Source organism: Oncorhynchus kisutch, linkage group LG15 (assembly GCF_002021735.2).
Source record: "Oncorhynchus kisutch isolate 150728-3 linkage group LG15, Okis_V2, whole genome shotgun sequence".
NCBI classification, from domain to species: Eukaryota; Metazoa; Chordata; class Actinopteri; order Salmoniformes; family Salmonidae; genus Oncorhynchus; species Oncorhynchus kisutch.
In genome coordinates this window covers 38,171,689-38,227,969 of record NC_034188.2, presented here as the reverse complement: position 1 = coordinate 38,227,969, position 56,281 = coordinate 38,171,689, and the positions used below count along the sequence as shown (strand labels likewise).

The 56,281-nt window shown below is 43.7% G+C and overlaps 2 protein-coding genes across 2 annotated transcripts in view; both read left to right on the top strand.

The window, feature by feature from the left end:
• The first annotated feature begins 4,275 nt into the window (after window positions 1–4,275).
• LOC109905026 (leucine-rich repeat, immunoglobulin-like domain and transmembrane domain-containing protein 3) lies at window positions 4,276–27,203 on the top strand. The gene is made up of 4 exons (XM_020502150.2): window positions 4,276–4,476; window positions 5,882–6,348; window positions 25,366–25,671; window positions 25,884–27,203. The coding sequence occupies exons 1-4, from the start codon at window positions 4,361–4,363 to the stop codon at window positions 26,930–26,932; spliced, it is 1,938 nt and encodes a 645-aa protein (XP_020357739.2). The 5' UTR covers window positions 4,276–4,360; the 3' UTR covers window positions 26,933–27,203.
• A 9,145-nt stretch (window positions 27,204–36,348) lies between these two features.
• Window positions 36,349–56,281, top strand: part of egf (epidermal growth factor) — a 27,606-nt gene continuing 7,673 nt past the window's right edge. Inside the window, exons 1-12 of the mRNA XM_020501887.2 lie at window positions 36,349–36,540; window positions 37,116–37,297; window positions 38,217–38,444; window positions 38,663–38,865; window positions 38,972–39,085; window positions 39,277–39,399; window positions 53,850–53,972; window positions 54,898–55,023; window positions 55,197–55,333; window positions 55,583–55,731; window positions 55,976–56,080; window positions 56,185–56,281. The exon at window positions 56,185–56,281 is cut by the window's right edge and continues 127 nt beyond it. Of these exons, the coding sequence (XP_020357476.1) occupies window positions 36,388–36,540; window positions 37,116–37,297; window positions 38,217–38,444; window positions 38,663–38,865; window positions 38,972–39,085; window positions 39,277–39,399; window positions 53,850–53,972; window positions 54,898–55,023; window positions 55,197–55,333; window positions 55,583–55,731; window positions 55,976–56,080; window positions 56,185–56,281 (1,740 nt within the window). The 5' untranslated portion in view covers window positions 36,349–36,387. The remainder of the gene's footprint in view (window positions 36,541–37,115; window positions 37,298–38,216; window positions 38,445–38,662; window positions 38,866–38,971; window positions 39,086–39,276; window positions 39,400–53,849; window positions 53,973–54,897; window positions 55,024–55,196; window positions 55,334–55,582; window positions 55,732–55,975; window positions 56,081–56,184) is intronic.

Genomic DNA, 56,281 nt, shown 5'->3' with positions numbered 1-56,281 from the left:
ATTGCCTTACGGAGGGACTAACTACACTGTTTGTATTCGGCCATGTTCCCAGTCACCTTACCATGGTTAAATGCGGTGGTTCGCACTTGGTTCAATTTGGCTAGGTTTTAATAGTCACAGTGGGTACAACATCTCCTATACACTTCCTGATGAACTCAGTCACTGCATCCGTGTATTGGTCAGATGTTATTCTCAGAGGCTACCCGGAACATAACCCAGACCGCATGATCAAAACAATCTTGAAGCATGGATTCCGATTGGTCAAACCAGCGTTGAATAGACCTTAGCACGGGTACTTCTTGTTTTGAGTTTCTGCCAATAGAAAGGGAGGAGAAAAATGGAGTCGTGATCAGATTTGCTGAAGGGAGGCCGGGGGAGAGCCTTGTGGGCATTTCGAAAAGTTGAGTAACAGTGGTCCAATGTTTTCCCTGTGCGAGTACTACAGTCAATGTGTTGGTAGAACTTTGGTTGCCTTTTCCTCAAATTTGCTTTTTTGAAATCCCCAGCTACAATAAATTCATCTTCAGGATATGGGGTTTCCATTCCAGTGTAGTTCTTTGAGTGCCGTTTTGGTATTGGCTTGAGGGGGGATATACTGTACACGGCTGTGACTATAACCGAAGAGAATTCCCTTGGGAGGTAATACGGTCGGCATTTGATTATGAACTATTCCAGGTTGGGTGAACAGGACTTGAGTTTCTGTGTGTTATCACAATCACACCATGAGTAGTTAATCATGAAACATACACCCCTACCTTTCTTCCCGGAGAGTTCTTTATTTCTGTCTTTGCAATGTTCTGAGAACCCAGCTGGCTGTATGGATGGGACAGTATATCCAGAGAGAGCCATGTTTCCCGTAAAACAGAGTATGTTACAATCCCTGATGTCTCTCTGAAAGGAGATCATCGCTCTGAGCTCGTCTACTTTATTATCCAGATACTTAACATTTAGTAAGTAATTTACTCTGAAGTGTTGGATGGTGTGCACGCCTCCTGAGTCGGACTAGAAGTCCACTCCGAATACCTCTTCTCCGCCAGCAGTGTTTTGGAGCAGCCTCTAGAATAAATTGAATTACCCTGGGGGGTACGAGCAAAGTTATTTCCGACTGTATGCAACAACACCCCAAAAAAATCTGGGCTAATAATATAAGAAATAACTTTAATAATAAACAAAATACTGCAAAGCTGCTTAGGAGCTAGAAGCAGAGCTGCCATATGTGTTTTTATTGATTTGATGTTTTATTATTTACATTTTTGTAGCATTTTGGGTTTTTGAAAATCTTTTTACAGATAAAATGTAATATTATTGAACAATCATGTACAGTTAATTCGTAAAGTATTCAGGCCCCTTCCCCGTTCCCACATTTTGTTCATTTTGATCTAATTCTAAAATGTATTCTATACATGTTTTTCTTAATCAATATACACACAATATCACATAATGATAAAGACATGTGTTAAATATAAAAAATGGAAATACCTTATTAACATAAGTATTCAGGCCCTTTGCTATGAGACTCAAAATTAAACTCAGGTGCATCCTGTTTCCATTTATCCTCCTTGAGATGTTTCTACAACTTGATTGGAGTCCACCTGTGGTAAATTCAATTGATTGGACATGATTTGGAAAGGCACACACCTGTCAATATAAGGTCCCACAGTTGACAGTGCATTTCAGAGCAAAAACCATTGTGTCGAGGCACAGATCTGGAGAATGGTACCAAAAAATGTCTAGATCTAGATCTGGCCAATATGGCCTTGATCTGGCCTCCCAGCCAAACTGAGCAATAGGGGGAGAAGGGCCTTGGTCAGGGAAGTGGCAAGGAACCTGATGGTCACTCTGACAGAGCTACAGAGTTCCTCTGTGTAGATGGGAGCACCTTCCAGAAGGACAACCATCTCTGTAGCACTCTACCAATTAGGCCTTTATGGTAGAGTGGGCAGACGGATGCCACTCCTCAGTAAAAGGCATATGACAGCCCGCTTGAAGTTGCCAAAAGGCACCTAAAGGACTGAGACCATGAGAAACAAGATTCTCTGATCTGATGAAACCAAGATTGAACTCTGTGGCCTGAATGCCAAGCGTCACAACCTTAAGGAAACCTGGCACCATCCCTACGGTGAAGCATGGTGGTGGCAGCATCATGCTGTGGGTATGTTTTTCAGCGCCAGGGACTGGGAGACTAGTCAGGATCGAGGGAAAGATAAACAGAGCAAAGTACAGAGAGATCCTTGATTTAAAACCTGCTCCTGAGTGCTCAGGACCTCAGACTAGTGTAAAGGACAACGACCCTAAGCACACAGCCAAGAAAACATAGGAGTGGCTTCGGGACAAGTTTCTGAATGTCCTTGAGTGGCCCAGCCAGAGCCCGTACTTCAACCAGATCTAACATCTCTGGAGAGACCTGAAAATAGCTGTGCAGCGGCACTCTCCATCCAATCTGACAGTTTGAGAGGATCTGTAGAGAAGAATGGGAGAAACTCCCCAAATATATGTGTGTCAAGCTTGTAGCTTCATACCCAAGAAGACTTGGGGCGGTAATTGCTGCCAAAGGTTCTTCAACCAAGTACTGAGTAAAGGGTCTGAAAACGTATGTAAATATGATATTTCAAAAAATGTATGTTTTTGCTTTGTCATTATGGGGTATTGTGCGTAGATTGATGAGAGAAATTCATTATTTAATCCGTTTTATAATAAGGCTGTAACATAACAAAATGTGGAAAAAGTCAAGGGGCCTGAATACTTTCCGTATGTATGTATGTATGTATGTATTGCTGTATTACCCACACAGGCAAAAGTACTACCCAACCAACTGCTTTTCTACCACCAGATAACCTTCTTTCTCTTAGTCACGATCAAGGTAAGACCAGCAACAATCTGTTTCTGATCTACTCATAGCTAAATATATAAAAATCACAAATAATTTATCACTATTCTGTTTTGATGAGTAAAATGGCTAACGTATCCATCTTTCCTAGAAATATGTGTATTTTCATGTTCGGCGGTCGATGTCACCGGCGTTCTAGCCATCGCTGATCCACTTTTCATTTTCCATTTGTTTTGTCCTTGTCTTACACACCTGGTTTCAATCGCCCAATTCCTTTTTCATTATTTAACCCTCTGTTCCCCCATGTTTGTTTGTTTGTGAGTGATTGTTTATTGTATTGCAGTCCGTTATTGTGGCCTTGGATTTATTTGACGTGAATTCTGATTATTGCTGAGTAAAGTTGTGTACATTACTCATATCTGCTGTCCTGCTCCTGACTCATCTACACCAGCTACACACAGACGCAATACAGATAAATTCTTCCTACATTACTGATATATTCACCTGGCACGTCACTGAAGGAAATCCTTATGTAAAATGCTGTATTTGGCAGTACATTATATGCTTGATATATTTCAACAAATATATACAATTCTTCAACTAATTTCCCCGACTCCCTACCAAATATCAGCCATAGCCATGAATTTTTTTCAACATCAGCCCATATATTTCTAATATTTAAGCCCCATTTATGTACTTTAATTAGATTTTATAACACACAATTACATCAAACACAACTGCATTACTCTAGACTGAGTTGAACCTCAAGCACTACTTATGTCATTGTTTCCTGTGTGTGTGTGTGTGTGTGTGTGTGTGTGTGTGTGTGTGTGTGTATGTGTGTGTGTGTTCTTGGAGGCCATGTTGTTGAGCTGTCAGTCCATGCCCAGTACAGGCTGGCCTCCCAAGCCACCCCCATCATCTCCTCCAGGGAGATAAATCACACCCCAGACTACAGCTTGCACCTTTGTGTCACTTGGAGCTCCCTCACGCAACCTTTAGGAAAAGGCCCAACGCTGTGTCAGCACGGGCGCAGACTAGTGCCATAACAGTGTAGGTTAGAAGAGCTGTAAGGGAGGAGTCAGCAGTGTGAAGGCATAGGGGCAGGCCAGGGCTGGAAAGACTGGGGCGACAAAGGCTGTTTGTGTGTGTGTGTGTGTGTGTGTGTGTGTGTGTGTGTGTGTGTGTGAGTGTGTTGGGTGGGGGACCTCCCCTGGCAGAAGTGTGGTAGCCGATTAGCGCTCGTGACCCCAAGGCTGATTTCCATCCTCTCTGCCCTGGCTTGCGTGACCTAGTCGGCCCCGTAATATCCTACGCTAATCTGGTCTCACTGTCCTCCCCCTCCCCCTTCTCCCATCCTAATAATGGATCACCTGTAACCACTTCTTATGTGTTCAGGACTCTGGGACTATTCATATTTTTTCCTTTCTAAGATGAGTTATTTTTGACCTTTCGAAATGAATTCGGATGTGTTTTCCTCTCCTCTTTCTCCTGACCTTGTGATGTGAGCACTTTGGGTTGATTTGGTGAACCATGCATCATCTTCTCTACGCCCATGTCTTCTTGTGCTGCTTCAGTGTGGCCCATTCCTTTTGTCCTTCCCAGTGTACTTGTGTTTACCACGGACGGAGTGATGGAACGGGGACCAGGTATTTACAATTGTTTCTTAGAGGACGGTGTTTTAGATATTTTATTATAGTGTAATGTGGACCCTTTTCCACAGATATACAGCATCACTATCTTTTTAAAATGGTCCATAATTCATCATTAGTTTTATCTGGATTATTTTACCTGTTTTGCCATCTAGCAACTATGAGATATTTACATTTTGATTAATTATTATGTCAAGACAGTGGGTCCTTCTCAGGATTTATTTGAATTTTGATCAAATTCATTCATTCATTCTAGCAGACGTGTAGGAGGTTTGCTGTTTGTTTTCCCCTGGAAACTGGATTGTAGGTTTGATTGAATATACATATATACAGTAGTAGAACATGTGATCCAAAGGTCTCTAATAATTCAAATAATGCCCATCTTAGACTTATTATGAGATCCTTTTTCTCATAAAAAAAAGGAGCACTTTTTTTTCTCTCAATACCTATCACACGTTTAGGATGACCGGAATTCAAGAGTTCTGGACATTTTTGGAGTCTTGAAAAACAGTCTGTTTGTAAGTAGATCAAGGAAAAGGATGCTAGAACAACTTTTCTAAAGTTCCACAAGTATGTATGAAATAAACTGTGCAGGTGGAAGCACAAAGTATAAGCCTACAACGCCATCCAGCTCAGAGGTCTATAATCCCGGATCATTGTCTGGGCTTTTGTACCAGCCCAGCACTAACACACATGACTCAACATATTAAGGGCTAGATTATCAGATGAATCAGGTAGTTTAGTAGGCTACTGGGCTGAAACAAAATCCTGCACACCCTGTGGTTCTCAAGGACACAGACTGAACCCCCCCCCCCAAATAATTGTAATCACTTATCTGACTAGACTGGGTAGCCCGAAGCTATGTAATGGATCCCTCGATTTGACCAATCCAGAAAAATGATAACTCCATGGAACGGAGAGAGGAAACATTTGTGATGCAAACTACATGACTAAAAGTATGTGGACAGCTGCTCATCGAACAACTCATTCCAAAATCATGGGCATTAATATGGAGTTGGTCCCCGCTTTTGATGCTATAACAGCCTCCATCCGCTCTGTTTAAAGTCACTGAGTTATTCAGTAAGGCCATTCTACTGCCAATGTTTGTCTATGAAGATTGCATGGCTATGTGCTCGATTTCATACACCTGTCAGCAATGTGTGTGGCTGGAATAGCCGAATCCACCAATTTAAAAGGGGTGTCCACATTCTTTTATATGTATAATTTTTGTATTCTATTTATTTCCCCCTTTATTTAACCAGGTAGGCCAGTTGAGAACAAGATCTCTTTTTCAACTGCGACCTGGCCAAGATAAAGCAAAGCAGTGCAACAAAAACAACAACACAGAGTTACACATAAACAAACATATTTAAACCAAGTCCATGTTTTCTGTTCCTCTCAGATCGGTGATATGCAATGACCCAGACATGTCCGACATCCCGGTCAACGTCCCCGTGGATACAGTCAAACTGCGGGTGGAGAAGACGGCTGTGCGGCGCATCCCCACCGAGGCCTTCTACTACCTGAACGACCTGCGCTACCTGTGGATCACCTACAACTCTATCTCCTCTGTGGACCCTGCCGCCTTCTACAACCTCAAGGTCCTCCACGAACTGCGTCTGGACGGGAACCTGATTTCCACCTTCCCCTGGAAGTCCCTGAAGGAGATGCCCAGTCTGAGGACGCTGGATCTTCAAAACAACCGCTTGACCACTGTGGCCGTGGAGGCTACCCCATACCTGGTCAACATCACCTATCTCGATATCTCCAGCAACAAGCTGACCACTCTGTCTTCGGACTTCGTGGATATCTGGCCGCCTTTCAATGGAAGGCCCGTCTCCTCCAACTTGTCCCAGAAAGTGGTGCTAGGTAAGAGAACTGAGAATAGGGTGTGAGTGGGTGATATGGAGACGAGGGTTTAAGGTTAGGACTTAACACACCCTCACTAGCTACTGGTTGTGCATGATTTTGCCCATCTCTAGCAAACTTGCTTCTACTGATCAGCTGCTCTTCAGGAAGACTTTGATGAGCTGACTCAGTTGTATTAGAGCAGGGCTGGAGAAAAACCCTGCACTCCCAGTGGCTCTTCAGGAGGTGGGTTAGCCACCCCTACAGCAAAGCAGGTATTCCGAGATAACAGAAGATGGGATTTACCTGCATAGGAGTGTTTAGAGTTTTTGGTCGTTACGTAGCCCATAAATGCATTGTGTATACTTAGTGACTGCTAACTTTAACCCAAAGGCATATTTCAATCTTCACATTGAGGTTCCAATACCTATTTGGGTAGAGAGATAGATGCACAACAAGGTTGTGGGGCTACTGGAGAAAAAGTTAAGCCAACTTGTAGCTATCACAAAACAGTAACAGTATAGTGTGTAATTACTTAGCTAGCTAGCTAACTAGATACCCATCTGTTAATTTTTTAGTTGATCAACAAATATGGATATTGGTAATGAAATAGCCTAGCTAAAGATGAAGTTAGCCGTTCAACATTATGTGATCTAGCTAACGCTAGCTAGCGAACAGTAAAAGTTAACCTAGCTAGCTAATGGTTTCCCATTACATCTGTGGTTAGGTGTTACAAGATAATTATAGTTATTATTGTTAAGTTATGAAGTGAGGAGACACAGACACCATAGTTAGCTAGTAGGAAACATGAATGACTTTATCTGTCTTCAACACAGTATTTATCAACTCAGTCACCTTGCACCCCCTTACGAAGGGAGATCCCTTTCAAAACAATATAGAAGTTTTGAATCCACAGTAAAAGTGGATTAACTGCAGTCGACTGGAGCATTTTGGATGCAGTAATTGTGGAATAAGTTATACTGCACTCCAGATTCAGTTACACAGCAAAATTACTGCAGTAAAAAAAAACATGTTATTTTGGATACAGTATTTGCACCATACCGCAGTTATACTGCACTCTAATTGCAATCTTGTTTCGTAAGGACAAATGTAACTACTCCCACAATTATTATAAACATTCACACAATCCTAAGGTTAACCATTACAAAATTGAATATATCTGATCCTGTACCAGTGGTTAGGGGAGACTTGGACCTCCTCAGGTCTGAACTTGTCCATGCACACAGGTCTCAGACCAGTCTCTATGTCCAACACAGACCACTAATAACAGGAACACATCCCACAATTATTATTGGGCAGTGTTAACTATACCATTTATAGATTTGTATTTAGTTAAGTATGGGGGGAGGGCTCAAGTGGAGTGTTACATTTTAAAGCATATATATATGAAAGTATGTGGACACCCCTTAAAATTAGTGTATTGGCTATTTCAGCCAAAAGTGTATAAAATCAAGCACACAGCCATGCAATCTCCATAGACAAACATTGTCATTAGAATGGCTCATAATGAAGCGCTTAGTGACTTTCAACATGGCACGATCATTTTTGGTTAGCAGATGTTAATGCGAGTGTAGCGAAATGCTTGTGCTTCTAGTTCCGACAATGCAGTAATAACCAACAAGTAATCTAACTAACAATTCCCCCAAAAAACTACTGTCTTATACACAGTGTAAGGGGATAAAGAATATGTACATAAAGATATATGAATGAGTGATGGTACAGAGCAGCATAGGCAAGATACAGTAGATGGTATCGAGTACAGTATATACATATGAGTTGAGTATGTAAACAAAGTGGCATAGTTAAAGTGGCTAGTGATACATGTATTACATAAGGATGCAGTAGATGATATAGAGTACAGTATATACGTATACATATGAGATGAATAATGTAGGGTATCTAAACATTATATTAGGTAGCATTGTTTAAAGTGGCTAGTGATATATTTTACATTTCCCATCAATTCCCATTATTAAAGTGGCTGGAGTTGAGGTGAAGATGTTGTTGCCTACCCTCACCAACTGGGGGCGGCCCGCCAGGAAGTCCAGTACCCAGTTGCACAGGGCGGGGTCGAGACCCAGGGTCTCGAGCTTGATGACGAGCTTGGAGGGTACTATGGTGTTGAATGCCGAGCTGTAGTCGATGAACAGCATTCTCACATAGGTATTCCTCTTGTCCAGATGGGTTAGGGCAGTGTGCAGTGTGGTTGAGATTGCATCGTCTGTGGACCTATTTGGGCGGTAAGCAAATTGGAGTGGGTCAAGGGTGTCAGGTAGGGTGGAGGTGATATGGTCCTTGACTAGTCTCTCAAAGCACTTCATGATGACGGAAGTGAGTGCTACGGGGCGGTAGTTGTTTAGCTCAGTTACCTTAGCTTTCTTGGGAACAGGAACAATGGTGGCCCTCTTGAAGCATGTGGGAACAGCAGACTGGTATAGGGATTGATTGAATATGTCCGTGAACACACCGGCCAGCTGGTCTGCGCATGCTCTGAGGGCACAGCTGGGGATGCCGTCTGGGCCTGCAGCCTTGCGAGGGTTAACACGTTTAAATGTTTTACTCACCTCGGCTGCAGTGAAGGAGAGTCCGCATGTTTTCGTGTCAGTGGCCTCAAAGCGGGCAAAAAAGTTATTTAGTCTGCCTGGGAGCAAGACATCCTGGTCCGTGACTGGGCTGGTTTTCTTCTTGTAGTCCGTGATTGACTGTAGACCCTGCCACATGCCTCTTGTGTCTGAGCCGTTGAATTGAGATTCTACTTTGTCTCTATACTGACGCTTAGCTTGTTTGATAGCCTTGCGGAGGGAATAGCTGCACTGTTTGTATTCGGTCATGTTACCAGTCACCTTGCCCTGATTAAAAGCAGTGGTTCGCGCTTTCAGTTTCACACGAATGCTGCCATCAATCCACGGTTTCTGGTTAGGGAATGTTTTAATCGTTGCTATGGGAACGACATCTTCAACGCACGTTCTAATGAACTCGCACACCGAATCAGCGTATTCGTCAATGTTGTTATCTGACGCAATACGAAACCCAGTCCACGTGATGGAAGCAGTCTTGGAGTGTGGAATCAGCTTGGTCGGAGTTGACGCTGATCTTATATTCAGTAGTTCTTCTCGACTGTATGTAATGAAACCTAAGATGACCTGGGGTACTAATGTAAGAAATAACACGTAAAAAAAAAATGCATAGTTTCCTAGGAACGCGAAGCGAGGCGGCCATCTCTGTCGGCGCCGGAAGTTGAAGTTCTGTTAAATAGTTCAGTTAAAAACAAAATATTATTTGCAGTGATGGCATCCGATGCCACCTTTCCAACAAGTCAGTTCATCAAATGTCTGCCCTACTAGAGCTGCCCAGGTCAACTGTAAGTGCTGTTATTGTGAAGTGGAAACGTCTAGGAGCAACATCAGCTCTGCCGCGAAGTGGTAGGCTACACAAGCTCACAGAACGGGACCTCCAAGTGCTGAAGAGCATAGCGCATAAATATTGGCTGTACAAAGCGAGGTCCATACAGAAATGGTTCGTCTAGATTTCTGTGGGAGAACTTGACTGGCCTGCACAGAGCCCTGACCTCGAATCCCATCGAACACCTTTGGGAGGAATTGGAACTCCGACTGCGAGCCAGGCCTTAATCGCCCAAAATAAGTGCCTGACCTCACTAATGCTCTTGTGGCTGAATGGAAGCAAGTCCCTGCAGCAATGTTCCAACATCTAGTGGAAAGTATTCCCAGTAGGAGCAAAGGGGGGACCAACTCCATTTTACTGTCCATGATTTTGAAATGAGATGTTTGACGAGCAGGTGTCCACATACTTTTGGTCATGTATTATATATAGCCTATATGAAGGAAGAGAAGCTTAGGCCTAACCCCAGAGAGATAGAGAGAGATAGAGATATAGTGGTAGCATGCTTCGACACCAACATGCATTTATTTATGTCAGATGGCTACTGCATCTGCTATACAGATATAGATGTACAAAAGGAGGCTAATTTGTAAATTTGCGATCAGAACATTTTGTATAAAGATAAGCATTATATTGTTAGATTATATGAGTACCTGTGGTAGGCCTGAAACAGTGATCGTGAAATTTAAGTCAATATTTTTTATTTAATTTTTATATGAGCAGTGATTGTTAATTGAAGTCGATCATTGTTTCTAATTTTTATAGTCAATTCAATTTTATAGTCTTGTTATTTATGGATGCAATCTCATAGAAAATGTTTGTCTGTTTTCCCTGCCAGTTCTTATCTTGTTCTCTCTGCAAAAGGAAGTTATTTCTGTAAAAGTTATTATATTCCTTTACATTCTACAGCATGTCAAGCACCTCAACCATTGAAAGTGCTATTTCTTTAAACATGGACACCAGAGAAAATGTATCAACAACTATTATACATTTTTGTAGAGCAGGTGCATTATGTTGTCCCTCTTCTGGACAGGATCAGGGACTGGCTCTATGTAATATATGCCACAACAAGGTCTTCATCTACAGAACCAGTAAAAGTTTGGACACACCTACCTATTCAAGGTTTTTCTTTATTTTTACTATTTTCCGCGTAATAGGGTAATAGTGAAGACATCAAAACTATGAAATAACACATATGTAATCATGTAGTAACCAAAAACATGTTAAACAAATCAAAATATATTTTAGATTCCTCAAAGTAGCCACCCTTTGCCTTGATGTCAGCTTTGCACACTCTTGGCTTTCTCTCAAACAGCTTCATGAGGTAGTCACCTGTAATGAAATTTAGTTAACAGATGAGCCTTGTTAAAAGTTAATTTGTGGAATTTCTTTGCTTCTTAATGTGTTTGAGCCAATCAGTTGTGTTGTGACAAGGTAGGTGTGGTACACAGAAGATAGCCCTATTTGGTAAAATACCAAGTCCATATTATGGCAAGAACAGCTTAAATAAGCAAAGAGAAATGACAGTCTGTCATTACTTTAAGATATGAAAGTCAGTCAATGCGGAACACTTCAGTGTGTTGTGCAGTAGCAAAAACCATCTAGAGCTATATTGAAACAGACTCTCATGAAGACCACCACAGGAAAAGAAGACCCAGAGTTACCTATGCTGCAGAGGTTAAGTTCATTAGTTACCAGCCTCAGAAATTGCAACCCAAATAAATTCTTCACAGAGTTCAAGTAACAGACACATCTCAACATCAACTGTTCAGAGGAGACTGCGTGAATCAGCCCTTCCTGGTCAAATTGCAGCAAAGAAACCATTACAAAAGGACACCAATTAGAGACTTGCTTGGGCCAAGAAACACGAGCAATGGACATTAGACCTTGTGAAAATCTGTCCTTTGGTCTGATGAGTCCATATTTGAGATTTTTGGTTTCAACCTCTGTGTCTTTGTGAGATGCAAAGTAGGTGAACTGATCATTTCTGCATGTGTGGTACCCAGCATGAAGCAAGGAGGAGGAGGTGCGATGGTGTGTGGGTGCTTTACTGGTGACACTGTCAGTGATTTATTTAGAATTCAAGGCACACTTAACCAGCATTGCTACCACAGCATTCTGCAGTGATACACCATCCCATCAATTGTTTTTCAACAGGATAATAACCCAACACACTTCCAGACTGTGTAAGGGCTATTTGACCAAGAAGAAGTGTGATGGAGTGCTGCATCAGATGACCTCAACCCAAAAAGATGGTTTTGGATGAGTTGGACCGCAGAGTGAAGGAAAAGCAGCCAACAAGTGCTCAGCATATGTGGGAACTCCTTCAAAACTGTTGGAAAAGCATTCCAGGTGATGCTGGTTGAGAGAATGCCAAGCATGTGCAAAGTTGTAATTAAGGCAAAGGGTGGCTACAGTACCTTGAAGGATCTAAAATCTAAAATATATTTTGAATTGTTTAACATTTATTTTGGTTACTACATGATTCCATGTGTGTTATTGCATAGTTTTGATGTCTTCCTTATTATTCTAAAATGTCGGAAATTGTAAAAATAGAGGAAAACCCTTGAATGAGTAGGTGTGTCCATACTTTTGACTGGTACTGTAAGACTGGTACTGCCCTAATGGATGAGGACCATGTTGAATGAGAACCAGTTAAATAGAGGTTAAATAAAAACATGTTAAAATGTTGTTGAGGACTCAAGCATTCGCGAAAGTATCTGTGATTTTCTCCAGCAGCAGCATGGAACCTACTCCATTTGCACTTTAACAGCCCAAAGGACGTCTCCATTTGGACTTGGGTGAAGCTGTGGATCTGCTTCAATCTCTTGTGTTTGTCCAGTTGACCATTGTCCCTGAATGGCACATTTAGATCCAGGCTTAGGGGATACGCAGTAGCCCAAGAGGTAGTACTGCTCTGGCAGAGGGTGGGCCTTTACGTCGCTGGTTCTATACAAGCATGCATCATGCACAGAACCAGCGTTGCCTGCATAGCCATGCCGCACACAGCTTGCACCTGGAAGCTGGGCTGGCCTTTACGATTTATGTAGGCATCCCGTATTTCGGGAAGGCCCCCTGATGGGAATGTGAGTGCCATCAACATGTATGCACCCAATCACACCAGGGAACCCTCTGATCCTCTGGAACCAAGCCTCCAGAACTAGAAACTGGGTGGGTGTTTGTCACTTTATGCAGGTGGTCATCAGCTGGTTCAGGCCATCTACTATTTGGAGCAGTTACTGGAGCAAAATCCCTTTGCAAAGAGGTCAAAAACATCACAAAAACTCTCACAGAAAGGTCCAACAAGCAATCCTATAGGCTTTCTCATCTGTACGGAACCAGAGGGTTGAGTTCCTCACACAATATCTGAAAAACCAAACAAAATTGGATTCTATCATGTTAGTGTTTTGTCCTTCACCACTGTAACACAGAGGCAATTATTAACGATACAATTATCTATTGTTCATCATAGTCTTACTGTTCACAATGTAGGCTACATTTGAATTATGTACCTTTTGTGGCAAGTGTTGATAGATAAGGGGCCTTATAAATAATATACAGTACTTACTGTATAACGTTGCAACGTCTGCTTCCAGCTCACACTCTCAAATACGTAGATCCCCTGAACGAAGCTCACTTTCCAGCCCACTTTCCAGCTCACAATCTCAAACACATTGATCGCCTGAACGCAGCTCACGCTCCAGATCCTAATCTCCTATTGCCTCATCTCCTGGATGACGTTACTAGCCTTTTCCCTGCCTGTATTGTTGCTTTTTTGGACATTCTGCCTGCCCCTGGACCCAACTACCTGCCTCCCCCTGCGGTCCCTTACAAATAAACACCTGCTGCGCCCTGCGCTTGAAACCAGCTCTCTGTCTCCCATCGTGCTCATTACAAACGTGCATAAATAACAATTTTACTGATTATAAAGTAATTGGGTACAGTATTGCATTTTTATAGCCTATTAGTTATCACACCCTGGCCGTCTGGTTGGTTGACTGTACACCTCACCCACCCAGCTGTCTGGACGGTCAACTAACTTGCTGGCTGGTGTGCATTTGCTGCAATCATTGGGGATTTCCGTGACGCTTAACTTTGTTAAGACTACTTTAATCAAAACAAAGAGGCCGTCTAGACATGCAAATTACCTGAAAGGTTTCCAAATCAAATTTTATTGGTCACATACACATGGTTAGCAGCTGTTAATACGAAATGCTTGTGCTTCTAGTTCCGACAATGCACTAATATCTAATATCTAGTAATCAAACAAATTCATAACAACTACCTTACACACAGAAATGTAAAAGGATGAATACGAATATGCACATATAAGTACATGGATGAGCGATGGCCGCAGCAGCCTCTCTATGTTAGTGATACACCATCTAAAGTGTAATTAATCATTTCACCATGCTCAAAGGGAAATTCAATGTCTGCTTTTATTTTTACCCATGTACCAAAACGTTCCCTTCTTTGAGAAGCATTGGAAAAACTCACTGGTGTTTGTAGTTGAATCGGTATTTGAAGTTCACTGCTCGACTTAGGGACCTAACAATGTATGTGTGGGGCACAGAGATACTGTAAGGTAGTCATTCAAAAATCATGTTTAACACTATTATTGCACATGGAGTGATTCCATGCAATTTATTATGTGATTTGTTTAGCAGGGGTTGAATACTTATTGACCTAAGATATTGCAAATCAAATCAAATCAAATGTACTGTATGATATGTTAACGTCGTAATGTACGATATGTCAATGTTATTAAAGTGGCATTATTTAGAGTGCATTGTATAAAGTGACTAGTGATCCATTTATTAAAGTGGCCAGTGATTGGGTCTCAATGTAGGCAGCAGCCTCTGAGTTAATGATTGCTGTATAGCAGTCTGATGGCCTTGAGATAGAAGCTGTTTTTCAGTCTCTCGGCTTTGATGTACCTGTACTGACCTCGCTGTCTTGATGATAGCGTGGTGAACAAGCGGTGGCTCGGGTGGTTGTTGTCCTTGATGATCTTTTTGGCCTTCCTGTGACATCAGTGCTGTAGGTGTCCTGGAGGACAGATAGTTTGATGTGTTGTGCAGACCCCACTACCCTCTGGACAGCCTTGCAGTTGAGGGCGGTGCAGTTACCGTACCAGGTGTTGATACAGCCCGACAGGATGCTCTCGATTGTGCATCTGTAAAAGTTAGTGAGTGTTTTCAGGTGACAAGCCACATTTCTTCAGCCTCCTGAGGTTGAAGAGGTCGCTATTGTGCCTTCTTCACCACGCTGTCTGTGTGGGTGGACCATTTCAGTTTGTCCGTGATGTATATGTTGAGGAACTTAAAACATCCCACCTTCTCCGTTACTGCCCCATCGATGTGGATGGGGGGTGCTCCCTCTGCTGTTTCCTGAAGTCCACGATCATCTGACACCACACTCAGGGGGCCCTCACCTCCTCCCTGTAGACCGTCTCGTTGTTGTTGGTAATCAAGCCTACCACTGTAGTGTTATCTCCAAACTTGATGATTGAGTTGGAACCGTGCATGGCCACACAGTCATGGGTGAACAAGGAGTACAGGAGAGGGCTGAGAACACACCCTTGTGGGGTGCCAGTGTTGATGATCAGCAGGGTGGAGATGTTGTTTCCTACCTTCACTACCTGGGGTTGGCCCGTCAGAAAGTCCAGGACCCAGTTGCACAGGGCGGGGTCTAGACCCAGGGTCACCCCCAGGTGGTGAAGGTAGGAAACAACATCTCCACCCTGCTGATCCTCAACACTGGGTCACAATAAGGGCGCGTGGTAGCAAGATGTCGATGTCTGCGACGGGGCTTGTTTTCTTTTTGTAATCTGTGATTGACTGCAGACCCTGCCACATACATCTCGTGTTTGAGCCGTAGAATTGCGACTCTATTTTGTCTCTATACTGACTCTTTGCTTGTTTGATTGCCTTGCGGAGGGGATAGCTGCACTGTTTGTATTCGGTCATGGTTCCAGTCTCCTTGCCTTGATTAAAAGCGATGGTTAGCGCTTTCAGTCTTGCATGAATGCTGCCTTCAATCCACGGTCTCTGGTTAGGAAAGATTTTAATTGTCACGGTGGAATCGACATCTCTGATGCACTTGCTAATAAACTCGCTCTCCCAGTCAGCGCCTACATCAATGTTGTTGTCTGAGGCTATCCGGAACATATCCCAGCCCACATGATCGAAGCAATCTTGAAGCGTGGAATCCGATTGGTCAGACCAGCTTTGGATAGACCTGAGCACAGTCAGATATGCCGAAGGGGGGCTTTGTATGTATCGCGGAAGATAGAGTAGCAACGATCCAGAATGTGACTCTGACAACATATCCCAAGTGAGACATGTTTCCGTGAAACAGAGAATGTTACAATCTCTGATGTCTCTCTGGAAGGCAACTCATGCCCTAATTTCGTCCACCTCATCATCTAGAGATTGGACATTGGCGAGTAATATGTTCTGGAATCGGTGGATGGTGTGCTCACCTTCTGTGTCTGACCAGTAGGCCACTCCGTCTGCCTCTTCTGCGGCGACCGTGTTGTTTTGGGCCAGCCTCTGGGATAAGATCCCATGTCCAGGGTGAAGGTTCGAATGAAGGATCCGCTTTAGGAAAGAAGTATTCCTGGTTGTAATGTTGGTAATTTGACATCACTTTTATATCCAATAGTTCTTCCTGGCTGTATATAATAACACTTGAGATTTTCTGGCTCACAATGTAAGAAATAATACATTAAAAAAACAACTGCATAGTTTCCTAAGGACCTGAAGCGAGGCGACCATCTCTGTCGGCTCATCCGAAAATGAGACCGAAAGGCGAAGTCGCTGTAGCGAGAGATGACTTTCTCCATAACCATATACAGTTCATGAATAGAATGGGCGTCCCCATTTAAGTCCACGATGGCATAATGGGGGGACTGGCGGCTATTGAGATTGTCCCCATAGGAGCACAGCAAGAAGCAAAAGCAAGACGCAAAAGCAGGAAGTGTACCCATCAACGTGCTGTGATTTGTTGATTCAGCTCAACTGACATTACAACAATTCAATTTCATTGCATGAGCCAGATCAGTTAACATAATTTGAATAAACATTCTATGTTACCATGGAAAATATTGTATCATGAGTTTACCAGTTATTAAATGTCCAGTGTTAGAGGTTCCAAGCCCATTCTATTCATTCTATTTCTCTATGCACATGAACCTTGACTCACTTTTCAGTGTTGATACACCCACTAAAATCCACCATCCATTATGGCGGAAGCCATAGCTAAAGCCAACATTTTGCATGGTCGGTCCATTATGTATCAGCAAGAATAGCTCGAACTAACGGACTGCAATGTTTGTGCAATTTTCTTTTTTTACAAATTATGTTTTTAACAAACACAGTTCACAGCAAATGTTTGCTAATGCATTGCTTGTTGAATGCGCCTCTTGATCCACCTCATAAGAAGTGGGGAGTTAAAGTTATCATGCATTGATAGTCCCTTTCTGACCCCTGGCTTTGACGAATCTAATTAGCTATTTTTCCATGCTTTGATTTGCGCAAACATGCCATGTATTTTGGGCTTGACACTAATCTCACAGATTGTGAAGGTGTCTGAAGGTGTAAGCAGGCCCTCAGATGTACTCAACTTTTAATTGACATGTCAAATGCTGAATGGAAAGCTGATGTACCAACTGATTTATCCACTGATGTATCCATCTTTAAGAGCATTCTGATACAATAAAACATTTTAAAAAACTTAATTAATGAATTATTGATAATTAAGCAATAATGCTCGAGTGGGTGTGGTGTATATGGCCTATAAACTGTACCATGGCTAAGGACTGTTTTTAAGCACGACGCAACGTGGTGTGCCTGGATACAGCCCTTAGCCATGGTATATTGGCAATATACCAAAAATACCTGAAATGCCTTATTGCCATAGTAAACTGGTTACCAACGTTATTAGAGCAGTAGAAATACATGTTTTTTCATACCCGTGCTATATGGTCTTATATACCACAGCTGTCAGCCAATCAGCATTCAGGGCTCGAACCACCCAGTTTATAATATTCAATAATCAATGGGTATACAGTATATAATTAATTTAAAAGCCAAAAATGCAACAACTGCAGATTGCACCTTTAAAAGAAAATCAGGTAGTGCACTGTAGTATGTTGGGAAAAAATCCAACACCAGATTTAGAGTTTGCTGTTGGGTTGGCCGCTGTTAAGTACATCTAATCTGGTTAATTTTACTACAGTGGGCTAAATCAGGGTTTCTTGGTAGTCTTAAACACATCTACTTTGAAGCAAAAGTATACACCTCACACACATGGTTATGGGCTTAAAATAAGTAACACCAGTATCATGTTAGATATAGAGTTGAAATGTATTCAATTTTGAGTTTGCATCACAATATTACACTTTAAGTATATATAATGCATTCGGAAAGTATTCAGACACCTTTTTTTTCACATTTTGTTACGTTACAGCCGTATTCTAAAATTGATTAAATTGTTTTTCCCCCTCATCAATCTACACACAATACCCCATAATGACAAAGCAAAAACAGGTTTTTAGAAGTTTTGTTTGCAATTGTATTCAAATAAAAAAACTGAAATATGACATTTACATAAGTATTCAGAGCCTTTACTCAGTACTTGTTGAAGCACCTTTGGCAGCGTTTACAGCCTTGAGTCTTCTTAAGTATGACACTACAAGCTTGAAATACCTGTATTTGGGGAGTTTCTCAAATTCTTCTCTGCAGATTTTCTCAAGCTCTGTAAGGTTGGATGGGGAGCATCACAGCACAGCTATTTTCAGGTATCTTTTCAGGGCTCTCCAGAGATGTTCGACCAGGTTCACGTCTGGGCTCTGGCTGGGCCACTCGAGGACATTCAGAGACTTGTCCCAAAGCTACTCCTGCGTTGTTTTGGCTGTGTGCTTAGGTTCCTTGTCCTGTTGGAAGGTGAAACTTTTTGAGGTCCTGAGCGGCTATGGCGCAGGTTTTCAGGATCTCTCTGTACTCCATTCATCCTTCCCTCAACCCTGACTAGTCTCCTAGTCCCTGAAGCTGAAATAATCTCCAAAGCATGATTCTGCCACCTTCATGCTACACCATAGGGATGGTGCCAGATTTCCTTAAGATGTGACGCGGGACATTCAGGCCAAAGAGCTCAATCTTGGCTTCATCAGACCTGAGAATGTTGTTCCTCATGGTCTGAGTCCTTTAGGTGCCTTTTGGCAAACTCCAAGCAGATTGTCATGTGCATTTTACTGAGGATTGGCTTCTGTCTGGTCACTCTCCCATAAAGGCCTGATTGGTGGAATGCTGCAGAGATGATTGTCCTTCTGGAAGGTTCTTCCATCTCCACAGAGGAACTCCGGTGCTCTGTCAGAGTGAACATTGGGTTCTTAGTCACCTCCCTGACCAAGGCTCTTTCCGCCGAGTCTTTGTGGTTCCAAACTTCTTCCATTTATGTATGATGAAAGCCACTCAACACCTGTTTTCGCTTTGTCATTATGGGGTATTGTATGTGATGAGTATGTGATTATTCCCCGGTCCGCTAACTGCTACCTTGTTTAGCCCCGGTCCGCTAACTGCTACCTTGTTTAGCCCCGGCCTACTAACTGTTAGCTTGTTAGCACAGGCCTGCTAACCGTCTGAATCGCCGCGTCCCAACCACTCACTGGACCCATATTTACTTTCAATCGCTTTTCGATTTTTAATTCGTTTATACCTTCCGGTAACCTGCCTCACCCAATGTGATACGGAATCGCTATTATTTTAAATTTTTAGAATACACTCAAGAACCTCCAGAAGCTAACCAGCTAACTAGCTACAAGCTATTTAGTCATTGTTAGCCACTGCTTGCGGCTTTTACCTTTTACCTTCTGCACAGCCAGCCAGTTTTTTAAACCTGGATAATACTCGCCAGTCTAGCTTCCCTGCCCCATCCACCGCTGCCCCCTGGACACTGATCACTTGGCTACATAGCTGATGCATGCTGGACTGTCCATTAATCACGGTACTCCATTCTGCTTGTTTATGTTTTATCTGTCGGCCCCAGCCGCACTCAGGCTCTGTGTGTACTTAATCCGACCCTCCCTGCCTAGTCAACACCATTTTACCTGCTGTTGTTGTGCTAGCTGATTAGCTGTTGTTGTCTCACCTACTGTTTTAGCTACTGTTTAAGCTAGCTCTCCCAATTCAACACCTGTCATTACTGTATGCCTCACTGTATGTCTCTCTCAAATGTCAATATGACTTGTATACTGTTGTTCAGGTTAGTTATCATTGTTTTAGTTTACAATGGAGCCCCTAGTTCCACTCTTCAAACCCCTGATACCTCCTTTGTCCCACCTCCCACACATGCGGTGACCTCACCCATTACAACCAGCATGTCCAGTGATACAACCTCTCTCATCATCACCCAGTGCCTGGGCTAACCTCCGCTGTACCCGCACCCCACCATACCCCTGTCTGTGCATTATGCCCTGAATATATTCTACCATGCCCAGAAATCTGCTCCTTTTATTCTGTGTCCCCAACGCTCTAGGCGACCAGTTTTGATAGCCTTTAGCCGCACCCTCATTCTACTCCTCCTCTGTTCCGCGGGTGATGTGGAGGTAAACCCAGGCCCTGCATGTCACCAGGCACCCTCATTTGTTGACTTCTGTGATCGAAAAAGCCTTGGTTTCATGCATGTCAACATCAGAAGCCTCCTCCCTAAGTTTTGTTTTACTCACTGCTTTAGCACACTCTGCTAACCCTGATGTCCTTGCCGTGTCTGAATCCTGGCTCAGGATGGCCACCAAAAATTCAGAGATTTCCATACCGAACTATAACATTTTCCGTCAAGATAGAACTGCCAAAGGGGGAGGAGTTGCAGTCTACTGCAGAGATAGCCTGCAAAGTAATGTCATACTTTCCAGGTCCATACCCAAACAGTTCGAACTACTAATTTTGAAAATTACTCTCTCCAGAAGTAAGTCTCTCACTGTTGCCGCCTGCTACCGACCCCCCTCAGCTCCCAGCTGTGCCCTGGACACCATTTGTGAATTGATCGCCCCCCCCATCTAGCTTCAGAGTTTGTTCTGTTAGGTGACCTAAACTGGGATATGCTTAACACCCCGGCAGTCCTAGAATCTAAGCTAGATGCCCTCAATCTCACACAAATCATCAAGGAACCCACCAGGTACAACCCTAAATCTGTAAACAAGGGCACCCTCATAGACATCATCCTGACCAACTGGCCCTCCAAATACACCTCCGCTGTCTTCAACCAGGATCTCAGCGATCACTGCCTCATTGCCTGTATCCGCTACGGAGCCACAGTCAAACGACCACCCCTCATCACTGTCAAACGCTCCCTAAAACACTTCTGTGAGCAGGCCTTTCTAATCGACCTGGCCCGGGTATCCTGGAAGGACATTGACCTCATCCCGTCAGTTGAGGATGCCTGGTCATTCTTTAAAAGTAACTTCCTCACCATTTTAGATAAGCATGCTCCATTAAAAAAATGCAGAAGTAAGAACAGATATAGCCCTTGGTTCACTCCAGGCCTGACTGCCCTCGACCAGCACAAAAACATCCTGTGGCGGACTGCAATAGCATCGAATAGTCCCCGCGATATGCAACTGTTCAGGGAAGTCAGGAACCAATACACGCAGTCAGGAAAGCTAAGGCCAGCTTCTTCAGGCAGAAGTTTGCATCCTGTAGCTCCAACTCCAAAAAGTTCTGGGACACTGTGAAGTCCATGGAGAACAAGAGCACCTCCTCCCAGCTGTCCACTGCACTGAGGCTAGGTAACACGGTCTCCACCGATAAATCCATGATTATCGAAAACTTCAACAAGCATTTCTCAACGGCTGGCCATGCCTTCCGCCTGGCTACTCCAACCTCGGCCAATAGCTCCGCCCCCCCCCGCAGCTACTCGCCCAAGCCTCTCCAGGTTCTCCTTTACCCAAATCCAGATAGCAGATGTTCTGAAAGAGCTGCCAAACCTGGACCCGTACAAATCAGCTGGGCTTGACAATCTGGACCCTCTATTTCTGAAACTATCTGCCGCCATTGTCGCAACCCCTATTACCAGCCTGTTCAACCTCTCTTTCATATCGTCTGAGATCCCCAAGGATTGGAAAGCTGCCGCAGTCATCCCCATCTTCAAAGGGGGAGACACCCTGGACCCAAACTGTTACAAACCTATATCCATCCTGCCCTGCCTATCTAAGGTCTTCGAAAGCCAAGTCAACAAACAGGTCACTGACCATCTCGAATCCCACCGTACCTTCTCCGCTGTGCAATCTGGTTTCCGAGCCGGTCACGGGTGCACCTCAGCCACGCTCAAGGTACTAAATGATATCATAACCGCCATCGATAAAAGACAGTACTGTGCAGCCGTCTTCATCGACCTTGCCAAGGCTTTCGACTCTGTCAATCACCATATTCTTATCGGCAGACTCAGTAGCCTCGGTTTTTCGGATGACTGCCTTGCCTGGTTCACCAATTACTTTGCAGACAGAGTTCAGTGTGTCAAATCGGAGGGCATGCTGTCCGGTCCTCTGGCAGTCTCTATGGGGGTGCCACAGGGTTCAATCCTCGGGCCGACTCTTTTCTCTGTATATATCAATGATGTTGCTCTTGCTGCGGGCGATTCCCTGATCCACCTCTACGCAGACGACACCATTCTATATACTTCCGGCCCGTCCTTGGACACTGTGCTATCTAACCTCCAAACGAGCTTCAATGCCATACAACACTCCTTCCGTGGCCTCCAACTGCTCTTAAACGCTAGTAAAACCAAATGCATACTTTTCAACCGTTCGCTGCCTGCACCCGCACGCCTGACCAGCATCACCACCCTGGATGGTTCCGACCTTGAATATGTGGACATCTATAAGTACCTAGGTGTCTGGCTAGACTGTAAACTCTCCTTCCAGACTCATATCAAACATCTCCAATCGAAAATCAAATCAAGAGTCGGCTTTCAATTCCGCAACAAAGCCTACTTCACTCACGCCGCCAAACTTACCCTAGTAAAACTGACTATCCTACCAATCCTCGACTTCGGCGATGTCATCTACAAAATTGCTTACTCTACTCAGCAAACTGGATGCAGTTTATCACAATGCCATCCATTTTGTCACTAAAGCACCTTATACCACCCACCACTGCGACTTGTATGCTCTAGTCTGCTGGCCCTCGCTACATATTCAGACCCACTGGCTCCAGGTCATCTACAAGTCCATGCTAGGTAAAGCTCCGCCTTATCTCAGTTCACTGGTCACGATGGCAACACCCATCCGTAGCACGCGCTCCAGCAGGTGTATCTCCCTGATCATCCCTAAAGCCAACACCTCATTTGGCCGCCTTTCGTTCCAGTTCTCTGCTGCCGGTGACTGGAACGAATTGCAAAAATCGCTGAAGTTGGAGACTTTTATCTCCCTCACCAACTTCAAACATCTGCTATCTGAGCAGCTAACCGATCGCTGCAGCTGTACATAGTCTATCGGTAAATAGCCCACCCATTTTTACCTACCTCATCCCCATACTGTTTTTATTTATTTACTTTTCTGCTCTTTTGCACACCAATATCTCTACCTGTACATGACCATCTGATCATTTATCACTCCAGTGATATCTGCAAAATTTTAATTATTTGCCTACCTCCTCATGCCTTTTGCACACAATGTATATAGACTCCCCTTTTTTTTCCTACTGTGTTATTGACTTGTTAATTGTTTACTCCATGTGTAACTCTGTGTTGTCTGTTCACACTGCTATGCTTTATCTTGGCCAGGTCGCAGTTGCAAATGAGAACTTATTCTCAACTAGCCTACCTGGTTAAATAAAGGTGAAATAATTTTTTAAAATAAAAATTAAATCAATTTTAGAATAAGGCTGTAACGTAATAAAATGTGGAAAAAGTCAAGGGGTCTGAATACTTTCCAAATGCACTGTACATCTCAAAAGACTGTAATATAACAAAACCGTTTGACATAGAAACACTGAATTTTCAGCGTTTGAAAATAAATAATGTTAATTAATTATGAAATTATGAAAAATATTAATAACATTCCACCCACGAGGCCACTAGAGGGAGATATGGTTATTTGACTGCAGGAAAGGCTACAGGGTTTCAAGTTAATATGGCGCTCAAAATGTAAGTATCTTGATACGGGTAACCAAAGAGATAGAACATCGAGTGATTTATTTACCCCATTTAAATAATATTTCTATAAACTTAATCATTTTAAGTTCTTGCAACAATGTGCCAAGGGGCTCTGTTTTTAGAGGATTGTGGGTAATTAAAAATGTTTAGACTTGATGATAATTTGACAATGTTTTATGCATGTTTGAAGAAAGAAAATTATATTTCTACTTTAGTATTAAGCAGCCTGCTGTGCCATGAGGTGTAATGGATCAGGATGAACAGATATCAAAACTGTCAGACAAATTGACGTTCAACGATGAGACCACCGATTTCTACAATCACCACTCTTCATGAAAGAGGCAAACACAGCACGCTGCAACACTTTGGTTCTACCTCCAATGTTTTTCATATTTTTTATTTATTTAGCTAGGTATTAATTAAGAACACATTCATATTTACAATGACTGCCTACCCCGGCCAAACCCTAACCCGGATGATGCTGGGCCAATTGTGCTCCGCCCTATGGGACTCCCAATCATGCCCGGTTGTGATACAGCCAGAACCAAACAGGGCCTGTAGTGACACCTCTAGCACTCAGATGCAGTGCCTTAGACCGCTGCACCCCTCGGGAGCCCATTACTGCTGGTGGATTGAGCACTGTGCTCAACAATGCCTGACAAAGTGGGTTAAAATGGCAAATGATCAAATACATTAAGCAATGTTAAAGTTGTGTTTGTGAAACACTAACGTTTTGGGTTTACTACTCAATAATATTGCGTGTAATTGTGTTGCCTTGAAGGGACAGTGCAATCAAAAATGTGATTTCCCTGTAGTTTATAATGGTATTTCCACACTGTGTGGTCGAAATAACACTGAAACTGTGTAAATGATGACAGTGTACAATAATTTTATTATGTTCTGGTGGAATGGAGTTATTAGCCCACAACATGACATCACAATCTGATCAGATTTCTGACCAATGATCAGTCTTCTTTTATTTGCAAATGCATCGTCCTACTTTAAAGGGTAAGCGGTTTGGTAATTCTGATCATTGCAGAAAGATGGCTCAGTTGTGACACTATATGCATACCTAGAATCAGAATACTGAATTACAATTCTAGCTGTCCAAAAAAGTAACTATGTATAGTTTTTGTTCTATAACTTGGGTGGAAATATTTATGAACATGGAAATCATAGTATATTATGCAGTGAATAATTTTGTTGAACTTAGATATGTACAAGATGTACAGAGATGAGTACATATCATGTTAGAGGTATACTTCAACTAAAGTACAAAATGTGCATAATTTGTGTATGAGCTAGGATAAACTGCAATTTACGTTAATAGCCACATTAGCATTAGCATTGATCACAGCATTGTTTGCATGTTCTTAATCTCGGATCCACTGCCATGTTCCCAACACAAATGTAAGTTGAATTGAACATAACAGTCGCAAACATTTCCACTTTTGTCCTCTGCAGGTCTTCAGGACAACCCGTGGGTCTGTGACTGCAGGATCTCCAAGCTGATCGAGCTTTCCAAAATGTCTCCCACGTCAGTGGTACTAATGGACCAGTTCCTGTTTTGCAGCGGGCCTGAAAACCTGGCTGGTGTTATGTTCCAAAGGGTGGAACTGGACCAATGTCTCAAGCCATCCGTCATGATGTCAGCCACCAAGATCACAGCCTCGGTGGGCAGCAATGTGCTCCTGCGGTGTGATGCCACGGGTTACCCCACGCCTACCCTCATCTGGACTACTTCAGATGGCTCACGTGTCAACAACACAGGTATCAAAAGTGACACATTTTATTATAAGAAAATGCATACAGTGTGTTATTCAACATGTTTATAAAAATTGTTTTGAATTAACAAATTTCTTTGTTAAGATGTACTTATGTTCTACAGTTGTGAGTCAATAAAATAATATTTGTGCTTCAATAAGATAAAGTCTACATCTTGGCAATGTTGAAGTGTTTGCATTTTCATGATCTACCTATAGTTGTCCAGGAGTCTCCAGGAGAGGGTGTCCGATGGTCCATCATCAGCCTGAATGGGGTCTCGTACAAAGACAACGGGGAGTACAGCTGCAAGGCTAAGAACTTTGCCGGCAACGCAGAGGCTGCCATCACCCTGTCTGTGACAGGTTATGTCACTACAAACATGCCTCCAGAGAGGCCAGACATAGAGGATGCAGGGAATAGCCCATCTACAACGTTCTCTGCTCCTGAAACTGGCTTCTCAAACTCCCCTAGTGCCCCGTCTACCACCACCGCCCCACCTACCACCATGCATCCAGCCATCTTGCCACCCGTCCTCACCAAGAAGAAACCCACGCCCAGCAACGTGCAGCAGATAGCACCATCCAAACCATCCGAGACCCCGCAAGGCAGCGACAGGAAGCTAGCGGCGGATCAGAGTGAAACGAAAGATGCTTCCAAGTCTGTCCAAGATCTCGAGATCGTGGAGGAAACGCCGGATAGCGCGGTTCTACTCTGGACGACCGAAGGTTTGCCGAGCAATGCACCTCTCACCGTTGTTTACTCCACTTATGATGAGGAGGACAACTCCAAAAGGACAATGGATACCGATGCCGGGAGTGGAAAAGTTCTACTCGAAGGCTTGACTTCTGGAATGAGGTACCAGGTTTGTCTGGTTTCCAAGGGAAGTGCCGCGGGAAAAGACCCCTGTATCAACTTCTTTACTCTGGACCTTGTTGAGGACAATGCTGCGAACAAGCTGCTGATGATCATCAGCAGCTTTGCCTGCGCCGTGGCTTTACCTGTCATTGGTTTGCTGGTCTACAAGATCCTCTCACTCTATTGCAGGAGCAATGTGCCTTTTTCGGACGAGGAGCTATCTAAAGACACATATGTGAAGTTTGAGACAATATCAATGAAGCAGAGGACCTTCAACGCTAATCCCGTTGAATTGTGGACCTACAGGCAGACCAAGGAGTCCCAAGAGAGGATGCTCCTCTGCTCCAGGTCGAGCATTGACTCACAAATGACATACAAGAGTGACAGTTCCAGATCAGAATTTCTGTGCTAGCGTTAGATTAAGACTCTACATGACTCGAAAGTTAATACTAAATCTGGATAATTTTTTGAGGAAAACTACAAGGTTTTGCGTGTTCAAAACTTTTATGACAATAATTGCCAGATGAATCCCTGTTTGTTACAGCCTTAATTTCTTTGTAATAAAAAACTACTTTGAGATACAGTTATCTCCAAAAGTATTGGGACAGTGACAAGTGTTTTGACAAATTCAAGTTAGATTTGAAATGATACAATGACTATGAGGTTTAGTGCAGACGGTCAGCTTTAATTTGAGGGTGAACTGTTCAGAAATTACAGCACTTTTTGTACATAGTTCCTCCAAAAGTATTTTGACAAATTCACTTATATGTGTATTTAAGTAGTCAAACGTGTATTATATGGTCCCATATTCCTAGCACACTATAATTATATGTTGGATGCATTTGCTGTTTGTTATGGTTGTATTTCAGATTATTTTGTGCCCAATAGAAATGAATGGTAAATAATGTATTGTGTCATTTTGGAATCACTTCAATTGTAAATAAGAATAGAGTATGTTTGTAAACACTTCTACATTAATGTGGATGCTACCATGGTTACGGATAGTCCTGCAAGAGTTGTGAATAATGATGAGTGAGAAAGTTACAGACCGGCAAGACATTTTTGGCGGGTTTGAAATTTATGCCTCCATAACTTTCTCACTCATCATTATTCACTATTCATTAAGGATTATCCGTAATCATGGATGCAAGTGTTTAGAAACATCTCCTATTCATATTTACAATAAAAGTGACTCCAAAATGATGGAATACCTTACTAAGCATTCATTATTATTGGGAACAAAATAATCTGAAACACAACCAAAATAAAAAACAGCAAATGCATCCAACAAATGAGTAGATTCACAGGCTTGATGTAGTCATTGCACGCTATGAATATTGGACCAAATATAAACTTTTTACTATTTGAATAGTGGCATCGATAATGGCACAGGAGGGAGGCTGATGTTTTACAGGCTCCTAACCAACTGTGGTATTTTGTTTCTTTTTTAAAAATTGTCTGTAATTTATTTTGTACATAATGTTAATGTTACCGTCTCTTGTGACCGAAAAGTGCTTCTGGATATCAGAACAGCGATTACTCACCTCAAACTGGATGAAGACTTTTCTTTAATGAGTTTGACGCGAAGGATATACTGCTTCTCGGAGACCAGGCCCAAATCCTCATCATTCACATGAATAAAATAAGGAAATAAATGGGGCAGAGATCGGGGTGCCTTGTGAGAATTCATCGACGAGCAGGTAACCCGCCTCTACCATCCTTTCTATTGGCCAACGTGCAATCAGACATTAAAAACTGGAATATCTTATGTTTCACCAAGTCGTGGATGAATTGCGACACAGATAATATACAGTTGGCTGAGTTTTCTGTGCATTGGCAGGACAGAACAGCTACATCTGGCAAGACGAGGTGTGGGGGATTTGTCTACTTGTCAATAATGTCTAATATTAAGGAAGTCTCGAGGTATTGCTCGCCTGAGGTAGAGTACCTCAGTGGTTGGTCAGACTGTTTTGCTATCACAGACTGGAATATGTTCTGGGATTCATCCAATGGCATTGAGGAGTATACCACCTCAGTCACCAGGTGCATCAATAAGTGCATCAACAACAGCGTCCCCACGGTGACCATAGGTACATACCTCAACCAGAAGTCATGGATTACAGGCAACATATGCATTGAGCTAAGGCTAGAGCTTCAAGGAGCAGGACACTAATCCGGAACCTTATAATAAATCCTGCTATGCCTTCAGACGAACCATCAAACAGGCAAAGCGTCAATACAGGAATAAGATTGAATCCTACTCCACCGGCTCTGATACTCGTCGGATTTTGCTGGGCTTGCAAACTATTACAGACTGCAAAGGGAAACCCAGCCACGATCTTCCCAGTGACGTGAGCCTACCAACACTGAAGCATGCATGAGAGCACCAGCTGTTTTGGATGACTGTGTGATCACGCTCTCCGTAGCCAATGTGAGCAAGACCTTTAAACAGGTCAACATTCACAAGGCCGCTGTGCCAGGCGGATTACCAGGACGTGTACTCAGAACATGCGCAGACCAACTAGCAAGTGTCTTCACTGACATTTTCAATCTCTCCCTGACCAAGTCTGTAATACATACCTACATGTTTCAAGCAGATCACCATAGTCCCTGTGACAAAGAAAGCTAAAGTAACCTGAATAATGACTACCGCCCCATACCACTCACGTTGGTAGCCATGAAGTGCTTTGAAAGGCTGGTTATGGCTCATGTCAACACCATCAACCAGGAAACCTTAGACCCACTCCAATTCGCATACCGCCCTAACAGATCCACAGATTACTCAATCTCAATCGCCCCTACCCACCTGGACAAAAGGAACACCTATGTGGGAATGCTGTTCTTTGATTACAGCTCAGTGTTTAACACCATAGTGCCTACAAAACTCATCACTAAGTTAAGGACCCTGGGACTAAACACCTCCTTCTGCAACTGCATTCTTGAGTTCCTGACCGGCCAACCCCAGGTGGTAAGGGTAGGTAACAACACATCTGCCACGTTGATCCTCAACACGGGGGCCCCTCTGGGATGCGTGCTTAGTGCCCTCCTGTACTGCCTGTTCACCCACAACTGCATGACCATACATGAGTCCAACACCAACATTAAGTTTGCGGATGACACGACAGTGGTAGGCCTGATCACCAACAAACGAGGAGACAGCCTATAGGGAGGAGGTCAGAGACCGGGCAGTGTGGTGCCAGGAAAACAACCTCTCCCTCAACGTTAGAAAGACAAATGAGCTGAATGTGGACTACAGGAAAAGTAGGGCTGAACACGCCCCCATTCACATCAACGGGGCTGTAGTGGAGTGGGTTGAGAGTTCCTTGGTGTCCACTTCACCAACAAACTATCATGGTCCAACAATACCAAGACAGTCGTGAAAAGGCACAACACCTTTTCCCCCTGAAAATATTTGGCATGGGTATATAGCTGCACCATCGAGAGCATCCTGACCGGTTGCATCACCGCCTGGTATGGCAACTGCTCAGTATCTGAGCTACAGAGGGTAGTGCGTACGCCCCAGTACATCACTGGGGCCAAGCTTCCTGCCATCCAGGACCTATATACTAGGCGTGTCGGAGGAAGGCCCAAGAAATTGTCAAAGACTCCAGTCACCCAAGTCATAGACTGTTCTCTCTGCTATCGCACAGCAAGCAGTACCGGATCACCAAGTCTATGTCCAAAAGGCTCCTTAACAGCTTCTACCCCCAAGCCATAAGACTACTGAACAGCTAATCAAATAGCGACCCAGACTATTTACATTGAACCCCCCTTTGTTTTTACACTGCTACTCGCTGTTTATTATCTATGCATAGTCACTTTACCCTTACCTAAGGTACATGTACAAATTACCTGTACCCCTGCACATTTACTCTGTACCGGTACTCCCTGTATCTAGCCTCATTATTGTTATTTTGTTGTGCTACTTTTTATTACATTTTTTACTTCAGTTTATTTTGTAAACATTTTCTTAACTCAATTTCTTGAACTGCATTGTTGGTTTAGGGCTTGTAAGAAAGCATTTCACGGGGTCTACACCTGTTGTATTCGGTGCATGTGACAAATACAAATGGATTTGATTTAAGTTAATTTCTCCCAATACTTTTAGTCCCCACATCTTAGGGGACAATGTACAGAAAGTGCTTTAATTTCTAAACGGTTCACCCGATATGATTGACAATACCCTCAAATGAAAGTTGACAGTCTACACTTTAACCTCATTTAACCTTGTTGTAATCATTTCAAATCCAAAGTGCTGGAGTACAGAGCCAAAACAACAATATGTGTCACTGTCACAATTATTTTGGAGCTCACTGTAGGTTTTTGACAATACCAATACCGCGATATTCAGAAGTATCGTGACAAGTGAACAAACCATGTTTTAATTTCTTGAGGAAAACAGCCCTATTGGAAACAAACAGCATTTTATTGTCATAGTATCATCATCATATTCTACTGCGCACAGATGTCAATTCAACGTCTATTCTAGGTTGGTTCATTGGAATTACGTGAAAACAACGTTGATTCAACCCGTGTGTGCTCAGTGGGCTCATGATACTGGTATCGTAACAACTCAATTTTGATATTCCTGTCTTTACAGCTCAGCGCTTAAATGAAATGCAATTTTCCATAATACTGTAATCAATAGTATGTCTGTGTTCATTATGGCCTACTTCTTTATCACTATACACTACACCGTACCAGGTTTAAACAGATATGACATTCATTGATCTCAATATGGTATCAATAGACATACCCGCTATCCTATTCCATGTAAGTCCAACAACCCATGTATTTATACTGCTGGCAATGGTGACAAGAATTATTCACTTAAAGTCAAACCTTCAAGCTAATCGATGCCTTACTTTCCTAAAACATTTTCTCGATCCCTAGTATATTAAAATATTTGACCTGCCCAACAAACAAATGCCACAGTTTCTGAGTGACCTATTGCATGTATTTGTACAAAAACATTGTATTGTATTCTTATTTTTAATAAAAACAAATCTTTATGCATTTCATATTTCATATAAGCTTTTGGGTATACATGGCAGTGTTGGTCAGTGTGATGCACTACTTACAGTGCTGTCATAGGCTCTCTGTACAACAACTCCACTATTGTCTATTAGGTGTGGTATTTCCCAATGTGATAATCTCTGGCCTACGTCCATGAAAATTGGGATTCTGTGCCCTTTCCTCACTTGAGCAACAGGTGCATATATTTCTCAATGTTACAACCCTTCCTCTGTCCTCTCTGTCGATCCCACAGTGAGCTCCACTTCCACTGTCTCACAGATGTTAGGTATTGAGAACGTCGATGTCTGTACATACACCAACCATGTGTGTGACTGTGTATATGAGCATGTAAATGTCAAAATATATCCACTGTCACCCATGTGTGTTCCTTTCCTATCCCACTGGCTGGCGAGCACAGTGAGAAAGCGGGACCGTAATCAATGGGTCACGGCCTTCTGGGTGCCTGAACAGGCATGGCCGTAAATCCCGATAACATGGGTGGAGCCGGAAAGACATTCCTATGGATAACCTGTCCTATGCCACCAGCTGCATGTGTCTGGGTTCTGCCCGTCATGCCAGCTGTTCTGTTAACATGACAATGGCCAAGGTGTTTGACAAACAGATGGGATGGTGTAGTGATGGGATTGGTTAGTGGGCCAGGAACCTGCTAGTCGGAGCACACCCCCTTGCCTCTTTGGTAACACTTTACTGTGTTCTTACTATTGTGTAGTTATTCTTCAGTGTAACATACACTCATTATAGTGGTTAACACCGTAATAAAAAGACTAGTTATTGTGTTACCATGTCCCTCAAAATACAACAAAAAAGTTAAGAGTGACAGTATTCCAAGGTGCATTGCATGACATTTCCAAATACAGTAGCGTGTTTAGATGACAATGAGAGTCCACTATGTGCAGAATTTGATCTAGAGTGACATTTCAAATGTTGTCAACAGAGGTGAAATCACAAGACAAAGGCCATTGTTTAGGCACGTTTCCAGCTCCACTATAGCTATGGACACTGAGCCCTTTCCAGCCTCGTTAGCCCTCCTACAGCTACGTCAACGGCCACTTGTGACACTGCTGCTAACAATATGCTAGTCATCCTGGGCATGAATAGGGGTTTGGTTGGTGGAGTCTGACGATTGCACTCCTGAGTAAACAGAAAACAAGCAGGCCACTGACAAGTCTCCTCCACTCCTCCGAGATCTCCCGCTTACTCATCCAGCCTGATTCACTCAGGGAGACGGTCATACAGGAGAGACAGATACACACATATAAGGTACACGTTCTAATCCGAATACACACGATATCTGTACAATCTGTACAACAGTGTACAATTGAGCACAGAGAGTCTTCCTGACATGACTGTCCCTGGTGAAGAAAATGGGGGAAAGAGGATAACAGTGGTGTGTGTGTGTGTGTGTGTGTGTGTGTGTGTGTGTGTGTGTGTGTGTGTGTGTGTGTGTGTGTGTGTGTGTGTGTGTGTGTGTGTGTGTGTGTGTGTGTGTGTGTGTGTGTGTGTGTGTGCGTTGGTGCGTGTCAATAGGTGTGTTTGACAGTGCATGTCTGTTTGTCTGTTACCCTATGTGTGTGTACTGATGTGTGTGGAAGGTTAAGGGTGTCAGAGGTCACCTTAATTCTCTTCTGAAAAGAATTCACAAAAGAGTCAGATATATATCTATGCTAATGGGTCCACACGCACGCACACACACACGCACGCACACACGCACACATACACACAAAGGGGTAGGGGGTGGGGTGAGGACTAGGAGCTGCTGTTGTTTTCTGGGACTTTGCTGCCGTCCTTGTCTCATTACTTGCATATTCTGCATTCTGCTTCAGACACCGACTCCTGTTCGAGGAAAATCCTTCTCCAGCCTGGCCCGGGATGTGTAAAATTTACCACGGGGGTGTCCGGAATTTCATACTTTGCTTCCAAAACAGCTAAGCAACCTGGGAGCCAGAGTGAGGAGCCCAAAAGATCCCACAGAGCCTAGTTTGGGAGAGAATCCACTGGCTAACTCATTGACCCTCCTTTTTGTGTCCACAGCCTCCATCTCGTTTTCCACCTCTTTTGGGATGTGAAACTGGCTTCTTCTTTCTCTCATCCCGCCGGGGCCTTGGAGAAGGATGCCCAACGGCCGTCAGCGACCGTCGCAGAGTTTTGGTGGAATTCTCGCACGCACGGTCTGACCAAGATAAGGAATGCCTGGCTGGTGTGAGTAAAGTGCGGCTCCCCGGATTGAGACGGAGCGCAGGATTATGTTGGTTGTGACGGTCGCAGCAGTGCTGGTCTATTTCTCAGTGCAAAACGACGGAGCCTCAGCGGCCCCTGGGAAGGCATGTTGGCTCGGAAACCCGTCAGGTGTGGGTAATGGGAGCTGTGTGGGTGAGTTGGGTTCACATCTGTACTTTAGCAAAGTGTGCACTGGTTGGTACAGTAACATTTGTGTTCACTCTAGAACAGAGACAAACTGGTTGTATGGACTAAGGAGCCTGGTGTTACGTCTATTTACCTTTTCTTTTTAGATTTTGTGAAAACATCTACGTTTAACAAATTGGACCTTGATGTAACTTGTAACTTAAAATGTAACTTGATCCTAAAGCCTTCCATTTTGACACGTGTAAACGATAACCGGTACCAGCATACATGATATTGAGGTCCATTATCAAGCATTGACTTTCTGTCTAATATTCACAAATGACCAGATACATTGTATTGGTAGTACTCTCCTTTAAATTAGCCTTACATTATTTTCAGTCAGTCGCCACACCACTATACATTACAGTACATGTAACCGAAGGCATCTGACACTATTTTGTTTTTTTGGCTGTGGCAAGTTGGTAAATAGTGACCCTTACACAAGGGTTACCTTTATCCCTGAGGGAAAACAGTGAGTGGGATGGTAACAGACAGACTTCTCATGCGTCACAGCGAGCTGGCTGGCCAGAGTGTGCGATCTGGGTTGGGCCGGTCCTAGCTGGCCGTGGACAGTACTGGTCTCTGGTCCAGTTGGACGAGTGCCTGCCTTTAGTGGTGTCAGTGGAGGCTTAAGTCAGGGTTATCCCCTCACACCCGGAGAGGTTATCCCCTATGACCGGGTCATGCCACTCCCATCGTCATCAAGTGTAGTGGACGCAGTGGAGACTTGTGGAATGCATTCTCCATGGTCAAGAGGTTATCCCCTAGACTGGGTCACTTCCATGTCAGGTGTACTAGATTATAGGGGGAAATTCCAATTTGATGTCAACATATGTCACTTGTTACACCAATATCTCCAATTTACATAAATGTATGATTTACACAAAATGACCACCATTGTTTAAGGGGATTTTTTTTTTTTTTTTAAATCTAAAACGAAGATGGCCCCCAAGAATGGTCCTGAATGGTCTCCATTGTGTATCCTAGCAACTTAGAAATGACCTGTTTTTAAAGTTCACCATTGGGCATCATTGACCTCATGAACCACCACAGACAGATGATTCATTGTTTTTCTGCCCCTGGCCTATGGAGATTCATTGTTGTCTTCATTCCTCAACACCAGTGTCTGGTGTCCATGGGTGCACATGATAATGATGCTTCACCCATGTGTTGACATGGTCATGTTAGACTAGATTAGCATATTGTTTTGGGTCAAGGTCAAAGGAAGAGCAATCGAACACAACACATCTAGCATTCATGTTGTTAACCTTTTCAACGTGTCGCAAGACAATGGTTGTCTCAGATGTTCTATTTCCACTTAACAATAAGATTTTGGATTCACTCAGTTAACAGCTTTCTCTTCCAAACAGCATGAAATAATTATATTTGAGTGAAAAATAACATTATTTGGTATGTTACGCGCTACTATGATTTTAAACTTCCAATGACTGGAATGTCCAAGACAGTCCTTCCTGACATGTGAGGATGTTCACCATGTGAAAGGAGAGTATGAAAGCACATGTTGCTAAGAGACGACTGTTTTATTGGGAAGCAGCCAGAGCTGCCTTGAACTCCGCCCCATTAAACGCCATCAATAGGATTTTAGACAGCCACATTGATTCAACTCATTCAACAAAGGTATCGGCACAGAACAGCACACATTGAAAAGGGACTGCCAGTAAAGTTGCAAATTCTATAGCAATGGTGACTTGTGCAGCTCTGGACGTCTTTCAGTCAGGAAACTGTGTGACAGTAAGGAGAAAATGGACAGCTATGGATTACAAACTGCCACACTATAGTACTGCACACTGTGCACTGTTTACTCACCTTGAAATGTCCGAACTGCGTCTGCATGCCACTCATTTGATCTCAAGTGGTTTAATGGAATGTGCATTTCGATTTTCTTCAGTTACTGTACCAATGCATATATTCTGCCTAGTTATACGGCCCGTTAATTTTGGCTGCATGACACAAGAAATGTGACTATTCAACTTCAGCTCCTAAAGTCTCACTAAAAAGGAGGTATTTGAGGTATAACAGTAACATTATAGGCTTCCTTTGTCATGTTATTATAAGATATCACATTGAATCAGCTTCAGAACATTTTCCCAGAAATAGTTTTAGTAGCTCTGTGTATTCTCACATTGAAAGCGCTCTGGCAGCACGGCAGAGTATAACTCAGTTTGTCCCATCTAGTACCTGATTTCAAATCTTGGGTTACTTCCGGTCCATGATGTGGGTCCAGTGTGTGTCACGTCTGAAATCCCTAACATCACAGTCCTCCAGATTTATACAGTATTTTGGTTGTCTGATGGGACGACGACTATGATCATACACTATCTACCATCTATGATTTAGAATCTGTGTTCCTTTTGGAAAGCTCCAGAGCCCTATCTGATCTTCGGCCATGGTAAGGCTATATACCGGATGGACCTTGATGGAGGGAATCAAAAAAGGGTTGTGACCGGTGTTGGAACCTCTATTCTACTGGACTTCCACTACACAGAGGGGAGAGTTTACTGGGCCGATAAAAAGACAGGGGTCATCTACAAAGCAGCGATGGATGGAACACAGAGACAGGTGCATCCACATGCTACTAGTTCACCTTAAAAAAAAATTATCACCTTAAAAAAAAGAAACAGAATATAATATTACGGTGTCCATATAAGGACTGAGTCAGAGTCACAAGAGTCACAGTCACCTACCTCTTGAAAAGAGTATCGCGATTAATGCCACAACACCCCGCCTCCCCTTCTTTCCCCACCTGCAAATAAACAAGCTTTTCTTCTCTTGAACTAACGCTTGCACTTTTCTTATTATCATTGCATTTGCCGTTAGCTACTTATTGAGGAAGATTAATGTGCTTACTATGACGGTGATTTGCAGTTGTCTCTCTTAGCTACCTTAAGATGAATGCAGTGTAAGTCGCTCTGGATAAGTGTCTGCTAAATTACTAAAATGTAAAAAGTAATGTCAAATTCTGTCCTAATATGGACACTGTGACTCTGAGGCTTTCCTAATATGGCCACCGTATCCCATGGACAAAGTATTACCTCCTATTTGTCACTGGTCAATATGCTAATATCTATTGTATCCCAGGTTGAGTCAACAACATGAATGGTTATAGATCCACAACTGTACTGCATCCTTTTCAGAAGCTGCACTCGTCTGAGAAAGGGATCTCAGGCCTTGCGGTCGACTGGGTTCACAATTTTGTCATTTGGACCAGTGGAGAAGTGGGAAGTATCAAAAGAGTGGATACAGATGGGAAAAATGAGAGGACTCTTCTAAGACATTTATCGCAGCCAATCTCCATAGCAGTTGCACCAAATGACAGGTAACTCAATACATTATCTCAACGTGTATCTCTGTATGTTTCCAAGTAACTATGAGTAAGATTAGAGCACTGGTGACAAACATCCCAATGCAGTTCCTTAGAGTTACCCACCATCTTGTTTGTGGGTTACTATAATGCTGGGCCTTTAAAGGGTCCTTACCTCGTTTAACACGGCTGGCACATACCTGTAGGTGTAATCTGGCAGATTGCCTCTCACTTACCTCCACTCACTGGTCAGAGAAAAAGGGAGCCATTTTGACCCTCAGAGGCGATTGCTTCATGCCAGAAAGGTATAAGTGAAGTACACCAAAACACAGATGCATATATTTTTTGATTATCTGTATTTTTCCTACCTGAAATTCTCTCCTGTTCACTAACGTGTTCTACACTGAGTGTACAAAATGTTAGGAACACCAGCATATTGAGTTGCTCCTACTTTTGTCTTTAGAACAGCCTCAATTCGTTGGGGCATGGTCTCTGCCATACCCCATTCAAAGGCACTTCAATCATTTGTCTTTCCCATTCACCGTCTGAATGGCACAAATACACAAACCATGTCTCAAATGTCTCAAAGCTTAGAAATCCTTATTTAACCTGTATCCTGCCCTTCATTTACTGTACACTGATTGAAATGGATTTAACAAGTGACATCAATAAGGGATCATAGCTTTCACCTGGATTGACCTGTTCAGTCTGTATCATGGAAAGCGCAGGTGTTCCTAATGTTTTGTGCACTCAGTGTTGTGTACATTCTATCTAACCTTGTGTTAATGTGGATGGATACATTTGGTGTAATCACCAATACCCAGAAATCGCATGTGTACTTGGTTAGGCATGTCTGGGCATGTCCTCTTACCTGATTTCAAGTCTTCAATGTGGGCCACTTCCTTATCCCTAAAACCACTATAACTTTCCTCAGATTTATATTCTGGCTGTCTGATGGAATCACACCCAGTATTCAGAGGTCGGATGTAGCGGGAGAGATGATTACTACAGTGCTGAAGATTCCGGAGAGACTGGGAGGGCTGTCGGTTGACCGGACGGACAAGAGACTGTTCTGGGTCCAGTTCAGTCTGGAGGGAGAAAGTGCCATTGGGTCGTGTGACTACAACGGGAATGTTGTCAATGTCATTGACCAGCCACTACTGTAAGCAGATGTCATTATAGTTATGTCACTCATTTTTCAGCATAGGTGACATATAACTCCAGTGGTTAAATATCACTGTTTTGACATATTCTAATGAGACCATGTTGCAAATGGGCAGCTACCTGTATTTAGCACTAGAGCAGTATACTGTATAATTAGATATATCACTTGTAGATCGGTTTATATTATTGATAACTTCTGAGTATTCTTCCCTCCAGGTCTCAGTCTTTGGGGATGTCTGTGTTCCTGGAGCAAGTCTTCTACACTGATATGAGTTCACGGACCATACGGCAAGTCAATAAGTACTCAGGGGTTGAGGCAGAAAACATCAACCTAAAGCGAATGACACACCCCGCTACTGCTGTCAAGGTGGTACATCCCCTCAACCAGCCAATTGAAGACTCCATGCCTGTCTTTTCAGGTCAGAGTTCAGTGCATTTTAGCTGTTTCTTCAATAAGTTTGGTCCAACTCTGTTCCAAAACCTTGAACTCTGTTCTAAACTTATTCCATAACCTTTTTAATACAGTGTGTGATGGTCGTACAGGAGTGTGTGTGAATGTCTGCTCCAACCCAGCTGAGCAGGGGATCTGCCAGTGCACTAAAGGCTTTGCCCTTAGCAAACATGGGAACTACTGTGAAGGTATGGTATTCATTCATTTAGCACCAATGCTGGGTTCTTGTTATGCTTTGCTATGCTTTGATATACAATACTATGTGATGCTATGAAATTGCAATATTAGCAATTGGCAATTGTATTCATTGTTGAGTGTGGAATGGATTATTACCTACAAGGATTACTTGTAGACTAAACATACAAAAATTGAATCCTAGATGTCAATGAGTGTGGCCTGTGGGACCACGGCTGTTCCCTGGGCTGTGAGAACATTCCAGGCTCCTACTTTTGCACCTGCCCCAAGGGTTACGCTCTGCTTCCTGATAGGAAAACCTGCCACGGTAAGAAAGCACTTCTGCAAGAAAGCAATTCTCCATCAATGTCTTTGCTGGTCCTTGACCACAAGTGGTATTGTCCTGTTCATTTGGAAAGTATGGTTATTTACTTCTTGAATGTTTCTCTTGACAATAATACAATAAGAGAACAGGGCTTTGTTGTACATGTTGTGTGTTTAGGCTTTGAGATTGTGTGCAATGCCAGCTAATCTTGTGTTCAGTATTGAACACTAGTTACAGCAAATGTTTTTTTTTATTAACCGATGCCAATGGTGACAGCCAGTCTTACTGGGGTCCGACATATAACAAAAAATACATAACAGATGAAAGACTTACATGCATTTAAAAACATTAACATATAGAGTGTGTGTGTTTGTGTGTGTGTGTGTGTGTGTGTGTGTGTGTGTGTGTGTGTGTGTGTGTGTGTGTGTGTGTGTGTCACCAATTGTGCAAGTTCTCCCACTTAAAAATATGAGAGAGGCCTGTAATTTTCATCATATGTACACTTCAACTATGACTAACAAAATGAGAAGAAAGAAAATCCAGAAAATCACATTGTAGGATTTTTTATGAATTTATTTGCAAATTATGGTGGAAAATAAGTATTTGGTCAATAACAAAAGTTTATCTCAATACTTTGTTATATACCCTTTGTTGGCAATGACAGAGGTCAAATGTTTTCTCCAAGTCTTCACAAGGTTTTCACACACTGTTGCTGGTATTTTGGCCCATTCCTCCATGCAGATCTCCTCTAGAGCAGTGATGTTTTAGGGCTGTTGCTGGGCAACACGGACTTTCAACTCCCTCCAAAGATTTTCTATGGGGTTGAGATCTGGAGACTGGCTAGGCCACTCCAGGACCTTGAAATGCTTCTTACGAAGCCACTCCTTCGTTGGGCGGTGTGTTTGGGATCATTGTCATGCTGAAAGACCCAGCCACGTTTCATCTTCAATGCCCTTGCTGATGGAAGGTTTTCACTCAAAATCTCACGATACATGGCCCCATTCATTCTTTCCTTTACACGGATCAGTTGCCCTGGTCCCTTTGCAGAAAAACAGCCCCAAAGCATGATGTTTCCACCCCCATGCTTCACAGTAGGTATGGTGTTCTTTGGATGCAACTCAGCATTCTTTGTCCTCCAAACACGACGAGTTGAGCTTTTACCAAAAAGTTATATTTTGGTTGTGATCATTTTGACCCCACGGGGTGAGATCTTGCGTGGAGCCCCAGATCGAGGTAGATTATCAGTGGTCTTGTATGTCTTCCATTTCCTAATAATTGCTCCCACAGTTGATTTCTTCAAACCAAGCTGCTTACCTATTGCAGATTCAGTCTTCCCAGCCTGGTGCAGGTCTACAATTTTGTTTCTAGTGTCCTTTGACAGCTCTTTGGTCTTGGCCATAGTGGAGTTTGGAGTGTGACTGTTTGAGGTTGTGGACAGGTGTCTTTTATACTGATAACAAGTTCAAACAGGTGCCATTAATACAGGTAACGAGTGGAGGACAGAGGAGCCTCTTAAAGAAGAAGTTACAGGTCTGTGAGAGCCAGAAATCTTGCTTGTTTGTAGGTGACCAAATACTTATTTTCCACCATAATTTGCAAATAAATTCATTAAAAATCCTACAATGTGATTTTCTGGATTTTCTTCCCTCATTTTGTCTATCAAATCAAATCAAATTTTATTTGTCACATACACATGGTTAGCAGATGTTAATGCGAGTGTAGCGAAATGCTTGTGCTTCTAGTTCCGACAATGCAGTAATAACGAACAAGTAATCTAACTAACAATTACAAAAAACTACTGTCTTATACACAGTGTAAGGGGATAAAGAATATGTACATAAGGATATATGAATGAGTGATGGTACAGAGCAGCATAGGCAAGATACAGTAGATGATATAACATAGTATAACATATGAGTAACATAACATATGTTATACATAATACAGTATAACATATGAGATGAGTATGTAAACAAAGTGGCATAGTTAAAGTGGCTAGTGATACATGTATTACATAAGGATGCAGTCGATGATATAGAGTACAGTATATACGTATGCATATGAGATGAATAATGTAGGGTAAGTAACATTATATAAGGTAGCATTGTTTAAAGTGGCTAGTGATATATTTACATCATTTCCCATCAATTCCCATTATTAAAGTGGCTGGAGTTGAGTCAGTGTCATTGACAGTGTGTTGGCAGCAGCCACTCAATGTTAGTGGTGGCTGTTTAACAGTCTGATGGCCTTGAGATAGAAGCTGTTTTTCAGTCTCTCGGTCCCAGCTTTGATGCACCTGTACTGACCTCGCCTTCTGGATGACAGCGGGGTGAACAGGCAGTGGCTCGGGTGGTTGATGTCCTTGATGATCTTTATGGCCTTCCTGTAGCATCGGGTGGTGTAGGTGTCCTGGAGGGCAGGTAGTTTGCCCCCGGTGATGCGTTGTGCAGACCTCACTACCCTCTGGAGAGCCTTACGGTTGAGGGTGGTGCAGTTTCCATACCAGGCGGTGATACAGCCCGCCAGGATGCTCTCGATTGTGCATCTGTAGAAGTTTGTGAGTGCTTTTGGTGACAAGCCCGAATTTCTTCAGCCTCCTGAGGTTGAAGAGGCGCTGCTGCGCCTTCTTCACGATGCTGTCTGTGTGAGTGGACCAATTCAGTTTGTCTGTGATGTGTATGCCGAGGAACTTAAAACTTGCTACCCTCTCCACTACTGTTCCATTGATGTGGATAGGGGGGTGTTCCCTCTGCTGTTTCCTGAAGTCCACAATCATCTCCTTAGTTTTGTTGACGTTGAGTGTGAGTTTATTTTCCTGACACCACACTCCGAGGGCCCTCACCTCCTCCCTGTAGGCCGTCTCGTCGTTGTTGGTAATCAATCCTACCACTGTTGTGTCGTCCGCAAACTTGATGATTGAGTTGGAGGCGTGCGTGGCCACGCAGTCGTGGGTGAACAGGGAGTACAGGAGAGGGCTCAGAACGCACCCTTGTGGGGCCCCAGTGTTGAGGATCAGCGGGGAGGAGATGTTGTTGCCTACCCTCACCACCTGGGGGCGGCCCGTCAGGAAGTCCAGTACCCAGTTGCACAGGGCGGGGTCGAGACCCAGGGTCTCGAGCTTGATGACGAGCTTGGAGGGTACTATGGTGTTGAATGCCGAGCTGTAGTCGATGAACAGCATTCTCACATAGGTATTCCTCTTGTCCAGATGGGTTAGGGCAGTGTGCAGTGTGGTTGAGATTGCATCGTCTGTGGACCTATTTGGGCGGTAAGCAAATTGGAGTGGGTCTAGGGTGTCAGGTAGGGTGGAGGTGATATGGTCCTTGACTAGTCTCTCAAAGCACTTCATGATGACGGATGTGAGTGCTACAGTCGTTTAGCTCAGTTACCTTAGCTTTCTTGGGAACAGGAACAATGGTGGCCCTCTTGAAGCATGTGGGAACAGCAGACTGGTATAGGGATTGATTGAATATGTCCGTGAACACACCGGCCAGCTGGTCTGCGCATGCTCTGAGGGCGCGGCTGGGGATGCCGTCTGGGCCTGCAGCCTTGCGAGGGTTAACACGTTTAAATGTCTTACTCACCTCGGCTGCAGTGAAGGAGAGACCGCATGTTTTCGTTGCAGGCCGTGTCAGTGGCACTGTATTGACCTCAAAGAGGGCAAAAAAGTTATTTAGTCTGCCTGGGAGCAAGACATCCTGGTCCGTGACTGGGCTGGATTTCTTCCTGTAGTCCGTGATTGACTGTAGACCCTGCCACATGCCTCTTGTGTCTGAGCCGTTGAATTGAGATTCTACTTTGTCTCTGTACTGGCGCTTAGCTTGTTTGATAGCCTTGCGGAGGGAATAGCTGCACTGTTTGTATTCGGTCATGTTACCAGACACCTTGCCCTGATTAAAAGCAGTGGTTCGCGCTTTCAGTTTCACACGAATGCTGCCATCAATCCACGGTTTCTGGTTAGGGAATGTTTTAATCGTTGCTATGGGAACGACATCTTCAGCGCACGTTCTAATGAACTCGCACACCGAATCAGCGTATTCGTCAATGTTGTTATCTGACGCAATACGAAACATCTCCCAGTCCACGTGATGGAAGCAGTCTTGGAGTGTGGAGTCAGCTTGGTCGGACCATCGTTGGACAGACCTCAGCGTGGGAGCCTCTTGTTTTAGTTTCTGTCTGTAGGCAGGGATCAACAAAATGGAGTCGTGGTCAGCTTTTCCGAAAGGGGGGCGGGGCAGGGCCTTATATGCGTCGCGGAAGTTAGAGTAACAATGATCCAAGGTCTTTCCACCCCTGGTTGCGCAATCAATATGCTGATACAATTTAGGGAGTCTTGTTTTCAGATTAGCCTTGTTAAAATCCCCAGCTACAATGAATGCAGCCTCCGGATAAATCGTTTCCAGTTTGCAGAGAGTTAAATAAAGTTCGTTCAGAGCCATCGATGTGTCTGCTTGGGGGGGGGATATATACGGCTGTGATTATAATCGAAGAGAATTCTCTTGGTAGATAATGCGGTCTACATTTGATTGTGAGGAATTCTAAATCAGGTGAACAGAAGGATTTGAGTTCCTGTATGTTTCTTTCATCACACGATGTCACGTTGGCCATAAGGCATACGCCCCCGCCCCTCTTCTTACCAGAAAGATGTTTGTTTCTGTCGGCGCGATGCGTGGAGAAACCCGTTGGCTGCATCGCTTCGGATAGCGTCTCTCCGGTGAGCCATGTTTCCGTGAAGCAAAGAACGTTACAGTCTCTGATGGAATGCTCTGGAATGCTACCCTTGCTCGGATTTCATCAACCTTGTTGTCAAGAGACTGGCCATTGGCAAGAAGAATGCTAGGGAGTGGTGCACGGTGTGCCCGTCTCCGGAGTCTGACCAGAAGACCGCCTCGTTTCCCTCTCTTTCGGAGTCGTTTTTTTGGGTCGCTGCATAGGATCCACTCCGTTGTCCTGTTTGTAAGGCAGAACACAGGATCCGCGTCGCGAAAAACATATTCTTGGTCGTACTGATGGTGAGTTGATGCTGATCTTATATTCAGTAGTTCTTCTCGACTGTATGTTATGAAACCTAAGATGACCTGGGGTACTAATGTAAGAAATAACACGTAAAAAAAACTAAAAACTGCATAGTTTCCTAGGAACGCGAAGCGAGGCGGCCATCTCTGTCGGCGCCGGAAGTAACTCCTTTCCATCTTATAGTTGAAGTGTACCTATGATGAAAAGTACAGGCCTCTCTCATCTTTTTAAGTGGGAGAACTTGCACAATTTGTGGCTGACTAAATACTTTTTTGCCCCACTGTATCAGTTACACATACATGTCAGTACATACACACAACAAGTAGGTCACAAGGGGGAGAGGCGTTGTGCCACGAGGTGTTGCTTTATTTGTTTTTTGAAACCAGGTTTGCTGTTCAATTGCGTTATATAAGATGGAAAGGAGTTCCATGAACTCAAGGCTCTGTAGAATACTATACATTTCCTTGAATTTGTTCTGGACCTGGGGACTGTGAAAGACCAATTTGTGTAAGTTGACCAAACAAAAATTTTGCCAAGAGAGGCTGGCATGCGTAGTATTAATGTTAGCCCTCTGAATACAATGAAAGGCAAGACGTGCCGCTCTGTTCAGGACCAGCTGCAGCTAAACGTCTGTGCAGCACTTGACCATATGACTGAACAATGATTAAGATAAGATACAACTAGAGCCTGCGGACCTGCTTTGTGGAATGTGGTGTCAAAAAAGCAGAGCATCTCTTTATTACAGACAGACCTCTCCCCATCTTTACAACCATTGAATCTATGTGTTTTGACCATGACAGTTTATAATCTAAGGTAACACCAAGTAATTTAGTCTCCTCAACATGTTCAACAGCCACACCATTCATTACCAGAATCAGCTGAGGTCTAGAACTTAGGGAATGATTTGTACCAAATACAATGCTCTTAGTTTAAGAGATGTTCAGGACCAGTTAATTACTGGCCACCCATTTCAAAACAGACTGAAACTCTTTGTTAAGGGTTTCAGTGATTTCATTAGCTGTGGTTGCTGATGCTTATATGGTTGAATCATCAGCATACATGGACACACGTGCTTTGTTTAATGACAGTGGCAAGTCATTGGTAAAAATAGAAAACAGTAGAGGGCCTAGAGAGCTGCCCTGCAGTACACCAAACAAGCTAGAAAAGCTTCCATTAAAGAAAACCGTCTGAGTTATATTAGATAGATTGCTCTGAATCCACGATATGGCAGAAGTTGAAAAGCTACAACAGATATGTTTTCTCAACAACAGGTTATGGAAACTAATATCAAAGGCTGCACTGAAATATAACAGTACAGCACGCACAATCTATTCAGTTTTCAGTTTCTTTCAACCAATCAGTCATTTATGTCAGTGCAGTATATGTTGAGTGCACTTCTCTATTAGCACTCTCAAGTTTGTCTGTTATTAATTTGCTAACTTAGAAGTAACATTGTATTTGGTCAATTACCATTTTTTCCAACAGTTTGCAAAGAGATGGCAGCAAGCTGACAGGTCTGCTGTTAGAACAAGTAAAGGCCACTTTACCACTCTTGGGTAGCGGAATGACTTTGGTTTCCCTCCAGGTTTGAGGACAAAAACTTTCCTCTAGGCTCAGAATAAAGATATGACAGATAGGAGTGGCTATAGAGTCAGCTACAGTACCATCCTCAGTAGCTTTCCATCTAAGTTGTCAATGCCAGGAGATTTGTCATTATTGATCGATGACAATTTTCCACCTCTCCCACACTAACTTTATAAAATTAAAATGTGCAATACTTTTCTTTCATTATTAGTTTTTTTTTCATCCTTGAGTACAATGGATCACTGTTCGTTGTTGGCATTTCCTGCCTAAGTTTGCCAACTTTGCTGATAAAATAATCATTAACATAATTGGCAACATCAAATGGTTTTGTGATGAATAAGTCATCTGATTCGATGAAAGAAGGAGTTGAATTTATCTTTATGCCAATAATTTCATTTAAAGTACTCCAAAGTTTGCAGCATTCTTTATGTGATTGAGATTGGCTTCATAATACAGTTTCTTATTCTTTTTGTTGAGTTTAGTCACATCATTTCTCAATTTGCAGTAGGTCAGGGAGTCAGATGTGCAGCCAGCCTTATTAGCCACTCAATTTTAAATTCCTTTCAATACCTCATCATGGAGCCTCACCAGTTTTAACAGTACGTTTCTTAACAGGTGTATGTTTATCAATAATTGAAAGGAGCAATTTCATAAATGTATCTAATAAAATCAAATGTTATTGGTCACATACACATGGTTAGCAGATGTTATTGCGAGTGTTATTATTGCGAGAGAAATTATTATGCTTCTAGATCTGACAGTGCAGCAGTATCTAACAGGTAATATCTAACAATTCCACAACAAAACCTAATATCTAACAAATTCCACAACATAACCTAATACACACAATATAGTAAAGGAGTGGGATAAGAATATATAACTATACAATATATGGATGAGCAGTGACAGAGCGGCTAAGATGCAATAGATAGTAAAGAATAGATAGTGAAGGATACAGTATACATTATATGCATATGAGATGAGTAATGCAAGATATGTAAACATAATGCCACAAAAAGTGCCATTATTAAAGTGACTACTCTTCCATTTTTTTAAAGTGGCCAATGATATCAAGTCTATAGGTTGGTAGCCGCCTCTCTTTGCTAGTGGTGGCTGTTTAACAATCTGATGGCCTTGAGATAGAAGTTGTTTTTCAATCTCTCTGTCCCAGCATTGATGCACCTGTACTGAGCTCACCTTCTGGATGGAAGCAGGGTGAACAGGCAGTGGCTCGGGTGGTTATTGTCCTTGATTATCTTTTTTGCCTTCCTGTGACATCAGGTGTTGTAGGTGTCCTGGAGGGCAGGTAGTTTGGCCCCGGTGATGCGTTTGGCAGACCGCACCAACCTCTGGAGTGCCTTGTGGTTGTGGGTGGTGCAATTGCAGTACCAGGCGGTGATACAGCCCGACAGAATGCTCTCAATTGTGCACCTGTGTGATAAAGTGCGTCTCGGTGAGAGGTGTAGGAGTCAGGCGCAGGAGAGCAGTGATTTTTTTGAGAAGCGTGTTTAATGTAGAGATCGCCGCCCGAACAGGGAGAGGAGTTACCTTCGGTAGAAGTCGTGACAGTACCCCCCCCCCCCCCCCCCCCCCCCTGACGCGCGGCTCCCGCAGCGCGACGACGCCGGCCTCGAGGACGACCCGGAGGACGAGGCGCAGGGCGATCCAGATGGAGGCGGTGAAACTCCCTTAGCATAGGTGGATCCAGTACGTCCTCCACCGGCACCCAGCATCTCTCCTCCGGACCGTACCCCTCCCAGTCCACAAGGTACTGAAGACCCCCCACCCGGCGCCTCGAGTCCAGTATGGACCGAACTGCATACGCCGGCGCCCCCCTGATGTCCAGGGGGGGGCGGAGGGTCCTCCCGCACCTCATCTTCTTGAAGCAGACCAGCCACCACCGGCCTGAGGAGAGACACATGAAACGAGGGGTTAATACGGTAATACGGGGGGGGGGGGGGGGGGCTGTAACCTATAACACACCTCGTTTATTCTCCTCGGGACTTTGAATGGCCCCACAAACCACGGACCTAGCTTCCGGCAGGACAGGTGGAGGGGCAGGTTTTGGGTCGAGAGCCAGACCCGGTCCCCCGGTGTGTACACCGGGGCCTCGCTGCGGTGGCGGTCGGCACTGGCCTTCTGCCGCCCTTCGGCCCGTTTAAGGTACCCGTGGGCAGCCTCCCAGGTTTCCCTTGAGCATCTCACCCAATCGTCCACCACAGGAGCCTCGGTCTGGCTCTGATGCCATGGTACCAGGACCGGCTGATAGCCCAACACACATTGGAAGGGCGACAGGTTCGTAGAGGACTGGCGGAGTGAGTTCTGGGCCATCTCTGCCCAGGGGATGTACTTCGCCCACTCCCCTGGCCGGTCCTGGCAATACGACCGCAGAAACCTACCCACATCCTGGTTCACTCTTTCCACCTGCGCATTACTCTCGGGGTGAAACCCAGAGGTTAGGCTGACCGAGACCCCCAAACGTTCCATGAACGCCTTCCACACCCTGGACATGAACTGGGGACCCCGACCAGAAACAATGTCCTCAGGCACCCCGTAGTGCCGGAAGACATGAGTAAACAGGGCCTGTTTACTCACGGAAGACGTGAGTAAACAGGGCCTCGCCCTCCCTCGTGTGGTGTTGAACTCGCTCCTCCACGGACCCTGGGAGCGCGTCTGCTCCTGCTGACTCCATAATTATTGGTGCAGGATTCTGTGATAAAGTGCGTCTCGTGAGAGGTGTAGAGTCAGGCGCAAGAGAGCAGGGATTTTTTTGAGAAGCGTGTTTAATGTAGAGATCTGTACACATAGTCCACCAATACAAATTTGGCCCAGATGAATGTCCAAACAACGTGCTCGAAGGAATGCAAACTCGTGTCAGTACACGGAGGAACAACCACAGTTCCGACACTACCTACACATACGTCAATGCGAAAACAATAAACAGCATAGAATACTGAACGCTAATACTCACAAGCTTAATCCTGCACGAATTATGGCAGGTAACAGGTGCCCTATATACCCACAGAAATCAAAGCAATTGAAACCAGGTGTGAAAAGGAACACAGACAAAACAACCAGAAAAAGAAAAAGGGATCGGTAGTGGCTAGTAAACCGGTGACGCCGAGCGCCGAGCCGCCCGAACAGGGAGAGGAGTTACCTTCGGTAGAAGTCGTGACAACCTGTAAAAGTTAGTGATGGATTTCCGTGACAAGCCATGTTTATTCAGCCTCCCGAGGTTGAGGAGGCGCTATTGTACCTTCTTCACCACACTGTCTGTGTGCCTGGACCATTTCAGTTTGTTGGTGATATGAACACCGTGAAACTTTCCACCTTTTCCAATGCTGTGACGTTGATGTGGATAGGGGGGGTGCTCCCTTTGCTGTTTCCTGAAGTCCACGATCATCTCCTTTGTTTTGCTCACATTGAGTGAGAGGTTATTGTCCTTACACCACACTCCGAGGGCCCTCACCTCCTCTCTGTAGGCTGTCTCGTCATTGTTGGTAATCAAGCCTACCACTGTTGTGTCGTCTGCAAAATTGATGATTAAGTTGGAGGTGTAAATGGCCACGCCATCGTGGGTGAACAGGGAGTAAAGTAGGGGGCTGAGAACTCATCCTTGTGAGGCCCCAGTGTTGAGGATCAGCGAAGTGGAGATGTTGTTTACTACCTTCATCACCCGGGGGGGCAGCCCGTCAGGAAGTCCAGGACTCAGTTGCACAGGGCAGGGTCGAGACCTAGGGTCTCAGGCTTAATGATGAGTTTGGAGGTTACTAGTGTGTTGAATGCTGAGCTGTAGTCAATGAACAGCATTCTTACATAGGTATTCATCTTGTCCAAATGGGATAGGGCAGTGTGATGGTGATTGCATTGTCTGTGGACCTATTGGGACAGTAAGCAAATTGAAGTGGGTCTAGGATGACAGGTAGGGTGGAGGTGAAATGATCCTTGACTAGTCTCTCAAAGCACTTCATGATGACAGAAGTGAGTGCTACGTGGCGATAGTCCTTTAGTTCTGTTACCTTAGCTTTCTTGGGAACAGGAACAATGGTGGCCCTCTTAAAAGCATGTGGGGACAGTAGACTGGGATAGGGATTGATTGAATATGTCCGTAAACACACCAGCCAGCTGGTCTGCGCATGCTCTGAGGGCGCGTTTTGGGATGCTGTCTGGGCCAGCAGCCTTGCGAGGGTTAACACGTTTAAATGTTTTACTCATGTCGGCCACGGAGAAGGAGAGCACACAGTCTTTGGTAGCGGGCCTTGTCGGTGGCACTCTATTGTCCTCAAATTGCGCAAAGAGGTTGTTTATTTTGTCATGAAGCAAGACATCGATGTAATCCGTGATTGTCTGCAGACCCTATCACATACGTCTCGTTTTTGAGCCTCCACTTTGCGACTCCACTTTGTCTCTATACTGACACTTTGCTTGTTTGATTGCCTTATGGAGGGAATAACTACACTGTTTGTATTCGGTTATATTTCCAGTCGCCTTGCCATGATTATATGCAGTGGTACGTGCTTTGCAGTGGTATGAGCAAATGCTGCCATAAATCCACAGTTTCTGGTTAGGGAAGCTTTTAATAGTCACAGTCTTTACAACATCTCCTATACACTTCCTTATGAACTCGCTCAACGAGTCAGAGTATACGTCAATGTTATTCTCTGAGTCTACCCGGAACATATCCCAGTCCATGTGACCGAAGCAATCCTGAAGTGTGTAATCCGATTGGTCAGTCCAGCATTGGATACACCTAAGCATGGGTGCTTCCTGTTTACGTTTCTGCCCATAGAAGGGGAGCAACAAGATGGAGTCATGGTCAGATTTGCCAAAAGGAGGGTGGGGGAGGGCCTTGTATGCATCGCGGAAGTTAGAGTAGCAATGGTCGAGGGTGTTACTCAGTCGTGTACAGCAATTGATATTCTGATAGAATTTAGGTAGCCTTGTTCTCAAATTAGCTTCGTTAAAATACCCAGCTACAATAAATGCAGACTCAGGATACATGGTTTCCATTTTGCATAAAGTCCAGTGAAGTTCCTTGATGTTTGTCTTGGTGTCCGCTTGCGGGGGGATATACACGGCTGTGATGATAACCAAGGAGAGTTCTCTTGGGAGACGATACGGTCAACATTTGGTTGTGAGGAATTCTTGGTTTGGTGAATAAAAGGACTTGAGTTCCTGTATGTTGTTACAATTACACCATGAGTCGTGAATCATGAAACATACACCATCGCCGACAGCAACTCTTGCCCAGATTTCGTCAACTTTGTTAACTAGGGACTGGACATTAGCGAGTAATATACTCGGGAGAGGTGGGTGGTGTGTGCGCATCTGAAGCCTCAATCGAAGACCTCTCCGGCACTCTCTCCTCTGGCGGCATTGTTTTGGGTCGGCCTCTGGAATCAGTTCATATGCCCTGGGAGGTGCAGACAAAGGATCTGCTTTGGGAAAGTCGTATTCCTGGTCACCATTTCACAATGGTGAAATGTATGAGTAGACCGACATAAGCCACTTACTTTGATTGTTTCTCATTGATGACTTCACCTGAACCAATGTAATCCAGATGGATTTGAACATTTTAAAATCACAAATTAATAAGTGATTCCAAGCAAAATAAAGTTATGTCAGCATATTTCAAGAGATTTCAAGGCAGACAGCTGGGGTGACAGGTGTTGGACAAGTAACCGAAAGGTTGCAAGATCGAATCCCAGAGCTGACAAGGTCAAAAAAATCTGTTGTTCTGCCCCTGAACAAGGCAGTTAACCCACTGTTCCTAGGCCGTCATTGAAAATAAGAATTTGTTCTTACCTAACTTGCCTAGTTAAATAAAGGTACAACTAAAAATTAAAAGGCAGAAAGCTTCAATTTAGTCTCCACTTCAACATTACCAGGCAACTGTGGTACATCACACACATTTGTTGACTGTGGGCCTTGGATTTAGAAAGCATTCTCATTACACTTTCACCTTTTTGGATGGGATTAGTGCAGACATCTTAAAGGGATTTCATTAAGGTGCGACTAACCATCTGGCTTTGTCCAGTGAAAACTGTGTTGTTGCCAAAAATAGGCAAGAGAGTAAAGTTGTCATGCACGCTACTTATTTAGGCCCATAGCTCCTCTGGGAGCGTTGGCCATTGACAAATCCACTCCACTGTTCTGGGCAGTCCTCTCCAACTCAATCCAATTCCGTTTTTTTCTGTGTCTGCTTCTGTAACGTGTGTGTCATGGCCGTCGTAAGAAGTGGACCAAAGCGCAGCGTGGTGAGCGTACATTACTTTATTATGGAATGACGCCAACAAAACAAGAAACAAAATAACCAACCGTGAAGCTTAAGAGGGCTATAGTGCCACTAAGTCAACTACCCACCATGAAAGGAGGGAAAAAGGGCTACCTAAGTATGGTTCCCAATCAGAGACAACGATAGACAGCTGTCCCTGATTGAGAACCATACCCGGCCAAAAGATAGAAACACAAAATCATAGAAAACAAAACATAGAATGCCCACCCCAAGTCACACCCTGACCAAACCAAATAGAGACATAAAAAGGCTCTCTAAGGTCAGGGCGTGACAGTGTGTGCTGGGAGTCGGGAAGCATGTTCAGGGAGTGAATAATCAATAAACTAAACATAATACAACGCGCAGACATGAAACCGAAACAATGACGCCTGGGGAAGGAACCAACGGGTGTGACATATATAGCGCAGGTAATCAAGGAGGTGATGGAGTCCAGGTGAGTGGGGATGGTGACAGGTGTGTGCCATAATGAGCAACCTGGTGACCTAGGGGCCAAAGAGAGAGCACACGTGACAGCTTCAAGCTCCTGCCTCCATGCACATCAAATTATAGGTCTACAATTGAGATCTACCTTGGATTTAAATGTTATTACTATTAGTGTTATATTAGGTGGTGTTAGGAGCATTACGGGATTTTGGGTTTTCATCACTGGTGTAAAGTACTTAAGTAAAAACACTTTAAAGTACTACTTATGTACTTTTTTTTAGGTATCTGTACTTTACTTTACTATTTATATTTTTGATTACATCACTTAGGAATATAATATACTTTTTACTACATACATTTTCCCTGACACCCAAAAGTACTCGTTACATTTTCAATGCTTAGCAGGACAGGAAAGTGGTCCAATTCACTCACTTATCAAGAGAACATCTCTGGTCATCTCTACTGCCTCTGATATGGAGGACTCAATAAACACACATGCTTTGCTTGTAAATGATGTCTGTGTGTTGTAGTGTGCTCCAGGCTATCTGTAAATAAAAAAAAACAAGAAAATTGTGCCAATTTGAAATTATTTATACTTTTTCTTTTGATGCCTAAGTATATTTAAAACGAAATACTTTTAGACTTTTACTCAAGTAGTATTTTTCTGCGTGACATTCACTTTTAGTCTTTACTTTTACTCAAGTATGACAATTGGGTAATTTTTCCACCACTGGTTTTCATCGCTCGCAACCTTTCGTGCATAGCCTTTAATCATTTGTGATTGTTGGTTCTGTAGTGTGTTCACTGATGTTGTAGCATGAGAGGGAGGATATTAGTGCCTGAGCATCGGATGTGGCCCGAGGTTTAAGTTCAACGCACAACATGCAATGCTTTGCAAGTGACACAATTGATAAGGTCAGCTTAGGCAAGAAAATTGAAATCAGTCAAAGTAACAGGACACCTGATTCTGGAATAACATGTTTGTTGGATTATTAACACTTAAACTGAGATAGAGCTGCTTTGCAACATTATATTATCATGAATTTCGAATAAAGTCATCTGTATGTCCGCCAAGCTGCAATACAGCACTGGGTTCTTTATTATCTTTGCTAATTATCTGCCCTTGCATCAACAGAGATCTCACCATGTCTGGCCAATATGACCCAGTGCGATAATGGATGTATTGCTACTGGTGAGGGGACCATCTGTGTGTGTCTAGAGGGGTCCCTACTACAGCCGGATGGACAGACCTGCAGAGGTACTACTACACTAAATGTTTTCCTAAAGCCACTGGAGATGTGTTACAGAGTGGAGTTTTTATCAGTGTTACAGAGTGGAGGTGTTATCAGTGTTACGGAGTGGAGGTTCGATCAGTGTTACAGAGTGGAGATTTTATCAGTGTTACGGAGTGGTGGTTCTATCAGTGTTTCGGACTGGTTTAATCAGTGATACGGAGTGGTTTTATCAGTGTTACAGAGTGGAGATTTTATCAGTGTTACAAGAGTGGAGGTTTTATCAGTGATACAGAGTGGAGGTTCTAGCGGTGATACGGAGTGGAGGTTCTATCAGTGATACAAGGTTTATTCAGTGTTATGGAGTGGAGGTTTAATCAGTGTTACAGAGTGGAGGTTTTATCAGTGATACAGAGTGGAGGATTTATCAGTGACACGGAGTGGTGGTTCTATCAGTGATACGGAATGGAGGTTTATTCAGTGTTATGGAGTGAAGGTTTAATCGATGTTATGGAGTGGAGGTTTTATCAGTGATACAGAGCGGAGGTTTTATCAGTGATACGGAGTGGAGGTTTATTCCGTGTTAAAGAGTGGAGGTTTAATCAGTGTTAGAGTGGAGGTTTTATCAATGTTACAGAGTGGAGGTTTAATCAGTGTTACAGAGTGGAGGTTTTATCAGTGTTACAAGGGGGAGGTTTTATTGCTCAGTGTTACTGAGTGGAGGCTGTGTCACTGAAACTCTCCCCTTTGTGTGTGTGTGTGTGTGTGTGTGTGTGTGTGTGTGTGTGTGTGTGTGTGTGTGTGTGTGTGTGTGTGTGTGTGTGTGTGTGTGTGTGTGTGTGTGTGTGTGTGTGTGTGTGTGTGTGTGTGTGTGTGTGTGTGTGTGTGTGTGTGTGTGTGTGTGTGTGTGTGTGTGTGTGTGTTATGCACGTGCGTGTGTGGTTCACCCAGGCTGCACCTCTTCCGACCGAGGGGGCTGTAGTCAGCAATGTTCCCCCATCACTCCTGGTAGGTGGGAGTGTGACTGTCTGCCTGGGTACAAGCTCCACCAAGACGGTAAACGCTGCACAGCCACTGGTGAGTCCTCACTGATACACACTCACACACACCACATACGCTGTCACGCATACAAGTACATGTAAACACACACAATAAATAAACACACAGGCACACACACATTCACATGCAAAAATAGGTTTGTTTGCCCTCTTGTCTTTTATTTGTCATCACTTCATTTCATCATATTCCAGGACCCCCACCTTATCTGCTGTTTGCCAACATAGTAAACATCAGACGTGTTAATCTGGATGGGACTGGTGACCAAAGCCTTGTGGAGGAGCCGAGCGGAACAGTAATAGCTCTGGACTATGATCCCGTACAAAACAAAGTAAGGAAGTGATCTACAGTGAGGTCAGTTTTACTACTTCAAAACTGCAGTGCAAAATCACTCGACTGTTCTGAATTTACTATGGAGCACTTTGGGTAAGCTGTATTCAGATCTGTTGCCACCTATTGGTCATTGCCGGTTACTGCATGACTCTCAATGATGAGTTATTGAAACTGTTTGGTCCATGTCAGGCAATGATGCTTATGAGGCAAATTGATTAAAAATAATAAAAGGTGTGTGTTTTCCTAGGTGTACTTTGCCAGTACAGTACTGAAGCAGATTGAGCGTGCTGATTTGGACGGCGGGTCCAGGGAGGTTTTGCTCACTGAGGAGTTGGACTCACCAGAGGGCCTGGCTGTGGACTGGGTCAACCGCAAGCTCTACTGGACTGACCGAGGGTGGGTGGTGTACCCCACGGTTCAGAACTGGGGCCAATGCTATTGTCAGAACCTCATTTAAATTTAGCACACACACAACTACATTGACATTGCATTCAGACTGGACTATTCGAAGTTCAAGCAATGAATTATATCATGCATGGTTTGTTTCTATTCTATTCATTCTCCTCAGATTATATCTACTCTTTTTTAATGTATATTTTAGCTTAGGCCTTGGACATTACTTTTGAATTCTATGTTTCAGCCTCTCAACTATTGACCGCAGCACCTTGGATGGCTTCGACAGAGAGACCATTATTAGCAAAGGCATACAGAAACCAAGGGGAATTGCAGTTCATCCTTTAGCCAAGTACGGTATTTTAAATATATTTCTTTATCAGAATTTTTCTACACATTGTCTTCTGCCTTTTAATTGCAGATGGGTGAGTTATCATTTCTGTTCTGTTTCTTGAGGAAGTTGTTCTGGACCGATATGGGTACCAGGCCTGTGTTGGAGAGTGCGTCTTTGGAAGGAAGTGATCGTGCGGTCATCGCAAGCGCCGACTTGGTG

Excerpts from the sequence above, each read along its gene's own strand:
- LOC109905026 (XM_020502150.2), top strand. The coding sequence starts at position 4,361 with ATGCATCATCTTCTCTACGCCCATGTCTTCTTGTGCTGCTTCAGTGTG. Across the intron at positions 4,477-5,881 it reads AGTGATGGAACGGGGACCAG|ATCGGTGATATGCAATGACC; the intron begins GTATTTACAATT and ends TGTTCCTCTCAG. Across the intron at positions 25,672-25,883 it reads CTCACGTGTCAACAACACAG|TTGTCCAGGAGTCTCCAGGA; the intron begins GTATCAAAAGTG and ends ATCTACCTATAG.